Source organism: Dunckerocampus dactyliophorus, chromosome 2 (genome assembly GCF_027744805.1).
Source record: "Dunckerocampus dactyliophorus isolate RoL2022-P2 chromosome 2, RoL_Ddac_1.1, whole genome shotgun sequence".
Taxonomy (NCBI): Eukaryota; Metazoa; Chordata; class Actinopteri; order Syngnathiformes; family Syngnathidae; genus Dunckerocampus; species Dunckerocampus dactyliophorus.
The window spans coordinates 5,248,408-5,309,355 of record NC_072820.1 but is presented as its reverse complement, the minus strand read 5'-3'; the positions used below and the strand labels follow the sequence as shown (position 1 = coordinate 5,309,355).

At 41.9% G+C, this 60,948-nt stretch overlaps 1 protein-coding gene across 10 annotated transcripts; it reads left to right on the top strand.

Annotated features, from left to right (window-relative positions):
- Positions 1-462: 462 nt before the first annotated feature.
- Positions 463-42,670, top strand: LOC129177924 (activated CDC42 kinase 1-like). 10 transcript variants are annotated; one of them, XM_054769557.1, is made up of 18 exons: positions 463-3,457; positions 16,076-16,253; positions 17,462-17,532; positions 22,986-23,255; positions 23,340-23,492; positions 23,861-24,024; positions 25,305-25,424; positions 25,718-25,844; positions 25,917-26,063; positions 26,726-26,820; positions 27,494-27,688; positions 27,894-27,985; positions 30,202-30,324; positions 30,516-30,937; positions 32,758-33,879; positions 35,163-35,258; positions 37,386-37,516; positions 38,003-38,150. In XM_054769557.1, the coding sequence occupies exons 1-18, from the start codon at positions 3,377-3,379 to the stop codon at positions 38,007-38,009; spliced, it is 3,594 nt and encodes a 1,197-aa protein (XP_054625532.1). In that variant the 5' UTR covers positions 463-3,376; the 3' UTR covers positions 38,010-38,150. The 10 variants fall into 10 exon arrangements, with proteins under 10 accessions (XP_054625532.1, XP_054625533.1, XP_054625531.1 ...); XM_054769558.1 differs by lacking the exon at positions 463-3,457 and adding an exon at positions 6,954-11,174 and having other exon boundaries at positions 30,202-30,246; XM_054769556.1 differs by lacking the exon at positions 463-3,457 and adding an exon at positions 6,954-11,174.
- Positions 42,671-60,948: the final 18,278 nt, after the last annotated feature.

The following is a 60,948-nucleotide window of genomic DNA, read 5'->3' as shown; positions in this document are numbered from 1 at the left end:
GTGTTGAGAAAGTCTGTTGATGGTTAAGACGAGCTGGGAGTGAGAGTAAATGTGCCTCGCGAACTTATTTCACTCAGACCTTGCACAACGTCAGTGGGCCCCGTAAAATGCTTGTTTGCAATAAGAAACGGTAAAACACAATACAGTGTAAACACACTCGTTCAGTCTCACACACACACACACACAAACTAGCATGCTCTGCTAAACTAAACTCTGCCTAGCTTCCAGAAAAGAGATTCAACGTTTTTTTTGGCATCTTTTGCCGGTGTTTCGGGTAGCTGTTTAGCCGTTCAGGTAGTGTGCTAGTGTTTGTGATGAGATCCCGCCACGATTGAGCGACCGGCACACAAATGTTCCTTCTCCTCACGACAGGATCTCATTGAAATTATGTCAACTTCCACGGGATTCCACGTTTAACAGTACATTCTGTTTTTACAAGCTAGTTCTGCGATTCCGTTAACCCTACGGTGGTTGAGTCTCAAAAATTTTTTTTTTTCAAGTTGAGTTTGTATACACTGAAAAAGAAGGATTTTTTTTTTTTAGGTTCGTCTATGTACATTTTTTTTTACGTGTGCCTTCAAAACAACAGGCTTGGAAGTATGGACTGGACAACACAATGGAATCACAGTTTGAGACCATACCTAATCCCATAAAAAAATTTGACAATGATACTCCAAAAATAGCGTACCGTAATTTCCGATGTATAAACCGCTGCTTTTTTCTCACTTTGCGCTGAACCCTGCTGCTTGTACAGTGATGCGGCTAATTAATGGCTAAAAGAAGTACAGTTCCCATAATGCTTGAAGTGCAGCTTGAGGAAATAGTGAAGTGGACGCTAATAACATGTTTTGAAGTCTTATGTAGAGATCATGTTTTGATCTGACACGTCTTAAGTAAGTTTGATCAGTGTAGAATTACTACAGTTTCTGTTTGGACCGCTCGGACCGACAACTGTCGACTATCAGCAACGGGTTTTGAAAGGCTGGACTACTGCCTGATGAAGAGGACAGATCAAGCTAAAGGGCTAATTTGCCTCTAGAATGAAGTGACACCGAGATCGACAACGAAATAGAGAGAGAGAGAGACTGACAGTGTGTGACGAAGGAATTATGAGGCTGTTCAATTGTGACGCTGAAGAAGACAAGTTGAGTCGTTTTATTTCCCAGGAGGAGGATGAGGACGGCAATGAATGACTTTTCTGGTTGGCTAATGTTGATAAACTAGCTATGTTACACGCACTTTTTATCGAGGCGTGTTGCACGACATACCGGTGGGCTCTATATAGTCTGGAAATGTCTGTATTTTACACAGGTTTTACTGACGTTAGGATCAGCCATTTCATCAATACGTTGATGAAATTAGTCATCAATTTCATTGTGAAAATGATGCAAAGTTGATACAAAAAGCATTCAGTGATAGTGTGTGTTGAGGATCAGAGAAGTTGATTTACTAGCTGATGTGGGCTAAGCGTGGCTCTAAGCCTTTGACTCTGAATCTGATTGGCTGCCCCAGAGGAAAGCGTGACCAATATGGATCGCCCTTGTAGGTTTTAACCGTAGAAACCACAAAACAAAGCCAGCTGATTGTCAAAAAAGCTCTTGGTACATCCATTGCTCAGACAAAAGACTATACAGTGTGCATGTCACATAGGTCATTTATAATCGTGTGCTGGGTTTTGATGTAGTTCTCCATTTTTGTGTGTCGCTCACATGTCGCCACCTGCCTCCGGAGGGTCAGAGCAGGGGAGAGGAACTGAGAGCAAAAAGCTAATGTTGCTCAGCGGGCTACGAATAACCGGCCTAGGGACATCAACAGGACCAGAATGAACATGAGAGTGAGGGTGTGGGGGTAAGGCCAGAACGGGTATGGGAGAAGGAAGCAGGGCAAGTGATTATGTTTAAGAATAATAGATAATGAATGGGGTTGACATATAAATAGAAATAATGAACTGGTAAGCAGTATGTTATGCTGTGATTGTAGCTCCAACTTGGAAAAGACCAGGAGGCACTGCCATGCCCAAACACATGCGCTCGTGGACCCTCACACATTGTTCTTTTATGCTATTTTCCTCTCCATCCAGATGTCCACTCAACGTGGCTCCAGATGGCCTGGATACCCTCCCAGTAGTGGGAGAGGTGCTTTCGTCACACACACACACACACACACACACACACACACACACACACAACACACAAAGCATCATGGCTGTTTTTTATCCCTCTCAGATGGAAGATTAACTCCCCTCATTAGGGCTCCCCTGCCGCCTCCTACTCCTCCCTCCCCTCAACTTGCCATGCCACCATTGGCTGATCCTATCAGGACTACCGCTGCCTTTATCGCCTTGACAACGGGAGACAGGCGAGTGGGCAGATAGAGGGGTGGGTGGATGTCACCACGGTAATAGAAAAGGCGACCACTCACCAAAGCTGGTGTTGAAATAAATGAAGGGGGCGTGGAAAGCAGGTTAAAGGGTACGGATTCAAAAAAGGAGGGGAGGGGCGGACAATAACAACAACAGCAAGGGATTAGGCATCAATCGAGCAATCAGCAAGTCGCTTTTAAGTCAAAGCAGCATTAAATATCCCTGAGGACTGTGTTTGCGACAGCTGCTCCAGATCTGCGTGGACAACAGGAAGGATGGAACAACGTTGAGAACTAACAACAAAAACGTCATGACCGGAGAAATGAAATAGAAATGGAGAGTGAAGCATCACTGGAGTTGGAAGAGCCTGCGTCAGCACCAACAGTGGAGATGAAGCAGTTGTAGCGTGAGAAACTGTTTTGGTCATGACTGCGCTGTGAAAAAAGGAGTGATAGAAATTGAGCCGTCATGTCCAGTTTCGGCGCTCCGTTCTGACTGCAGCAGCGCCACTGAGGACCCATTGAAGTGATAAAGGCTGACCAGCGTAACCACCAGATGCGAGGAAATGCATTCCTCCTGCACCGTCAAACTGCAAGGATTTTCCTTTCCTCTCCGTAAAAGCGTGGACAGCACAAATTACTGACCCTATTCTGTCTTCAGTGAGGATTATTTTTCCAGCGCTCACCAGAATGCTCCATCAAATCAGTTATTGCAAAGACCAGCACCTGGTCAGTGAGCACAGCCGTTATCAGTGAACCGTGAACTCTTTGTCTAAGCTGACTCAACCAAAATGAGCACGACAATGAAGGTGGGAGTACTGCGGTATGTCATATAAATGAGCTCCAAGCTGCGCAAAAAAGCAAATGTTGGTCTGCGGATGACATGCAGAACACTGTGACAGTTTGTCTTAACGCACAGAACGTGAAACAAGCTGACCGATCATTTTCGATGAACTGGCTCGCTCCAGCTGGACCTTGAGGACACGAGCAAATTTTGGCCAGGTGCTGGACTGCCATGGGGGAGACAGCAGAATACCAGAGACTACAGGAGACCTCGGAATCTGACTACCACTGTGCACCCAGCGATGATGAAGAGGTAGCGCTATAACAGCATAGCTCTGATCCGATTAGACAGCATGTGAAAGAACATGGATTATATGCACAAAATGTACGAAGAATTCCATCCAGCAAAAAAAAAAAAATGTAAGCAAACTAAGGTAGCCGCTAAGTGACAAGCTGATGCTCTATGCCAGTGGTTCTCAACTGGTTTGGCTGCGGGACCCACCATCACCGCCCAGTGACAAGCGGCGACCCAAATTTCGGAATTTTTTAAAACTCAAACAACTCAAATATATTATGTTTAAATGGACTGTTTGCTACATGTGAGCTGCAGCGGTAAGACGGTGTCCTCTGTTTATGGCGTGCTGTTCTCCAGCAGATATCTGCAGCTGTGTGTCGGACGGACAGCACGTTAAAGCCCCACTCAATTGCCTTCCCCTCCCGCTCAAGCTGTTGTTAACAACCGCAATTAGAAGGTCATAAATAGGTTTTCTATGCTACTTTGCGGAAATTCACGTGCCACGAACGGGTGTGGAAAACGATTAACCGTGGTAAACGAGGAATGACTGCAATTGGAGAACAGATTTGATACACACAACTCATTATGCCAGTCCTTGTAACATTGGGTCACTTGTGATAGACTACAGGACATGCATGCATATGTTGGCTATGCACCACAGGGATTAACAGACATTAATATTACAAATTACTACATGGATTTATGTGTGTCTATGATGCATTGTTGGGTCTGGTGTCTGTCATCTTCCTCTGGATAGATCTTCCTCTGGACAGCACCCTATAGAGCAGGGGTGGCCAACCAGTCAGAGATCAGGAGCCACATTGTTTACTGTGTTACTGCAAAGAGCCACATCATACACATGAACCTCATTCCCTTCTCAAACGCACACCTTTGCTCAGCCAGATTTATGTGACTGCGAAGTTCAGTCCCTTTCGGAAATTCCAGGCCGATGTTGGCAGATTTGAAGCTTTGAAATGCGATAAAGACGCCTGACACAAAAGGCTTGCCGTTGCACTCAACAGTAAAATATGAGCTCTCCTACTCTGGTAAACACATCCTGTGTTCATCCACATATTTTTGTTTAACTGTGCATTGTTTCCCTGCCATTTTGACAGCAAATTTGACATTATTGTCTTGAAAGATTTTGTATGTACTTTATTTATCCCACAGCGGGGAAATTTACTTGTTACAGCAGCAAGACAAGTAAAGAGAACAGTGTAAAGAAAGCATAGTGTCTACAACATGGTTCAGGTGGTGCAGGTGTTGTAGAGCCTGACAGCGGTCGGTATGAAAGATCGCGATCCGACTGGGAAATGTCGAGCTATTTTCATTCAGTGTGCTTGCCAGCGAAAATACCAAGCAAAGCGCAGACTACCGTAATGAAATCAAGCAAAGCGCGCACGCAAATACCGTAATGAACTACACTTCGATATGCTTTCATGCCTTCCTAAGAGCTGCATGAAAACGGGCAGAGAGCATCAAATGCTTTAAAACTTCCTCGTAGGTGTGTTGACTATCGACTTCAGAAGACAAAGTGGGCCCTGAAGATGACATGGCAGTCAAAATCACCACTGACTATGGAAACCTCTGCGGTATCTGTGCATGTTCAAATTTCAACCGGGGATGGAACTCACACAAACAAATGGTGGCTGTTAGGTCAATATTAATGTCTGTGTGTCTGTTAATCCCTGTGGTGCGTAGCCAACATATGCGTGCCTGTCCTGTAGTCTATCACAAGTGACCCAATGTTACAAGGACTGGCATAATGAGTTGTGTGTATCAAATCTGTTCTCCAATTACAGTCTTCAAAGTTTGCCTCTTTTAAGCAAAAGATGCCGCTTTCAAGACCCTGATGATAACTGATGCTTCTGCTTTCATCTGATGTATGTATGTATGTATGTATGTACTTTATTTATCCCACAGCGGGGAAATTTACTTGTTACAGCAGCAAGACAAGTAAAGAGAACAGTGTAAAGAAAGCATAGTGTGATGCCTCTGCAACATGCACGGTATGAAAAAGGAAGTTGTGTAGAAAGGAGCGATACTGTACAGTTAGAGGAAACAGTCACTGCATGATATGATAAGGTAGTTGTGGAGGACGTAGCTATAGAGTTAGAAGGAAACGGAAGACACTACTGACATGACTAGAACCAGAGAAAACCAGAGAGACCACTGGTATGTAACGACTATTGTTGGTTCTAAGAGTTACTGCTATGGAAACACTGATTTGTATTTACTAAGCATTGAACATGTTTAGACTAAGTGGTAATTTGACGCTATTCCTCTTTGATTTATGATTACCAGCCTAACCTGACAAGCTCCTGCAAATAGTTGAGGTGTGAAATATATTCAAGAAAATCTACTGGGGTTGAGTTGATATTCATCCTCTACATTCAGGTTCAGGCAGGCTAAAGTACATCTTGTGGAGATATTGGGATTGTCCTGTGCTGAAAGTATTATATTTGCCACATAAAAGCTATAATTCCAATGAGAGAAAGCCTATAGTTTTAGTGTACTTTGTGTGTCCAACATTAACACCCTTCTGACCCCTCTTAAAGGCCTTATGGGCACAAAGGCAGGATGTGGTAGGCAGGATTTGTGGTTTCATGGTGGAGGCGACATAAGGGTGTATTTGTGTGTGCACATTAAGCGTAAACAACACCCTCCGATGCCTAAAGGTGCACATGTTTCTGCGTTTGCCTGAATGAGTGCACATTGTATATAAATCGTCGTTTGATTCCCACGGGTGCTTCTTTTGTGCATTGACACGCCTCCATATTTGCTCTTTGGCCTCTTGTCTGTGAATGACGAGGTGTAGCGGATGAGAAGGAGGCTCAGATGGAACTTGAAAGCCAGACATCGGCTCTGTGAGATCAGAGAGGGGCGCATCCCTCCCTCTGTGAACGCAGGCCTTTGCCAGAGGCTGTGTGATATGTCATTCCCCGCTTGCCGCTGGTTTGATCCGACTGGATGTGCGTGCGTGCCTTTACTTGCCTGTAATTGTTTTACAGTGAACACCATTTCGCAGAATGAGTGTGGCATAATGTAGCCCTCATACATAGTTTCATTCTCCATAATCTCATTAGCGTAGCAGCTAATTTCATTTCAATTCATGGATAATAGTTTACAGTCGAGGCATTTAATTTAGGATTTACGTCACCAATTTCCAGCAGTGCAGTCAACACATGCTACATTCCGGTAAACCAGAAGACATTTCCGACCCAATACATTTTATTTAAAAGCGTTTTTCAAGAAACCCAAAGGCACTTCAGAATAAAGCAATAAAATAAAACAAAATATAGTGTAAAACAACAAAGACAGAAAATCTAGCAGAGCAAAAACAGACAACTAAATATATAATAAAACGGAAGTATTAAACGTTAGAAGCCAGTTTCAAGGGGTGTGTTTTGGTGAAGGTGAATAAGTCCCTGCAGTTACGGGTGGGTGCAGAGAAGGGAGGGGCAGCGAAGCTAAAGGCTCTGGTTTTGGGGGACGGGGGTGATGTGGTCACGGAGGCAGGTGCATGTGAGCAGACAGGCAGCGGAGTTTTGAATGCACTGAAGTTTATTGAGGGTTTTGCAAGGGAGGCCGTAGAAGAGGCTTTTTTCTCAGACAGGCAATAACATTTTCTCACATTTCTCTCTTGTTTAAACGCTCTCAAAAAAGTTCAAATCTTCATTTTTAATTTTAATGATCACCCTACATGTCGGCCACAAGAAATTATTAAGTGACTCGTGTGTTTCTCTTCGGTGACCGTGCCTTTTCGTCCCGTTTTTGTATCGTTGTTAAAACACTACGCTGTAGTAGTACACCTGTTGCAGTCCTCCTCCAAACTGAAGCTGCATTTACAGTATTCCGTAATGGTGCTGCAGAGCCTCGCCAACCTTTTGTGCGATGGTTAGCATGCTCCTGTGCCTTTTGGACGCAGAACGTTTTGTCAACATTGTGGGTTTTGTCGGGGAGAAACTTGCAAACAAACACTCCAAAGCTAGCGATGACACAGGAGACACGGCAGGGCGGGACAAAGGAGATTGATTGACAATGGTCTACAGCCAATCAGGACACAGAAGACAATGGGCGGTGCAGACAGACGAGAGAGCGAGGGAACACTACTACCGACTTAGTCATGATTTAGAAAACTGATGTCACACTTTAGGACACTCTGACTTCATAGAGGCTTGTCACTCCCGTTTCATTATATTTGGTGCCACCTACACAAAGCTTACTGTCAATACTGTGTGTGTGTGTGTGTGTGTGTGTGTGTGTGTGTGTGTGTGTGTGTGTGTGTGTTGTTGTTATGGTAGAAAGATACACACCTCTACTACATGCAATCACTTCCATCTTCCTACTGAATTTAGGAACTGTGTCATCTAAATAATATTAATTGACATGTCAAATGTATTATCGTCACCCTGTTTATTGGTACACAAACGTACTACGTATTCCCAATGATGCCATCAAATGGGTCCTTGGTATGATAGGCCATTTACACAGCGTCCACAGTGACGTCAATCTATGCCATGAAGTTTGCTTTACTGTGATACATTCCATCTTGAGCAGCCAACTTCATGAAATAACTTACACGAGGGAGTGAATTTACAGAAGAGACGTTGGGGAAGGGCTGGGTCTTTCTTATTTTTTTCTTGTCCTGTCACGTCCTGTGATTAACTACCTCTGATTAGTAAAGTGGACAGCCTGAAGAGGCCCAGATGGAATTCCCATCTAAACGTAAAAAAATAACCAGTCTTTTTTTTAATACTATTTGTACAAACTTAAGACACTGATAGAAAAAAAGTAATGAGCACAGAATAAAATGTGAGGTCCAGGTAAGATCATATGTGGACTTACCTTAATAGAAGTGAGATCGGAAAATGCAGTTTGAATGGGTTTCGAAGGCAGATTTTTTGCACTTTTTTGTTTACGGCATATTTGACGTATATAGGAACTGAGGTTTATGTAATATCAAATCAAAAAACACCAATTTGACCAAATTTATGGCATTTACATGAACTCAGGTAGCACAGCTATGATTTATGCCATATGTGCGTACACAACCAAATAATAAATATGTAAAAAAAAAAAAAACCTGTGTAAAATACAGCTGCAACAATTGATGAATTGGTGATGAGTTGTTGACTATTTTGCTCGTGAATTTATCATTTTTGTCAATATCCTCTGATTTCAACCTATCAAACGTGAATATTTTTTAAATGTCCTTAGTCATCCATGAAGGTTTTATGCAAAACAAGACATTAACACACATCGGCTTTGAACAGTGATCAACATTTTTGCCTCTTGATATGTTGCCTACCAAACCACTGTCGGTGTTGTGGCCTAACCGATTACTTGATTAACCGAAGCAACAAGCTTCAGATTAATCGACTAAGAAAATAATCGTAAAATGTTCACCGCAATCCTTAAGGCAGACGGATAGGAAGATTGCTGCTTTTAAAAAGCAGCTGGTAAAGGATTTGTTTATGGTCCGCCAAGTGGGGTGGGGGGGGAGCATTTTTGAAGGATTAGTGATTAGTGGCAGGAAATAAAAGGCAGCACCAAATACAGAAGAAAATGGAAGGGGTCGGCCAGACCCTGGGGAAATAGGGGGACTTGGGAGCACATTGAAATATTAGCCATAATGAAGTAGTACAAATCAGGAGGTAGAAATGCTTATTTTTAAATAGCATTGTCAAAGAGCATTTGCCAAATATGGTCATTTAGGTTTCCATGGGCAAATCTATAAGATGTTTACAATACATTGTGGTCATCTACAACCATACATTTCTAGAACTTTAATGGCAAATCATTGTTTTTCGTTATAAGTCTGTTCACAGTGGAATCTGCTCCATGTGTAAGATAAGGAGAGAGAAGAGTGGGCGAAGGGAGTTGGGGGAGTGGTGTGTGTGTGTGCGCAAGTTTGTGTGTGTTTGTGGGGGGCGATTGCATCACAGGAAACAAGCTCTCCGTCCTGCAGTTGAATGTGACCCTTTGGCTTGGGATCAAATGTTCCTCTGGGGCGGAATACCATGAAGCCTCTGTCCTCTGCACCGCGTGTTGCTCTGCACTACACTGACTGACTTGAGAGGAGGAGGGTGGGCGGAAGAAGTGGGTGAGGAGCGCTGAGAAAAATCCTGGAAGTCGACAGCACAGCACAATATCACTAAGCTGCATGGTTCTCTGCAAAACCGCAAGAATAGCCATACAGTATGAAGTCACTTGTTTATTGCGATTAATTGCTTCTATACCGTTTTTAACATTATTAGAACCCTCTAGACATGAAACAACACCCCTATAGTCACCTTTACATTTGTATTACCCAATGTAGTAGGTACTGTATAATCAGAGAAGACAAGACATATGACACACCAGGAGTTCCTTGTTTTTTTTGGACAGCTCACTTCCTGCGGTGACTATTGCCTCATCAATGTATTGTAATGGTGGCTTTAAATGGCTTTACTCTCATATTACCCAATATCGTAGACATAATAAGAATAAACAAGCCATTTAAGATGTAAAAAAACCCCAAACTCAGGCTCGTGTGTGTGACAGTAACCTTAGTAGCGGGCGGACAGATTGTGTTGAAAACAGGAAGTGACATTCAGAGTTGAGTTTTACTGTAGCTTATGGTGGGTTATGGCCACAACAGTTGCCCGTGTTACTATTATGATTATTATGATATTATTGTGCCTTTTGTGAGATAACTCGGAATTCGCCTATTCTGGCGATCACATCTGATGCCTGTTTCACCAAACACCGACACCTAGTGGCCAATGTACAATACTACATTCACAATTAAAATGCTTATGCTTTGTATTTGTGTTTTAGTTGATTTAGCTAGTTCATTTAGCCATTTTTATGCGTGAAGATGCTTAATTTCGAGAGCTGCGGTTCCTCGATGAGCATCTGAAGAACAGCATGATCCGCTCCCTTCAGAAACCAAGTCACATGGTGGTTTTCCAGCATAATGACAAGTGCCATGATGAAGGTGAAGGAGGTGTTTGGGATGGATTGGCCACGTCTTACTGAGGACCAGACACTGCACCGTGTAAAAAAAATAAAACATAAAAATGATGAAACCAGAGACTCTGGCTGGCTGCACATCTCAAGTCTGTGCTGACCGGATGACTGGAGGGTGACTGAAGAAGAAAGAAGTCACGCCTATTTTTAGCCCCACGCTGGATGGAAGGATGGAAAAGCAAACACAGTAGCTGCACACACACAGTGCGACAGCGAGCATTGGGGGAGTCTTGAGCGTTACAGAAAGGGAGGGCAGAGGGAGGAGTGATTCATTTCAGGTTCTGCAGAGTTTGGAGCACTAGCTCATTACTGTGTCGGGTGAATACATAGCTCTAACTGACTCCGCAGGAGCTTTCCCCTTTTTAGAAGGCTCTTTTTGCACTCTCAAGTGCCTCTCTGCCTACGTGACGGAGCTAAAGCCAAGGACCGGACTTTCAGAGGGATTGGCCTGCCATGGAATGTTGTAGAATTGCTCCCAGGATTGTAAGACTTTGTTTGCCCCGCTTTTGGGTTCAAAGCTGCATATCTGGATCCAGGGAGTTGGTGTACCCATTCCCTCAGATGCAGGGAACGCCGGAATGGTTTTCCAGTGGTTCTGCTAATGGTCTGGATGACAAGCATCTACGTCTGTGCGCATTTTTTTGCTGAGGAATTCAGGATGCGACGCTTTGACAAGCTAAAAAAGGCATTCCCCTTCCTGGCACGCTTTCATGTGTATCGAGTAAGTTTGACTTGCACAGTCGGAGGGACTTTGTTTTTATGTTTTGACAGTTTTAGTGAGGATTATGTGTACGCCTGTCAGAGTGTGTATGCAGCTGGACCAAGGCTATCCGCTGGGGGAGTTGTTGTTATTGCAGCGGATGTCAGAGCTGAATAGAGCTGATACAGGTCATGACTTTGGCCTGCAGACTCCTACAGTATGTGTTTGTGTGTGTGAGAGAATGTGTGCATTTTACCACCATTATGAGGAATGACATCTGGTATATTGTTGTCATGTGTTGAGTCTTTAAACTAATTCGATGGATATGTGTGTTCCTTTGTATAGGGTCTCGCCAAAAATCTCGCACTTAAAACTAATTTGATGGATATGTGTGTTACTTTGTATAGGGTCTCGCCAAAAGTCTCGCACTTACAACAAATTTTATGGATATGTGTGTTACTTTGTATTGGGTCTCGCCAAAAGTCTCGCACTTACAACAAATTTTATGGATATGTGTGTTACTTTGTATTGGGTCTCGCCAAAAGTCTCGCACCTAAAACAAATTTGATGAATATGTGTGTTACTTTGTATAGGGTCTCGCCAAAAGTCTCGCACTTACAACAAATTTGATGGATATGTGTGTTATTTTGTATAGGGTCTCACCAAAAGTCTCGCACTTACAACAAATTTGATGGATATGTGTGTTACTTTGTATAGGGTCTCGCCAAAAGTCTTGTACTTAAATTTGATGGATATGTGTTGTTACTTTGTATAGGGTCTTGCCATAAGTCTCGCACATCACCATCATGGCAGTCTCCTGCTGCCATCACATGTCCTGGCTTTTATACTTAAACAATAGTAGAGCGATTTATATCATATTATGCGACCGTTGTGCAGGATCTGGCAAAATACAGAACCTGTGGTAGGAGCCCTTATACTGCTGATGTGACACTGCTGTGTCAAGAGGCCTGGGAGGAAGCAGAGTTGCATCTTCTTTCCGCTGTGGCGAAGTAACACATACATGTAACTGCGTAGGCAGGTCATACTTGAGGCTTCCTTGTGGGGGAAAACGGCAGTAACTCATGCTGAATGCTTTACAGTGCCCTGCAGTATGAATGCACACATCCAGAGCATTCTGAGAGACCTGTGTCAGTCAAGGCTTCAACGTGTTTCACTTGTGACGTCAGTGAGCACAACTATGAGGTTATCTTACGGAGTTAACATTCCACCAAGGTTGAGAATTTCTTCTGAATCTTGCATCAGTATTTTTCCTTGCAGGAGTTGTGCCATGGCGGATATCTCCTGGATGTTTGTAAAGCAACTTTGTCAAGCTAATCTCATGTTGTTCTTCAAAACTGAATTGATAGCTCATTTGCTGTTTGCAGTAGTGCACTGAACTTTGCCTGTACAGTATTGCTGCAAGATGCAATTATCGTAATTTCCGGTGTATAAGACGCTACTTTTTTCTCACGCTTTGAACCCTGCGGCTTATACGGTGATGAGGATAATATGTGGTCACGTTCTGGTCTCGCCGCATTTTGTGTGCTTCGGAGCAGTCATTATGCTCTCCGTGCACGCACCCTCATAGAGAACATGTGGAGCGATTCAGGTTGAAGAGGATCGATCTAGCGGCTTTTGCTCGGGTCTGCCGGTGGATCTTGGCAGCGTGGAGCGGTGTTGGGAGGCCCGCTGTTGCCAGCAAGGTTCGGCGGGCTGGACTGCTGCGTGCTGGGGAGGACAGCACGAGCTCTGGAGCTGATTTGCTGTGGGCCAGGGGACTCTCCCGCTGGGAGTGACAATGAAAGGAGAGAGACCAGCAGCGTGTGTGCTATTGGTTTTAGTTTCCAGGGTGGATAGGCCTGTCACAAAAGCAGATTTTCCTGGTTGATAATTGTTCTACAAATTATTGTTGATAATCGATATCATCAGCGTTGTTTTAGACCATTTTTTTAATTCGCCGCTTCCCTCAGCTCTTCTTTGTTTTTGGTGAGGACCATCGACTCTCTGCTGTTGTATGATCGTCAGGAATTACTTAAAATACAGGACACTGTGGCCGCCTATGTGAAACAAAAGAGTATGGGGGGCCAAACAAACCACACTCCTCTTACTCGGCTGACGTGCCAGAGTTCCTGCTGCGTTGGAGCCGTCGCTTACCATGAAAACGTAGACGCAAGGGGACACGGGGTGGCAGACTTGTGAAGTTCAAAGCCTGGTTGGCACTTTTTCCCGAGGTGGTGCGTTAATGTTCCACGGGACTTTGTTTTTGCTGCTTCGCCTCTCGGCGCAAATCGGTGTTCATACCACTCACCTTGTTCATTCCGTTTAAAACCAAAATATTCCCACACTGAAGATGATAAAATCATTGCTTTTGTGCCTTAAATCATGACAGTCTCTGATGGATCACAAGGCTAACTGCTAACATTCTGTGCTCTGTATCCACTCACGTAGCCCCGCCTCCAGAAAGAGGCTGAATGAGCGGACAATAGAGTTCACTCTCTCTGTCTATTCCACTATAGAACCAATACTCACAGACAGATGCAGAGTGAACCCTCTTGTCATCCAGCCTGTGTGGTACAGAGAAACGAGCAGATGGAACACACACGCATACATGCACACTTCAATTTATCGAGGGCGTCATGATTATGGACCCCGTTTTTTTTTAATCGTTCTATTAATCGATTTATCAATTATCGTGACAGGCCTTGCAATGGATGGCTGCTTTGTAACTAGCCGTATTACACGCACTGTTCAGCACTGTTTAGGACATTTCTGTGTAACAACTTTCTGTGTACTAAATATCCCATGTTTTAATGTGGGGGGCACCTGTGGCGTATAGACCGGTGCGGTCTATATATGTACAAATCTTTTTTTTCCTGTAAATTTTGTGGGTATGGCTTATAAACCACGCTCTATAGTCAGAAATTACGGTAATTAGCAATCAATTTCACACAATAATTTCTTGACCTATCATACACAGGTCTGCAGTTTATTGGTACAGTGGTTTGTGGGTGCCGGCGTAGATGATTTCATCGTCTAGTTTGCATAATCGGCGGTGATGCAAAAGTCAACATTTGTATGTGGATGGGTAAAATGGAGCTTTTTGGGTTGTGTCATAAGGAATGTGTGACTTTAGCTCATGTTTGTCAACTTTATGAAACAGAACATGACGTTATTGACTTACTGGTGTAAATAAGTTGGTTTTTTAGCACTTGGTTGTAGTTAGGTACTGCAATGGGCGCTTGTGTTCGAACATATTATATCCCACCCTCTTCCTGCTCAGCCATGGCGGTCAGTTGTTGATAGTGTCTCTGAGGTTGCCTGTATGTGTGTGTGTGTGTGTGTGTGTGTGTGTGTGTGTGTGTGTGTGTGTGTGTGTGTGTGTGTGTGTGTGCGTGCGTGCGTGCACACGAGCGAGTGGGTGACTGATGGCCATTAACGCCACTCGCCCATTTTGGGCCTAAGGACAAATCATTCAGTTTAACTCGTAAATTGTGAAGAATATGGATTACGTTTTGCAAGCTCTGACTATGCAGAGTTACTTTGCCATCTACTGGCCAGAGTTGTAATGACAAGCCACTCAGTTTTATGTTATTGTGAGCGACGACTAGCAGATAGCTCCAAATCAAATTTGTTTTCATTTGTGGCGGTCCAAATTGAATTGTGGCGGGCCCTGTGCAAACTCTATCCACTTCATTCTTTACAAAACTGTTTGAAATAAACAAAACAATCAACAAACTCTACCCACCTCAAAAAGTAAGATTCCTGGCAGAGTTAAAAATACAAAATGAGTCCAGGGAAACCCTAAACTTAGTCATGTTACCAATTGTAGACTATAGACTATTTCAATCTGTCGTACTGGCACAGCTCAGGTGTGTCATGGACAGGGCAAACATGCTGTTTGTATCAGCTTTCTCAGGATAAGGGGGAGCCATGATGCTGCAGAACATGACATGTGTTTTACTTTCATTTGCCCTCTGTAGCAAGTTCACACATCGCTAAAAGCATATTAAGTGTATCGGATGACCTACTTTAATGTTCACTGGTGCAATTTTGGACATCTGGCAGAACCATTGCAGATTGAGCGCTGCATTCATAAGGACATATACGAATGCTGTCATGTTGGACCTGTGTCCTAAACAGGAACAATAGATATGTGTCTTTTGGATATGGAGGTTTAGCATCGATTTTTATGGCTTTGGGTCCCATTGTAGTCCAGCAATAGGAAGTGACCTTTCACCATAGCCGTTGATATGGTGAAATGGCGGGGAGGGGGAGCAATGACCTTCCTGACATTGTCCTATGGACCTTGTAACCTCACACAGGAAATTCCTCATTCACGGAGTGTAATTACTACACAACGAATGACCTTTATGCCCTATAGACTTGACTCACAACGTTCCCCATGTCAGTCCTTGCAGAAAACCTTCTATTCAACGTGTAATTGAGTTTATCATTAGTTTAATAATGAATATCAAAATTGTAAAAAAAAAAAAAAATAATGCTCATAAAATACCAAAATGTTTAGTGTGTATTTTGTTGTGGAGTTATATTTTTGGTCACATTTGCTAACTTTAGACATCCAAGCATGGTGCAGTGCATTTGCACACCACTCTATAAAAGATGATTAAAACTGTCAACATTCTTTTTATAGGCAACCTCATGTGGGTGATTAATGCATGGTGTAGAAAAACAAATATATTGGCTTGCTATATATAAGCCACTTAGCAGCAGAACCTTAAGTTGTAACAACCCCCCCCCCCCCCCCCCCCCCCCACACACACACACACACACACACAAAAAAAACGACAACTGTCACTCAGGACTCTGGTAGCCTGGGAGCTGCTGAAGAGCAGTTTACCTGCTAATTCTGAGTGAAGCTTAGAAATTGAGCAAAAGGTGTCGTATTGTGTGTGATTTTGCAGAAACTGGGCAATAGCATGCAGTGTGAGGAAGGCACAGAATGGCTACTGGAGCTGCTGATCGAAGTACAGTTGCAGCAGTACTTCCTGCGAATCAGAGACGACCTAAACGTCACACGGTTGTCCCACTTCGACTATGTCAAGAATGAGGACCTTGAGAAGATTGGCATGGGTCGACCTGGTGAGTCTTCTTTTTTAGTTTTTGTTCCATATTCAGTAACAGCGTTCCGTAGAACGGCGTGAGACCTCTTTGTCAGTCATACAGCTCTCGGGGGGTGAGGCGGGGCCGCTAGCATGCACACACGCGGTGCAGCAAGGAACCCTCGTGAGGAGCAATACAAGAAATGAAGTAGAAATTAGGATTAAAAAAGATAAAAGCCACAGCCCGTTTGGGAATATTAATAAGCAAGGTGAACCCATCAACACAAACAAGCCAGTTGCCAAAATTATTTTTTTTCCAAAAGTGGTGGCAACACAACAAACTTAGCCACCTCAAACATAGACACGCAACACAGCTTTCCCATATGGGACACATGTACACATTAAGATGTAGACAGTCAACACGCACTGAGATGTTAGGTCGACAAATACAAACGGGGCAGCGCAAAATTGTGCGCGTTCAGAGAGTGTAGTTTAATACATCGCAAAAGTTGAAAAGCCAGCATTTCCAGAAATGCTGCAAACGTTTGACAGACAGTGCGAATTGCCTGTGAGAAAATGCGTCACAAACAGCAATTCTGCAAATTAACAGAATGAAAGATGAAATATTAAAGGGTATATTTAGCTAATCTCGTGCATCGTTTTGTCTCGTGAGTTGGGTGTGACACCCCCTTTTAAATGGAATAATAAATCACCTGTCATCTTTTGAAACATGTTGTCAAGGAAGAACCACAAGCATAAATAATGCATCATGTCAAATTCAATAGAAAAAGACCACAAAATCAGATATTTTACTGATAAATGTGCAATGTGCAAATGCCAAGGAGATTACTAAAATATTGCACAATTTTACTTTAAAATAAGCCAGACATTGTTGTATATTACATCAAATTTTTGCCCACTTTTGGAGCCCGACCCACCGGATGAGAACCACTGTTCTAAAGGGCTGCGTGTTCCCAAAAAGCTAGAGAACCCCTGCTTTAGACGAGTGCGTCTGCGGGGTGCAGTGCATTGCGTTTTGCCGGTATTGCTTATGTCCCCATGCAAATTCCTGCCCTTGGCTCGATTAATCAACAATCAATTTCACAAAATAGACAAAAATCAGAGCGGAAATGTAATCAATGAATCAATTCTGGTCATTGGTCGTATTCCTAAAGTGTCGCATTTGTGCTTCACTGCTGTCTTTGTGTACTCTTCCTAATGGATTAATGGTTTATTCTCTTAATAAAGGGCAGCGACGACTGTGGGAGGCTGTGAAGAGGAGGAAAGCAATGTGCAAGCGCAAGTCCTGGATGAGCAAGGTGCAGACAGAAAAGCACCCCCCCACACACACACACACACACACACGCACGCACGCACAAGCACACAGGACACATTTATTAGGGTGGATTGCGTGTTATCTATGCTTGATGTCATCTCTCTGTGCTTTCACAGTATGCAAGACTTTCATGTGAACATGCCATTAGTCTGGTGGCTGCAAAACATTTCACCTCAAAAGACCCCCACTTCCTACACTCAGAAGAGAAAGTATGTCTTTTAGATACAATTACGCATGACTTTAAGATGCTGCTTTTACACAGTGTGTGAACTACTGTTTAGGAACATTCCAGACCGTTGAGGAACATGCCATTATTTCTGCCATGCACTTGAAGATGCACATTTGCAGCAAACATTCCTTCCAGATCCTTCTTCAGTCTGGCTCACACATGAGCATGAGTCTGCCATGCATGACTGTACGCAGCATGTGCTGCGTTCAGTGTCACATCAAGTGTTACGGACATCATGAAGAGTTTCCTTCAGCGAGTGACTTCATTAGTTAAGGCAGGGGCATCCAAAGTGCGGCGCGGGGGTCTTTTAGAGACCAGCTGCACATTTTAAAAATATAATTTAACAAGAAATAATGAAAAAAAAAACATTAAAAAACAGCAAATTATAGAAGAATAAAGTCAAAATATGGAGAGAAAAAAAGCTTGTAATCTAATGAGAAAAAGTCGTAATTATAGGATTAATATTATGCGGAAAAATGTCATTTCAGTAGCATGAAGGTCAAATGTTAAGAGACATTTTTTAAGTCACAATATAAACAAAATAAGTGAAGTTGTCATTTTTGGAAAATTAGGTTGCAGAAAAAGGTATAATGTTATGAGAATAAAGTCCAAAAATGATGGGAGTGAAGTCATAATATTTGGAATTTTAAAAAAAAAAAAAGCAGAAATGGGGAAAAATCAGCTGTAATTTTACAAATAAAGTAAAAATATTAAGAGAAAAAGGTATTCCAATGAGAAAAAAGTTGCAATTCTACAATAATAATAATAATAATAATCATTTTAGTAGCATAGAACTGAAACATTAAAGAAAATTATTTTTTTTTTTAAATATTGTTACTATGAGGAAAAAAAGAACAAAATAAAGTTGCAATTTTTAGAAAATTAGTATGGGGAAAAGTAAAAATATTATGGGAATAAAGTCAAAATATTACAAAAAGAAAATTTACGAAGATAATTTAAGACAGTTGAAATATTTGGAAAGTTTTGAAAAGTAAAAATGAGGGGAAAAAAGAGCAAACATGGAATTTCATTCTAATTGGCTTTTTTGCCGATATCACAAAGCTGAGAATGCACTTTTTTGTTGAAATATATATAACGTCTTAGCATATGACACTATGTCAAAAGTGACCCTTGCATCCTTTCATTTGCGAATGCGTGGCCCTTGTTGGAAAACGTTTGGACAGCCTTGGGTTCAAGTTAGGTTACTGTATATACATACACACCCAGTCAAAGGTTTGCACACACTTCCTCGTGCTATTGAATAGGAAGGCGCATCCTTAAATAGCAAAACTCCCTATTCACCACCACATAGACACTATTACTGTAAATGCTTGTTACTGTAAATGCTTGTGAGGCTGAGTGTGCGTGTTTGAACACCACGTGTTTGTGAGCAGCTCTTGCGGTCTATAATTGCACCTGCTTGTTTCCTCCTCTGGCACAGTTCAAATAATGTGCTTCCTTAACCACCGTCTGTGTGGGCAAACACCTATTTAAAATCCCACAGTGTCATAGATGTTTTTAAAAAGGTGTACAGTATTATGTCATGTCTGGCGCAATACGAATGTGACACCACACACCGCCTGCCACTGTTGATATGTGGTTAGTCAAATATGATTGCCACTAAAGATGCAGATACTGTCTTACTGTACCGCATAGTTTTACAAATGAGTTTGTTACCTACAGCGGTGTGAAAAGGTGTTTGCCTCCTTCCTGATTTTTTTTTTTTTTGCATGTTTGTCACACTTAAATGTTTCAGATCATCGAGCACATTTAAATATTATTCAATGACAACACAACTGAACACAAAATGTAGTTTTTAAATGAAACCTGTGGTTATTAAGTGAGGAAAAAAATTCAAACGTTCAGATCTCAGTCTGAAAAAAGGTTCTAAAGCCATTTCTAAAGCTTTGGGACCCCAGCTAACCACAGTGAGAGTCATTATCCACAAATGGCAAAAACATGAAACAGTGGTGAACCTTCCCAGGAGTGGCCGTCCAAACAAAATGACCCTAAGAGCTCAGCGGTGACTCATCCAAGAGGTCACAAAAGACCCCACAACAACAACCAAAGAACTGCAGGCGTCACTTGCCTCAGTTAAGGTCAGTGTTTCCACCATAAAAAAGACACTGTGCAAAAAAAGCCTGCATGGCAGAGTTCCAGGACTAAAATCACTGCTGAACAAAGAACATTAAGGCCCGCCTCATTATGCCAGAAAACATCTTGATGATCCCCAAGACCTTTGGGAAAATACTCTGTGTTCTGACAAGAGAAAAGTTGAACTTTTTCAAAGGTGTGTGTCCCATTACATCTGGCATAAAAATAATGCTGCATTTCAGAAAAAGAACATCATACCAACAGTAAAATATGGTGGTGGTAGTGTGATGGTCTGGGGCTGTGTTGCTGCTTCAGGACCTGGAAGACTTGCTGTGATAAATGGAACCATGATTTCTGCTCTCTACCAAAAAATCCTGAAGGAGAATGTCCGGCCATCTCTTGGTGACCTCAAGCTGAAACCAACTTGGGTTCTGCAGCAGAACAATGATCCAAAACACACTGAAGAAAAACAAAGTGAAGACTTTGGAGTGGCCTAGTCAAAGTCCTGACCTGAATCCTATTAAGATGCTGTGGCATGACCTTAAAAAGGCGCTTCATGGTGGAAAACCCTCCAATGTGGCTGAATTACAACAATTCTGCAAAGACGAGTGGGCCAAAATTCCTCCCCAGCGCTGTAAGAGACTCATTGCAAGTTATCACAAACACTTGATTGCAGTTGTTGCTGCTAAGGGTGGTCCAACCAGTTATTAGGTTTAGGGGGCAATCACTTTTTCGCACAGGGACATGTAGGTTTGGATTTTTTTCTCCCTTAATAATAAAAAGTTGTATTTAAAAACTGCATTTTGTGTTCAGTTGTGTTGTCATTGACTAATATTTAAATTTGTTTGATGTTCTGAAACATTTAAGTGTGACAAACATGCAAAATAAGAAATCAGGAAGGGAGCAAACACTTTTTAACACCACTGTATAAACTATAGCTGCTAAGTATGCTACAGCAAAGCCATGTTTCATGGATCCCCATGAATGCCCATGATTCTGCTGCACAGCACATACTTTGTACAAGATGGAATTTAGGTGATCTAAAAACCCTCACACATGAGCCCATTCAGCTGTCTTAATCTAATAGCGCTTTGCCCCATGAGCACTTCCTTGCAGCTCAGTAATTTCCTGTTGTGTTTGTCAGTCGTGTGTGCGCAAGTTGCCCCATATGCATAGTTGCTCACTGACTGCATCGCCTGTAGATTCCGTCCAAAACATTTCATTTACAGATGAGCTGTGCATTCGGTATTCGGGACATAAAAGGTCATTTTTGTTGGCTGTGTGTCTTTGGATCATTTGCTATAATAGCCCACGTGATGGTAGTGTGATGATGGTGTGAAACTTTTCGGATTTGCTTTCCAGCCACAATGCAAACACAGTGGAAATTTGTGCAATATAACATTGGAAGCATCAGTGAAAATGAGATTTTTCATCACAGCCATACCTGTAGATCCGGATGCATTTTTCCTCTTCCTTTTGTACAGAACCCGGCAAGGCAGGTTATTGCATTTATTTCTACACCGCAACCCTGCGCCAGCATACATTGTACCGTCACAATTGCTTTCAACACACGAGAGGGTGAAACTACATATCCCGGGCCCAGCATAGCGGAATACCCTTTTTAAAAATGAAATGTAGAAAACAATTCCAAATGCATATAAATAACATATAAATGATGAATGAAAGAGATAATGACCACTTAATGTCACTTTTACCTCCGTTGAAGATGTGATTTTTGGCAAAGACACAATGTGGCAGCGAGATCAACACAGACACCACCTTCGTGTTTTGCCATTAGTTTTTTTTTTTTTTTTAATTCAATAGAGTTTGTCACCTCAAGTGCCTGATATTCTTTTGCTCAGGGCTGCAAAATAACCCAAAATGGAGCCAAATAAAGTTGCAAGTGCCAGCGTTGAAGGTGAGAAGCGCAAATTCAAGAAATAACTCATGGCAAAACACGAAGGTGGTGTCCGTGTTCATCTCGCTGCCACATCGTGTCATTGTCAACAATCACGTCTTCATGTTCATGTATCCCTTTCATTCATCGTTTATATGCATTTAGAATTGCTTTATGCATGTAAAACTATACAAATGGGTTTTGTGTTAATATTTTTGAGGCGTAACTGTGTTGGTTAGCAAAGAACTACAGAGCCACCTGCTGATGACATCATAGACGGGCGACAGGGCTGACTTCCGGTTCCTGTTTCCAAGTATTAGCAAGCTGCTAACAAGGGCGTTTTGTGATAAAAATAGAAGAAAGAACAGTTGGACTCGCACAGTGCATTAATAATGCAAGACGCGCACCATATTTTATGCTAGCTGGAAAATGTACGCAAACCGGAGCAACGTGCGGAGTACTTTTGTTTGATATTTTGCTGTCCTTCAGTGCTATGCCAGATGTTTTTGTCTCATTAGCTGCAGTGAAGTTTCTGATCGACCCAATGTCTTTTTCCCGTTAGTCCCAATGTGAATTATCATGTACAGTGTTCCCAAAATAGACGGCAATAAGTGAAATCAGCGATGTAGCCAACAATTTTTTTTTTTTACAATTATATATGTTTGAAGGCTGTAAAACCCCTCACCATACACTTTCTCAGACAGGCAATAACATTTTGTCAACACTTTTCTTGTTTAAACACTTATTTTAATGATCAACACAAGAAATTATGAAGTCACTCACGCATATTTCACTCCTGTGACCGTGCATTTTTGTCCTGGCGCCGTTCCGCTGTACTTTAGTGTTTTTGGATCCTTGTTAAAACATATTGCTGCAGACGATCCGAAGATTCATTTACAAGCTAGCATGCAAGCTAGCAATTACACAGGAGACATGGCAGGACGGCACAGAGGAGATTGATTGACAGTGGTCTACAGCCAATCAGGACGCAGAAAATAATGGGCGGTGCAGACAGACGAGAGAGGGAAGCGATAAGACACTCAACTTCCCAAAATGCAATTAAAGGGCCAGGCTCGGCCTCTAACAGCGTTCATATGCTGTAAAAAAAAAAAAAGAATCACTAAGAAAATTCCGCAAAACAGCGAATCCACGGAAGATGACTTGTTCCTTTTTACTTGTTATTCCCGTTTCCAATATGATGTTGTCTCCTCTTTAGGTTTTTAGCGGTAAGCGTCCAGATGGAGCAGACTTTCCCCAGCAGGGCCAGCCCGCCTCCTCATTCCGCAAACTGTCTCCCACACCTCCCCTGGGCCTGATGGAGGGGGTCCTGACCACACAGCCCGCTGGAGGTGCGCCTCTCGATGGCCAGCAGCAGGCTCTAACCTGCCTCATCCCCGAAAAAGACCTGGTGTTGCTTGAGAAGCTCGGGGATGGATCTTTCGGTGTCGTGAAGAGAGGAGAGTGGCTGACTCCTGCAGGGAATACGGTAATATTTCATCAAATATGGCCACTTTGCATCTTCATTATAATAAACAGCATTTTCTTGCTGCATTGTTTTCCCACTTTGCAGATTAATGTCGCTGTGAAATGTCTGAAGACAGATGTGCTCACCCAGCCCGATGCTCTGGAGGACTTCATCTGTGAGGTCAACGCCATGCACTCGCTGGATCACCAGAACCTCATTCGCCTCTACGGTGTGGTGCTCACACACCCAATGAAAATGGTAGTGCATACACAGAACCGCACCCATAAAGGAAGGAATATGCATCATAGAAACATTAATGGTGCACACGTAATAATGACCTAGCAGTCCACAGTAATCTTCCCGGGCATCTGAAGGCCTTTGTGTGAGAGTGATGGGAGGATGGAGGAAAGCAGGGAGAAACAGGAAGGGAGGAGAGCAAGTATACACAAAGCTAAAATAGCAGCTGACGTTTCTGCCTTTCCAGCCCAGTGCTACCTTTTGAGTGCCAAATACTTGTCGAGCTACGTCATTACTTCTAGCCTTCCCGTTTTTGTCACATTACTTTGTCAACATAATCTCTTTTGTGTGAGTAGCAGGCCATTCATCTCTCTCGGCATGTGCTACAGGTGACCGAGCTCGCTCCATTGGGTTCTCTGCTGGATCGCTTGCGGTGCATCCGTCCACAGGGCCCGGTGTTGATCCACACACTGTGTCAGTATGCCGTGCAGGTGGCCTGTGGCATGGCCTATCTGGAGCAGAGGAGGTTTATCCACAGGGATCTTGCGGCCAGGTAGATCGTATGCGTAGCGTATGGCTTGAAATGGTTTTGGGTGGTGTTCATTTGCTCTGTACTTTTTACGAGAATGTTCCCCTCTAAATGTTTTATGGCATGTTACGTTATTTTACTGCCTTTCCTCCTCACTTCTCCACCCAGACATTTATAGGTCATTACAGAGTGACGAGGCCCACAAGCGAAATGAGTCACTTCTTGGCATGCATATGCTTTTGGTGGTCTTGCCTAAATTCAGTAGACATCAGTCATTTTATATTAGGGGTGCAACCATACAGATATTTCATGCTTCGATTCGATTCGATATTTTAAGTGTCATGGTTTGATATTTTTTTCATGCCTTTTTAAACTTGTGTTGTATTGAAATTAGCCACGCAACTCCAAACAGTTTTTCAATTAAATGAGATGCACGTGGTGCAGCTACAGCTGTGCGTACTGAAGTTAGAACCATATAAAACTAAACCACCACCTCGTAAAAATAATAATAAAATAATGAACAATTCAGCCTGGCAATAATAACGATAATTGCACATATTCATCGATAGTTCTGTGCACAGATTCAATAGTATTTCAGTCAAACTACATCTTTATCTTTTATCTTGATCTTCTTTATTTCCACAGTTCATGCAGGTTTGCTGTTAACGTTACATTTATAAAATGAAATTATCGAAATGTCAGTACAGCCGAAGTCAAGGCGCCACATTAAAAAACTTGAGCAATAAGAATATTTTTCAATTCATCATAAAATAGTAGCAACAATAACAAGTAACTGTAGAAAAATACATTCATGTAATGGAGTTCAGGGCACACACGTCACAATTCATTTCTTTTAAGGTTTTGCATTGTGACAAATGCAAATAGGACATTGATTGTATGTATATGCTGATTTATTTTATCCAGAATTAGGATAATAAAGATAAAAAAATGCAGTTTTTCTTGCCGCCTGAGACACCAGCCACAACAGGAGACACTGATTGCTTCCATGTTAGCGGACACTACATCTGGCTTACGGTATCGTTCGATTCATAGTGCTATTGAACCGTACGATGCAAATACATGTATTGTTGCACCCCTAATTTCTATATCTAATTTATAGATATATAGATGTTTTCTGAAGCCATAGGTTCCCTACCCCTGTTCTAACTTAAGTTCAGATAAGTACTGATCTTCACTAAGACCAAAAGCGATTCCCAACAACTGAACTCCTTACCGCACTGTTGTTTTTTTTGTTTGTTTTTAAATGCACAGATATGGGATGATAATGTGACTTCTCTTTTCAGGAACATTCTGTTGGCATCAGCTCACAGGGTGAAGATTGGTGACTTTGGCCTGATGAGGGCGCTGCCGAACAACCATGAGCATTATGTCATGCAGGAGCACAGGAAGGTTCCCTTTGCATGGTGGGTGGACTTAAATACAAAGTATCTTGTGGTAATAATTATTTATTCCCCTTGTATGATATTGGTACTCCGCTGTTTTCATCATTTGTTCCAAAATTTCGGGCAGTTTTTCCCCATAGGAATTGCAAATACAAGTCATCGTTAACTGCAATATTGTATGAAACCTGCAACATTTTAGTGAACATTTTCTAGGAAACCTGAATCACACAAAAGCTGAAGTTTGACTGTATTTAGTTTTGTTTGTTCCTATGCATTCATGGTAAGCTAATAGCGTGCTGTCTCTGCCGATGCAGGTGTGCCCCTGAGAGTCTGAAGACTAGAACGTTCTCTCATGCCACCGACACGTGGATGTTTGGGGTGACTCTTTGGGAGATGTTCACGCATGGCCAAGAGCCTTGGTTAGGGCTTAATGGCAGCCAGGTAGAAACGTGTTTACCCAGGAAAAATTCCCATGAATTATGTGACTGAAAGTGCTTTTGTTTGGTATCGCAGATCCTGCATAAGATTGATAAAGAAGGCGAACGCCTCCCGAAGCCAGAGGACTGTCCACAGGATATCTACAACGTCATGCTGCAGTGCTGGGCACAGAAACCAGATGACAGGCCGACCTTTGTGGCCCTGCGAGAGTTCCTGCTGGAGGTGAGGGAGCTGCTGTTTATGGACTTAACATGTTTGATATTCTTTGGGGTTGATGGATGTGCACTTCCTATTTCAATGCAAGGGCCAGACCTATCTTTAATTACATAAACAGACCTTCAACGACACCTAGTGGACATATTTCAAATAGCGCTTAAATATTTAAGAGAGCGCCCACCTGCCAAGGCTAGTGACAAAACATAGTGAAGGACAGTCATTTACATGGCTGCCAACATCTGCATTTGAAAATGAGGGACTTTTTCAGAGGATAAGGACAATTTTGGCCTTTCCACCGGAATTTCCATCAACCCAAAATACGAGAGTTTCCCAGGGATGACAGGGAGGATGATTTAGTGTTTTAATAACTAAAAAGTGGTAACTTTTCATCCAAATACCAAAAGGAATCCGGATAAATTAAGGTTTGTGAATTATTCAGATGACAACATTACATATTAATATTATTATTTATAACTCAACATGGTAGAAGTTGCACACACACACACACACACACAATGAAATGAGTAATTAACAATGGCATGATAAACGAGCATCTCACAGATGAACCTCCACGGATAAAACACTATCCCCTTGGTGGAGGTAACTTCCATGACGGCGTTGGCCTCAATACGTAATGACGTGTGTGTGTCATGCCGTGTGTGTTTCAGTCCATGCCAACAGACATGTGCGCTCTACAGGACTTCGACGAGCAGGACAAGCTGCTGATCCAGACTGATGATGTCATCACCATCATTGAGGGCAGGTGAGAGCTGAGTGCACGTGGTGCACAATTCTACCTCATGTTGTGGCCAGTGAGCGTTACAGCAAATTGTAGCTAAGTAGCACCTGTATTTTCTATTTCTTATTATTTTTTAGATTTTTTTTTCTCCAGATAGACCAGAGAACACAGCATTTTGACTAACCTTAAAATTGTGCTTTTAAAAATGGGTTGACAACATTTGAAGGCCAGTTGAAAGTTACATTTTTGCATTGTCGGATCTTAACCCGCTGACTGCCAGCCGTGTTCCGAGCAGAGATCTCCACACTGCCAGTTGTTTGGGCATTTTTGCAGAACTTTCAAGACCCACAGAATACTGATACATAAACATTGAAACTAAAGAAACTTTAGACTCTCTTCTTTCATCAGAAAAAGAAGTTTCGGTCAAAATGACGTTGAATCCACATTTTTGCAGAGATTTTTGGCTTTAAAAGGCTGTGGTCTCAAACTTTTGATCGTCTGATGAACAGCCTATTGCACTCTAATGCTTGTTTGCAGGACTAAAAATATTTTTGTCTCACCCCCATTTCTTTTTGCATTTTGAAGCTCTACTCATAAGCTCCATTTTTCAACTGGTGTTAAAATTTTGATCACGAGTGCATGAAATTGTACGGTCAGTTGAGTTTCATTCACTTCAGTTTCCTCTGAATATTTTCAGAGCTGAGAACTATTGGTGGCGTGGTCAAAACAAACGTACCCTGAAGGTGGGACAGTTCCCCAGGAATGTGGTGACATCGGTGGCGGGGTTGTCGGCGCATGACATCAGCCGACCGCTCAAGAACAGCTTCATCCACACCGGCCATGGAGATGCTAACCCTCATCGCTGCTGGGGCTTTCCAGACAGGATTGAAGAGTAAATACTGCTAATTTCCTATCATTTATTGCCACTTGAGTAGTCAGAGAATTTAATTGGATAAATTGAAGATGAACAAATGCAGGAATAGCAACTACACATTGGCGCTGTGACCAATAGATGGCAGTAGAGCAGCAGCGCAGGCTATTGCAACAATCAACCTAGGTTTGGTACCCATTCAAGTATGTCCCACTCTCTCTTCCAGTTTGTATCTTGGGAATCCCATGGATCCTCCTGATGTTCTTGGTTTGGACCTCAGCGCCGCCCGGCCCACTCAGCTACCAGGGCGAGCTAAAAGTGAGCAAATGAAAACAGAGCAACAATGAGAGAACACTTGTCAGGAAAACGTAATATAATAATACATATAATATAATACACTTTATCAACAAGATACCCCGTAACCAAATAGTAAAGCAGATGTTTGACTTGACCTCAAACCGCGACCTTTTGGACAGTTCTATGGTTCCTCTAGCATACAGAAATCTTTGGGATGAATTCTGTGACTGACTGCCGACCAGTCCAGGGTGTACCCCGCCTCCCGCCCGAAGTCAGCTGGGATAGGCTCCAGCGTACCCCCATGACCCTAATTAGGATAAGAAAATGGATGGATGGAAGTAGAACAGGGATGGTGATCCAACAGGCCCTTTGCCAAAGACACCTGCCCTTAGTGTGGATGAATGAAGTCTTCCCAGCAGATTGGAATCTGTTACAACAGCAAAGAGGAGGTCGAGTGCATATTTTCTTCTTGTTTCTTTAGTGCAGTGGTTCTCAATTGTTTTCTGTCAAATGTTTTCGCGCCCCCTCAATTTGAAATGCTATTGAGAAACTGGTCGTATCCATTTGTCTGTACTGTACAGACTGAACTCGAAACTGAGACCAGCGAAATGCAACGAAGTGGAGAGCAGTGCAATATACAAGCGTATTCAAGGTCAAATTGCATGCTGACTACGACAAATTCATTCAAGTGTCACAGCTCGATTTTTTTTTTATCCAAAAAAAAGGGATATTTTGATGCCTTTTTTTACCTTGTGTTTTATTGAAATTACCACCATTTGCTTTTAACTCAAAAGCACAGCTTTTAAATGCAATGTATCTGGTGCAGCTCTACGTATACTGCCTCATCTGCTTCTGTGCATGCTTAGACGAGAGAACCAACCAACAAAAACAGCATCCTGTAAAAATAAAAGAATAAAAAATGTAATTCCACATGGCAATAAATATAACTCAGAATAATTCTGTGCATAGTATTTCAACCAAACTACATAACGTTCATTATTTCCACATTTAATGCACACATGCAGTTTGCCGTTAAGCATTACAATTATAAAATAAACAATTACCCAAATGACAATCCAGCCGAAGTCAAGGCAACACATAAAAAACTGAAGCAATGAGATGATTTTTTTCAATTCATAATAAAACAACAGCCACAATTACAAGTAAGGGCAGAAAAACACTTTTTTGTAATGGAGTTCAAGGCACGCACGGCGCAAATGACTTTTTTTTTTTTTAATGTTTTGCATGAAACTAGCCTCTCTAAATGCAATGAGGACTTTTATTGTATGTATATGCATCGTATCGCAGACTGATATCTAAAATTTGAATAATGAAAATGAAAAATGAAGTTTGTGGCAGAGGAGCATCAGCCAATCAAGAGGGAACTTTGATGTTGATTCATAGTGGTATCGACTCGAGACGTGTCTAAAATGTCCATGCTTTAATATCTCCTAATACGGTGTATGCGTTTTAATTTTTATTGAAATAATATACATTTAAATTGGTTCCATTGTGGGTGCCCCACTGTGGCCTGGTGGTTAGCATGTCAGCCTCACAGAACGACATGTGGAATTTGCATGTTCTCCTGCGCGTGCGTGGGTTTTCTCTTGGTACTCTGACTCTTTCCATATTCCAAAAAATGTTAGGTTATTTTGGAGACTCTAAGCAGGTGTGAATGTTTGTCTAGCTGTGCCCTGATTGACTGGCGACCAGTCGAGGGTGTACCCCGCCTCTCACCCAAAATCAGCTGGGATGGGCGCCAGTTCAGGCCAAGCTGTACAGAAAACGGATGGATGTTCTCACAGTCAAAAAGTTCTGTGCTTACGGCTTTCTTTGCATCAAGCTTTGAAATAAGCAGGAGTGAGCCACAGACACTAAAAGTGTTCATTTTGGACTAATGAGGTGGAAACTCCAAATTTATTGTTCCTGTTTATTACAAGTATCGTACAGGACACACTGGAGCGTAAATGACAGGTCCGTGTGATACCCTATTTCCTGTAAGACAGTAAAGGCTATATCATATCCTCTATTATAAGTTTGCTATATTTATATTCACATCCGGCGAGACGGAAATCTTTTTTTTAAATCCTGAATTTCCTTTTTTCACTTTAAAATGCCCACTGAACCGCTTTTTATTTACTTGCTAGAAGAGCATCTTTTCTTTTTTTTTTTGCTTCCTGGCTGTTTTTTCCCCCCTGCTCACTCTTTGCACTGCGGTGGCTCTATTTTCTTTCCAGAGGAGACTCCTCCGCGCCCTCCTCAACCAGCAGTGTTAATCAAGAGTAAGTCTGCTTTCTCTCAGCAGCTCCTCACCCTTTGCTCCTGCCCTCTCTGTTCCCTTCTAGCTCCACTCTTCAAAGGTACACCTCATGTTTTTTTCTCTTGTTTGCTTGTTTTTTGCAGTGATTCTGCCTTTACTTGTATTTTTCATTCCCTAACATCAGTGCTTTTCTGTTTCCCCAACACTCTGTCCTGATTTATGCACTCTGTAGTGTGAAGTCATCCTCCAGTGTCACATAAGTAATGGAATATGTTATGTGTTTCTCCCCAGAGCCTTGTTATGATCCAGTCAATGAGGATGAGGACTTGACATCGGCAGGACTGAAGAAGCTGTCACTTCAGAAAACAAGCTCTGTCAAAGGCCTCAAACTTAAACCAACGGCATGGGTCTCCTCTTCCAAACAGGGGAGCGACAAGAACCCCCAACCCTGCAGTGAAGTGTCCCTCATTGACTTTGAGGAGGAGTTTGCCCCACCCACACCTTCCCCGTCACCTGTGGTTGAAATCCCAATCCCCTGCCTGGCAAAGCTAGCTTTGGAAGCGGAGAATCTCTTGGACAGGACGCCACCTCAGAGTCCGTCCAAGTCACTGCCCCGCCCTCTCCACCCCACGCCAGTCGTGGACTGGGATGCTCGGCCCTTACCCCCGCCCCCGGCCTATGACGATGTAGCCCAAGATGAAGACGATATGGAGGTGCGGTAGGACATGGTACCACATTTCATATAAGTGTCCCTGAAGTACATGTAGTTATTTAGATCTAGGTGTTCATCTAATTGCGACATGTCAGAGCTAGTCATGTAGAAATTGGGACTAGGGTTTGCTTCTTGAGCACTGCTGAGTTGCCCTTGAGCAAGAAAGTGAACCCCAGACAGCTCAGGGACTCGACATTGTCTTGCTTGATCCCTCCCTCGATGCATGCTGTGCCATGGATCTATGTCTGCGTGTGTGCGAGGTGTGTGTAGGACCCTATCTGTAATGTACTGTATGTGTGACGCTTAAGAACGATTGTAATTTGAATTTTCCTCGGGGGATGAATAAAAATGTAGTCATTATTAATTAATAAATTTGCAACAATCAAGTATCCAATTATTGAACTATTTTTGTATGGGATTAAACCTTTTTTTAATTCAAAAATGTAAATATCCTCAGATTGGAGCCTCTCAAATGGGAATATTGTTTAATTTCCTTCATCATGCCTGAAAGCAGACGTATTTGTGTTCAAGATACTGACTTGGGCGTCCTGGTCCGTCTAGGGCAGGGGTCGGCAACCTGGGGCTCTTCAGCCTCCTTGCTGTGGCTTCCTTTGCAATGTTTGATTTTTTTTTAAATGCGCATATTTGAAGAGTTAAAGTATCACTTTTTGTAAGACCGTGAATGCATCCTGGCTGGGTTGTGACGAGTGATTAGATGAGCGCGAGGGAGGGAGAGCCAATGTTTGACTGCCTGCGTTCATTTAGACGCGACAGACATCTTTCCTTCTGTCGAAAGAAACATCTCAAGAGTTTTTAACTGTGCAGATTCCTTTGTCTTCTCTGCCAACGATGCTGCTCATCTGGCGAGGGGGGGGTGATGGTAAAGGTTGCCGACCCCTGGTCTAGAGCCTAACTTGGGGATCTGCAACCTGTGGCTCCAGAGCCACATTTAGCTTGTTTATCCTTCTGCTGTGGCTCCAACTGGTTCATGCTTCTGTGTAGTCACTGCTGTCTTTTCTGATGCCATCATGGGCCTTTCAAAGTTGTGCGTCGGACTTGAGCGCGTGTCGTGCAATCCTCCGCTGACATGCGAGGGGCAGACTTTTCCGGTGAGTCAACTTTGTGAGAAGCCATGATGCTGGCCAACTATTTTGCTTGTTAGCTTCCTTTGTTGGTAATGAACAAAGGCGACTAAAGCGACACGGAGAGTGGCACTGGAACTGAAACAAATAGATGTGTTCCACCACTTCTTGGTGAATGTTGATCTGAAAACGGTGGATAAGGCTTACGAAAAGGCTTAAACCAGTGGTCACCAACCTTTTTGAGACCAAGATCCCCAGTCTCGGCCGTGAACCTGTACACGATTTGACAATTGAACCACAGGCCGCAGATGGTCCCTGAGCCGCACTTTGGGCACGAGCGTGTTCAGTGGACATAAAGTGTGCCCGGTGGTCGCTCTCCGGGAGGTGGGGGCACTGATATGACAATACATTTTTTTCAAAATGTTCTCGCAATCGACCGGCAAAGTCCCAAAGATCGATGGGTTGGCGACCCCTGGCTTAAACAATTGTCAGGTGGCAACAATACGTTTAAGGAATGTATATATGTAGCGTTGATACGTTCAATTTAGTGGTCAAATACGTTTTGTGGCTCTAAGTGGGTTTTAAGTTGTTGGAAACGGGCCCAAATGGCTCTTCTGATGCAAAAGGTTGCCAACCCCTGGCCTAACAAATTACTCTATTAAAAAAAGATTCATTACTTGCATCCCTAATGAACAAGTTTCAGTGCCCATGCAAATGTAAATCTTCTTTTTCCACAAAGGTGAGTTCCATCAACAGCATGGAACAGCATCATGATGAAGAGACGACTGATGTCCACATCCCAGAAGCCAGTGTCTCCACAGTTCCAGACAGAGAAGGCCTGGAGGACAACCTCTTTCTCCCCAGCAAGCACAGCCAGGGCCTCACTACCTCATTCTGCCAGTCTGCAGAAATATTCCATGAGCTGCAGCAAGAGTGCATGAAGAGGCTCAATGTGCCGACATCAGCCTCGTGTCTGCAGGCACCCCACTACCGTAGACACCTCTCCTCTACTGAGGATAAACCCCAGATCCCCCCTCGTGTCCCTATTCCCCCTCGCCCAATTAAAAGGGGCGACTACTCATCTGCTCGTTGGTCAAGGGACCTCTCCCTGTCCCCGACCCCAGCTGACGTCACAGAAGACATTTCAAGCTCAGAACAGGATCGGCCACCGCAGATCCCTCCCAGGGAACCATTGTCACAGCCCAGCTCCAGGACTCCCAGCCCCATGGGCCTGGTAGTGGGCTCCCCACAGCAAAGAGTCTACTCTGTCAGCCCCACAACCATGCAAGTTCCTCTCACCACTTGCCCTTCCACACACACCTACAGCTCCTACCTCTCAACCTCTCCAAGTAAGTTCATGCCAACCACACACAGCTTTGCCTCTGATCCCAAATATGCTGCACCTAACGTGATTCAAGCACAGGGGAAGGAGTTTGCAAACAAGGGCCCCTGCATTCTACCCATAGTCCGTGATGGACGTAAAGTGAGTAACACTCACTATTACCTTCTGCCAGAGAGGCCGCCCTACCTCGACCGATATGATCGCTTCTTCAGGGAGGCTGAGAGCTTGAGTGGCAACACTGTGGATGACAGGCACACACGCCAACCTAACACTGCTACCGTTCGACCCATGGTGCTCAGCAGCCAGACTTGGCAGGGGCATGGACAGGGGATTGTCCCACTGGGCGAGCTGAAGGCTAATTACTCCTGTAACAATAGCAGCAGTCTTGGACTACGGACAGGGATGAAGACCTCAGTTAGTCTCTCTGGTATCAGTGCAGAGGGGTTGCCACCACCAGCAGGCACTGCAACCTGTCCCAGGACAGACGGATTTGGAAACTCTGCTGACAGAGTCAAAATGGTAATAAGTTTTATATTGCTTGCCATTTAAAACATTTTTTTCCCTCTGAAAGTAGGCCATTTTTCTGCAGAAAACACATCCCATTCACCATAAGCCGGTAATCAGCAATAAATGCGTGACAAAACGGGTCAAATGTACAAGTACACCGATACGGCGATCAGAGATTATACAGGTTCATCAAAAAGGATTAACCGATTTCATTAGTCATCACTTCAGTTCTCAAGCATCACCATGGTTTTGAATGGCCGCCACAGGGGCGCTGTAGTCGCGTTGCTCCGCCGGTCGAAACGGGGCCAAAGACCTTACTCGGTGCGCTTCGAGATCCCCAGACCTCACTGTGTGTGATTTTTTTTTTTTTTTTCTTTTGCTTGTGGAGCTATGCAAAAGATCTCGTTGATGTTCCACCGCTACCCAGAACCCTTGATGGCCGAATAACAACAGCGATCGACTCAGTGGATCGTAATATGTGGATAAGTGTGAGTAGAATACTAGTGGCTGGGCTGGAGTTTTCTGTTGCTTTGCTTAATAAAATGCTGCATAATGAAATCACCTGGGAGTATTCTCATACATCCAGGTCATTGTAAAGCTTCTCATCCAAGCAGGCTTCATCACTTCGCAAAGACTAGGTAGGACAAACACTAGTCAGACTAGATAGGACGGCTCTAGTCTGAGAGCGTGGTGCAAGAGTCGATCTATTTATCCTCTATCGGAGGAGGCAGGTCCAGACAGGAATGGTTTCGCTCTGTTGTGGTGTCAAATGACGGGCGTTTCATCGAATGGAGTGGGGCCTCTCTCATTTGAGTGGTATCGCCTTCGTTAGCATTCCATTCAGATGTTTTGATGGTCATGGTCCCGCCTGAAACCAAGGTGGCTGTACCTTGTTTATCTGTTAAAGCCAAATGTTTGAATCTTATAGGAAGGGACGAAAGGACAGCATTGTATGTGGGAGAAAGGTGGTGTCGCAGACCTCCCCCTCTGTTCACAGATGGCTTCTCAACCTTAACGTCGATGGTTTCCTCACCATGTGTACATACATTGTCCCACCTATGAGCATGAACTGATGAAGCCTGCTCGGATGGGAGGTGGAACTTCCTAAAGACAACCTGAACAGTGCAGTACGATCTATTTAAATGCCACCTGTAATGAGAACGTCAGCTATTGAGACGGTGTAATCCTGCAGCTAGTGGGAAGAAGGCGACGTACAGTGATATGATTGGTTGATTGTAACTATGTAATGGATGAATTTGACCTCCATCCTAAAGGGGGCTTGTCGTGTGACCCAGGTGCAGGAGGCAGTTCACGGTGTGACGATAGAAGAGTGCCAAGCTGCACTGCAGAACCACAACTGGAATATTCAGAAAGCCGTGCAGTACCTGAAGGTAAAAACATTTGTATTAGTATGTCATGAAAAGAAAATCTTCATGAACTTTGTCATGCACGGGGGTGTCGATACAACTTTTTCACTTCCAACATGATTCCGATATTGTAGCCTTGAATATTGGCCGATATCGACATCAATCCGATATCATTCCCACTTGTTCTGTAGTGTGGAATGTTAGAAAAAGCAAGTGATATAGAACAATAGTCAGCAACAGTAGGAATGAGGAAAAACTGACCCATTTACTTCTTTGGGTTCTTTTATCGACAGTAGACACAACGTAGCGAGGCTCCAGGTGCGCAATGAAACTCACCATTACTCACCACTGACAGATTTGCTGGCTCTTCTGTTACATAATGACTTCCTGCAGTCCCGTTGGGGAGTTTCTGTAAATGTTCTTCTAATATTGTGACTTTATTCCCACAATTTTAAGACTTTCATTCATTCATTCATTTTCTACGCCGCTTATCCTCACTCGGATCGCGAGGGTATGCCGGAGCCTATCCCAGGTGACTTGGGGCGAGAGGCGGGGTACACCCTGGACTGGTTGCCAGCCAGTCGCAGTGCACATATAGACAATCATTCACACTCATTCATAGCGATGGACAATTTACCCAACATGCATATTTTTGGAATTTTTGGACTTTATTCTCGTAAAATTACACCTGGGTACTTGGAAAATGTCTGCTTTTTTAAATTTTCTAACTGTTAAACTTTTTTGCTCATAATATTTTGACTTTATTCTCGTAACGTAACTTTTTCTGCAACCTAATTGTTTAAAAATAGCAATTGTGCTTGTTTTTCATAATATTACCACTTAAAAAAATAACCTCTGTCTTAATAGTTTAAACTTTATGCTATTAAAATGATATTTTTCCTCCTCAATTCTTGTTATTCTCATAAAATTGGTACCTTTTCCTCTTAATATTTTGACTTTAGGCTTGAAAATCACTGCTGATTTTTCCATTTTTGCTGACTTTTTTTGTTGTTAAATTAGCTGTGGCCCGCAAATGGCCCCTGGACCGCAACTCAACTGATTGCTTGCTTAATCGAAGCAACAAGCTTAAGATGAATTGGCTGAGAAAATTCCAAAAAAAGCCCTTTTGAAGCAAGTTCAATCATTTTCCAGTCTAAAAACACTCACCAGGCAACACGACATAATCGCTACTGTGTCATAGCGTGAGGGGTGTGCCATGTCATGTCCATGACGATGAATTATTCATGCTTCATGTCAATGTCTGCATCTTCAAGTCTTGTCATCATTCACTCTGTTTAATGTATCCTTCCATCTGCGCACATGATTGACTGTTTATCATTTCCGAGGAGCCGACAAAAAAAACCATTCACATTCCAGACATAAGTGAAGTGTGATGTGTGCACCCAGCAGCCAAAGCTCTTATCACCAAAAACGAAGGAGAAAACTTTTTTTTTTAACAGCTGCAAGTAACTTGAGAAACATTGTAATCCATCAAAATAAAAGCCCTATGAAATAGACAATTATAGCTCGGGTGAGGGACCTGAAGTCCTCGGTGGTAAAGTGTGACGCTTCGCTACTGATATCCAGTTCGGTGCATTCCGGGTCAGCTCCTCTACCATTCGCGGTAATAACATTTTTATGTACAGATTACTGTAACTGCGAACGAATAGCCATTGAAAGCTGATGGGTGCCATTTTTTTCCGAAGTGGATTCCTCTCAGGGCAGGACAAGGAGCTTTGTTGATCCTTCTGGGAAAATCAGCCCATTGTTGCAGTGATGAGCATGCTGTAAATATTTCTGCCGCTCCCTCCTCCCTGGTTGTGTCTGCGGCGGCTCTGCAGTTTACTTACATGGTGTGGGTGTGTGTGTGTGTGTGTGTGTGTGTGTGTGTGTGTGTGTGTGTGTGTGTGTGTGTGTGGATAGCGGAGGACCCGGGGGAGCAATCGACTGCTTCTTAATAATCTGAGCAAAGTTTTGGAGATAAAAGGAAAAAGGCCATCCGGAGGTCTCAGTTTCCATCTAAACAATGAACGTGTATTTTAACTCCACGATATAAAAATATGCTTGTGAAGCCACAAACAAAGATCTCGCAATAAAAAGCGCCCAAATTTCTCATTGAGCTTTTATCAACATTTTTTTTAATGCTCACAGGTGGAGCAGTTGTTCTGTTTGGGTCTGAGGAGCAGGTCTGAGTGTCTAAAGCTGCTGGAGATGTGTGACTGGAACCTTGAGGAAGCCAGCACGCAGATGTTGGATAGCTTTGTCTCAACTACGCAGCAGAGGTACTGTACTACCAATATCCCCAACACATGTGAACGTCAGCTAATTTTATTTTCAGCTTAGTGCAGATCAAACTCAAGCACAAGTGGTACAGCGTGGTTTGCTAGCGCCTGGGGTGACTCGAGTGTCTGTGCCCTCTAATCTTTAACCTGTAGCACTACTCGGGTCGCCGAGTGTATTACAAGCGTTGGCAAGCATATAGTACACATGTGAGGTGCGTTCAGGGACATTGGGTCATTACACAATTTTTTTGCGAAGTGGGTCGTGATGGACCAGAATCACTGGTTGCATCCTTTGAATTTTCAGTATGTGGCCCAAAAGGGAAAATGTTTGGACCCCCCTGATCTAATGCAATGACTCTTGCTGTTCTTGTCTGTTTTCTGTTCATATTGATGGTTGTTCTTGCCTCCATTACGTTAGTTTCTTGGTGTTGCATGGTTCAATTCAGTATTTTCTCAGTCTAATTCAAAGCTTTCTCATACTTGCAGACGGTGACAGACATCTCAAGCTCAGGAGTTCTGATTGGAAGTTCATCCTCAAGAAAACATGGCCAACGCTGCTCCTGGACCATCCTGTTTGGCCCCTCAGTCACAAGACTATTGCTGGAAAGCACACGCTTACTGAACTCAAAATACCACAAAAATACCACCTCCACCATTTCACATCTATTTGTGTTTATCATGGATAAAAGACACTTCCAGTTTGGACCGGTCAGAGATTGCTGCACTTACTTAAAAGGCTCCAAAGCAGACCAGCAATCGCACTTTTCTGGCAGTAGCGTAAGAGTCGTCGTGCGCCACACTCTGTTATTAGAGCTGCAATTACCGGAGGGACGTTCTCTGATGTTTAAAAGCGTTTAAAGAAGTCTGCTTGGAAGGTGAAGATGAGTTGGACAGCACAAATACACAGAAGCACTTTGCTGAAAACGTTCCCCTCTTTGCCAAGAGGTCATCAAGAACTGCAATTTACTTTTCGCGCCCCCCACCCCCGGGTAGGTTAAAAGCCTCCTGCGCTGGGCATGAGCCTCCTGCGCTGGGCATGTATTGTCACTTGGAAGCGATTTGCTTTGCAGAGACTGCAGCTCCCCAACCTCCTGTACATACAGTATGCGCGCACAGGCCACGGTCAAGAAGTACCGTAAATTCCTGTTTGTTGCGTCGACTAAATGTAGAGGAAAAACCACATTTGTACATTTAAGTTGCACCGTGTGCAAGGCACGTGTACACGTCATAAAATGGCATACTGTGGCACGCACAAGTCCATGAGGACCAGGCAGCTCTTGGACAGGAGCCAATCATGAGCTATGAAAAAAGTCAGGATGTGATTGACAACCCATTGGAAATGCAGGAAGTCATTACTCAATCAGACAGTGACTCACGTTGTCACCCTACAACACTAAACTCATCACACAGCAAAAGACTCAAAAGGTATACCTGACAAATATACAAACACGTGTTAATAGTTTTCCCATAATGCATTTCGTTGGAGCAGAGCATCTCATTGGAGGACAAGCGGGATAGAAAATGCATGCCGAAAATAGATGATCCTGCAGTGCTGCCTCTATCCACCAGAGGGAGGCTGACGTCATTGCAGCACACCAGTGAATGCGTTGCTCTGACACCATGCATTATGGGAAGTTTTTTCTTTGAAACTCACCCTTGTTTAGTTTATTGATCCATTTTAATGTCTGGTACAACTAAAGGTAACGAGTTAAGAACTGATACCATGATTTTCTTGATAAGCTATTTTTGTCAAGCTATTTTTATTCGATTTAATTTGTTCAATGACTGAATACCAGTGATGGCTGCTGGGCATTCAAGGAGGGGAAGCTCTTTTTCCGGCCTACATTATAAATGTTGTAAATTCAAGTATCTGCCAAAGACAGACAGATCCATCCATCATCATCCATTCATCCATCAAGCTGAGCGTCCGGGCCAGCCTACTGCCCGATAGATGCCCGGAGATGCTGAACGTCCGATGGGTGGGACAATGCCCAGCATTTATCCAATGACCGTCCAGTTCTGCGCAGTGCAACAACCAACTGTTCTTTTAGACATTGCAGTCTTGGAGCAATCGCCGTTGCGTGTAATGACCTCCGATTTCCAAAGGGTTGACAAGCTCGTCGTGATTGGCTCCTCACTGACTCGCTAGCGGCTCGGTATTGAAACAGTAGTTTTGAAGTAAAATGTCCCAAGATTAGAATTAAACCAAAAATTTGCCGCGCCGCTCTATAAGCCGCAGGGGTTAAAGTATCAGCTGATATCCGGTACTTCCATTTGGTTCTAAATTGAAGCAGGGGCACCGTCGTGGATCCGGATGATGAAACCCGGCACAGGAAAGTAATTGAGCAAAGTAATGCATCCAAACAAAAGAATTCACTCATATTCAAACTAAGAACAGCGAAATTGTGTCAACTTTTTGGATAATTCAATGCTTCCTGCCAAAAGTCTTGTTTCCATTTGTATGGAAACATGCAGTAGTGCGTATGAGCGCTGCACTCATGGATTCACTGAAGATTAGTTTTCTGATGCTATAGATTTTTCTTCGTTTTTGGTGGATTTATTGTCCCAAATTTATTTTCAAATATTGGCATATTGGATTGTTTTTATGCAGCTTTTGGTGGAAAGAGTGGAGACTTGATGGCACATGGTCACACACTGCTGTGGGATGGCAACCAGTCAAGTCAGCCAGTGTGGTTTTATTGGTCACTCTTGCATGGACACCACGCCCAAACTTTACTCCAAGTGTCCAGTTTGATGAGTACCACATGTTTTTCTGCTTTTGCGCAGCAACATCCCACCTAACAATGTTCCTTTGGCAAGAAGCATTGTATAACCGAGAAATAAACTACCAAGTACAAGTCTATATTTTTTTTGGTCAGCTACCTTCGGGGGAATCATCAATATAGTATTTTTGTTGATGTCCGATGTGAAGCCCGTGGCTGTTTTTTGTTGGACTTGGGCTAATTTTACCGTCATCTCGCGCCGCTTGTCGTCAGTCATTTACGTTGTTTTTTTTTGTTTTTTTTAAAGGAATCATTGCTGTTTTGTGGTTACTCAAAAAAATCTGCATAGTTAAGCACATGTATGTATGTTAGGCATAAATTAAGCACCCAGCATAAAAATGGCAAAATGACCTAAAATACAAATATAAGGCAGTCAGAAGATGCAAAGACATGATATGTAGTATTCCACACTGATCACTAGGTGTCACTAAAGTTACATTGATGAGACAATAGCCACTGCAGGAAGTACTGTTCAGAAAAAGAAGGGAAAAGTCTTATTTTGTCATGTCTACTACGTATATTGGGAGGGTAAAAGTGACTATAGGGGTGTTACTTGATGTCTAGAGGGCTCTAATGTTAAAAACCATATTTCGAAGGTGGTGTTCTATGCTTCACTACAAAATATATGATGTATAAATTCAGAGCACGGTCGGGTCAGTAAGAGATTAACTGCGATATAAGTCATAGAATAAAAATGAAGAATTAAGAGAATATAAATATGGAAATAAAGTCATGATATTTATTTGCTCGTTTATAGCCGTTAATTGGTTCCAGACACGACCGCGATAAACTAATTACGCGTTATAGGATTCAATGTTATCAAATGGAATATTTTTGTAGTTGGAGCATATAATGACTATACATATGGTTAACCGTAGACATGAAATAACACCCCTTATTCGTATTATTTTCAACACAGGGCGCAGATCTTAAGCTGCGGGGACGGAGCTAACCATTTAGCCTCAAATTTATTTATTCTTAAGAACCACTTCCACATGGAATGGGAGCGCCGTGGCTGACTTCATGCAGTGTTAAGGCAATGTAATGTAAGGTAATGTCGACTACTACATATCACTTGTATTTCAATATGTCTTGACTAGTAATAAAATAATCAACCATAGTCTAGCACGAAACAGCGACCGTCGCCTATAACTAGGGCCCTATGGCGGAATCGAGATTCTACGGTTAAAAGCGAAATCTTGTGGAGATTGACAATGTGAATGGAATGCTGTCATCGTGAGGAGAAGGAACGTTGTGGGGGGGGGGAGTACTTCGCCGGCGGACCGCTCCGTCGTGGCAAGCCCGCCCCCCTCAGCCACCAAAAACACCACGGTGCCTGTTGACATTGTGACAATTTTTGCTCCCATGTGTGCAGAGGCCGACAACCCATCAGAAAAGTTTGCCAAGCTACATCGCTACCTCCCTTTCCGATGTATCTGTCATCAAAGTACACACACTATGCTGGTAAAATAAGGGGGAAAAAAGAGCATATCTGCATGGGTTGGTTTACAAAAAGTCAAATATCAAAGTGGCCCCTGCATCCTTCATGTATTACGCAGTCCTTTTGTAGGAAAAAGTTTTACTATATGGTTTATTTTTTAACATCCAGTCCCTCAACAAAGTTATCAATATATAACCACTGAAAGTCAACATTTGGGCCTTTTGGTCAAAGAGAAATGGAAATAAGACATTCCAGAATACTTGGAGCCTCTAAAATTCACTTTTATGTGGTCAACACAACTTCGGAACAACATGCCTGCCTGCTCCTTTTTAAAAGGCTTTTAATTGCTTCAAACGGTATCTGCCGGGCTTATTTAGTGCATTTATTCTGGGTGACAACTGTCCGTAAAAGCCTTCTCTCGTGTGCAGTAAGGCTGCTGTGAGCTCAACGCTGCAGTAAGAGTTGCTCTTCCATCTCTGTCGTTACGTACCGCTCGCAGATGCAAGGGGAAGAAAATGTTGGGTACCATTTTCAGTATCTTAGTGTTTGGCGTGATGAGTTTCCTTTTGTGTAAAGTAGGAGTTTGTCCTTGTTCGCTGGCCTCCGTGTGTTCTTGCCGTTTGTCTTGAACCAAGCTGCTGTGGACGCGCTAGAAGGACTGAAGTGAACTTCGTGGCGTCCCAAGCCACACTGACGTGTGCCGACTCCACAATTGTTCCTTTATATATATATCTATGTATTTTTGCTGTCTTCTCCCGTCACATTTGCCATTTCTGCCTCATTGGTGTATTTGCTTCCCAGTTTTCCTCCCCGACGTCCACTGAACAGATGTTTGCTTTCTCCTCCTCTGGGCTGATGGAAATGTTCATGAGAAGTTAATGCTATCAAATTTATAAATGTATTTTTTACTAAATTATTTTTCACCTCTTTTCCACTGTCTATGATTCGTTATTTTTCTCATTTTCATCTTTCAAACATGGGTTTGCTGCTTAATTGCGATGTTGTGCTGCCAGGATTGTGATTTTTTTTTAGTATCTCTCCTGTTGCGCTGCATCGTTTGATTCACTATTGACAACGATTGACTTGATAAAGCCCGAACAGTGTCTGACCATCAGGGTTAGAGCAGATTGCAACATACAGGTTTGCATTTGACTTAGAAATGCAACCAAAACATTTTAACTTCATATTTCTATCAAGGTTGTGTCAAAAAAAAACACTTCCTTCCTTACCTTCAAGCTTTGAATAGGACTGTAGTCGCCGTTTCTTCTCTGTAGCCCAGCATGGCCCGTTTTTTAATATATATATATTTTTTTTTTACTGAGCTGAAAACCAAAGTGAAAAAAACAGCAAAAATTGAAAACTCTGCAGTAATTTTACAAGAATCATGTCAAAATATTAAGAAAACTAATGAAAAAAATTCGTAATCTCATGAGAATAACGTCATATTAGGAAAATAAAACTGCATTTTAGTAGCGTAAAGTTGAAATATTAAGACGTTTTTTTCTTCAAAGTATTATGAAAAATAGTAAAATACTAATAGGAAAAAACACAGAATTCGGTTGCAGGAAAAGTTAAAATGTTAAGGGAATAAAGTTCAATTATTATAGCAAAAAAGGTTAAAATTTTATAGCAAAAAAAGGCATAATTACCAGATGAAAATTTATACTATAAAATATAAGTATATTTTATGTAACTATAAAATAGTTGGAAAATTTAGCAAATAAAGTCAAAATATTGAGAAAAAAAAAGTAAAAAAGTTCTATTTCACAAGAATAATATGAGGAAAATAATGTCGATCATTGTTTTCTTGGGTGGTGGCTGTGGCGGGACAGCCGCAACATGGGTCACCTTCAAGGCTCCCTCCAGCCCTCAGCTGTTTGAACGCCACACTGCCAGATGTTTTGTTTTCACAAAATGTCCTGAAGTATCTCCTGTAGGTTCATCTGAAAGGTTTCATTGGCATTTTGCATTTTGATTTCAAATCCAAGCAAGGGCCGCACGGTAGCCCAGTGTTTCGCATGTTGGCCACACAGTCAGGAGATCTGGAAGGTCTTTCTGTGTGGAGTTGCATGTTCTCCTGTTTTATGCGTGATTGGAGACTTAAATTGCCCACAGGTATGAATGTGAGTGTGAATGGTTGGTTGTATGTGCCCTGCGATTAGCTGGCGACCAGTCCAGGGGTGTACACCGCCTCTTGCCCAAAAGTCAGTTGGGATAGGCTCCGGCATACCCCCTGCGACCCTTAGTGAGTACAAGCAGCATAGAAAATGGATGGATGGATAATCTCAGCAAGTGGTGGCCAAAGATAAGGAAACTCACAATCGCTACTGGAACTTTGGAGCCGCTTATGAGTGAGAGACCCTGGAAGACCTTCAATCATTTTTAGCGATTTTCCATGCATGTGTGTGTATACTGTAAGCAAATTATTTGGTGAATTGGGTAAATTAATTATGTCTGTTCATCCAGTTTTGAATCTGAGTGTTGTGCTTGCAGGACCCTACAGGGAAATTATTATTTTGGACCAAAGGGGAGTGGTGACATAAAAAGGCCAAAGCAGGAGCGCTGCCAAGAAAGTAGGAGAGCAGATGTGTATACCGTTTGTGGCTTAGGAAATAAACCCCCTCCTTGTACATTCACATACTGTAAATGCGTGCAAGTGGCTTGTTTAAAAGCACATCTTATTTACGTTGCCGCTGTTACTTTATGCTAAAGGAAGGTGTGTATCCTGCATAGGGATGTCTGATAATACCGGCCCGATATTGACATAAAAATGTCGGTCGATGTCTGTATCGGGTTTTTCCCTATAATGAAAACCGATAATAAAATCAGCTGTATAAATCAGCTCCCGTACTTGCCGCCATCGAGGCATCCAGCGGCGGCAATACGTGGAAGTACTTCATCATGTGTTATTCCTCGCAGTCGGAACTGGCCTTGATATGTTGAAACCACTCGGGTGGGTGTGCCGCAGACAGCACCGGCGTTAGCTAACTCGTTAGCTTGTAGCAGCACAGGCACGGCCTCGTCTCCGTTGTCAGTCGACATTTTTACCCACGTTGAGGGTCACCAAACGTGGAGATGCGATTCACAACGACTGGCGCCGCCTACCTCGACTCCTATCGGTTTACGCTCCACTTAACAACAAGCAACAATTCTTTAGCAATTTTCCATGCCGCTTATAATAACCTCACATGCATATTTCTGGGATGTGGGAGGAAACCCGAGTAAACGGAGAAAACCCAAGCCCGCACGGGGAGAACATGCAAAGGCCACATGCCTAAACAGATACAAACCCAGCTCTCCTGACTGAGGGGCCAACATGCTAACTGAGCCACCGTGCGGCAATGAAGACTACATATGACTTGTCTTTCAATATTTTTTGGCTATCCATCCATCCATCCATCCATCCATCCATCCATCCATCCATCCATCCATTTTCTTCTGCTTATCCGGGTCCAGACTTCCCGGTCCCCGGCCACCTCTTCCAGTTCCACAGGGTGGACTCCAAGGCATTCCAAGGCCAGCTGTGAGACCTCACGCTCCAACCTTCCCTCACTCGTGAACAAGACCTCGAGATACTTGAACTCCTCCACCTGAGCAGGACCTCATTCCCAACCCGGATGGGGCAATCCAGCTGAGAACCATGGCCTCGGATTTGGAGGTGCTGAGTCTCATCCCAGAAGCTTCACCCTCAGATGCAAACCTCCCCAGTAAAGGCTGAAGGTTCCAGCCCGATGAGGCCATCAGGACCGCACCGTCTGCAAATAGCAGAGACGAGATCCTCAGGCCCCCAAACTGGACTCTCGACGCCTTGGCTGTGCCCAAAAATTCTGTCCGTGAAAATTATGAACAGAATCGGTGACAAAGGGCAGCCTGAGCGGAGTCAACGTTCACTGGGAACAGACTCAACTTACTGCTGGCAATGCGAACCAGGCTCCTGCTCCGGTTGGGCAAGGCACGTAGTAGCGCCACCAATCCCGTATTCCAAGAGCACCCCCCCCGCAGGACACCATGAAGGACACGGTCGAATGCCTTTTACAAGTTCATAGTCAACCAGGAAATTAATTATTATAATCAGTTATTCGAGGTGTCATGAGACACTCACTTCACATGAGATTGGTTCTGCGAGAACGAGACGAGATTTTAACATCAATTTTCAGTGGAATGAAATAATATACAGAAATATATGACAATATGTTGCTGTCTACGTGACCTTGCATTGCTCCTCACAAGCCTACCCTCCTATGCACTCTGTGTGTATTCTACCAGCCCCGCCTCCACCCACCGGCAAAAAGAGACTGTATGACCGAGAAGAGGGCTCACTCCGTTCACGCCGTTGTTCTACGGAACAAACATGCTAAAGTGCTGGAACCAATGCACAGAGTGAGCCCTCTTCCTGTCTGTTTGGACGCGGGACACGAGGACAACAAACACACATTCACATGGAAATACATTGCGGCCGGCAAAATGATCAAGTTCGTTTCCATTTATTGTCCTGTGTGACATTATTATTGCGTGATGAATTGGTGTATTTATTATCGCCTCAGGCCTGGCGCTCACAAGACAGTCGTGAGACCTTGTGACACACCTCATTATACGTACGGGAGCGGTGTTCCAACTGCGGAAGGGCCAGGAACGACTGTATATATTATATTTCTCGCCACGTCCTTGGAGGACCTAAGCAGGTACAAGCACAAACCTTGTCTGGGAAACGGAGAAACTAGATGAAGAACTCCAATAAACATGACGGTGAGGATGAGGATGGACTTTTCAGAAGTGTTTATTGAAGTTGGAAAATGTCTGAGGGTTTATTTGAGACCGGACACATTTAATGTCTTGTGTGTCCCTTGTTTTTATGTTTATAGGGGATTGCTTCTGCACTACTGAAGCGACAATATTCCTCGACACGGAGCAATATCAGCATTCACTTTGAGTCGCATTTCCGTCTTCCAGATAAATGGAATTATTAAGATCATTCAATCTCAGCTTTTGATGTTTCCTCATTTAAATATCTGGCTGCTATTATGAATGATAATAGCTGGTGCAAAGTTGATACCTCTGCAGCATCCATGCCCCATTTGGACTTGCTAACATCGCTAACGCTGCAGACATCTTGACAAACAAAGTCTCGAGATACACTTCTTCATTAATTGAGTTCATCATGGGGAAGAATCTTTTCAGCTTTGTGGCAGCAGTGGAAGGCACTTTCCTGTGTCGCGGTGCCCAAAACAGGCTATAAAAGCATGTTTGGATGACTTTGGTGTGAAACAACTTTGGCCTCAAGCCGGTCAAACACCTTTGGGATGAAGTAGAACAGCTGACAATAACTCATTGCTTTGAATATGGGACTATTTTGCAATTACGTCCACTGCTTTCACGAATGTTTGACCCTCAAAAGCAGCCGTTCTCAACTGGTGGGTACGTCACGGGTCTCAATCTTGTGCTTTTATTCTGAAGGAGATTTTTTTTTAATGCAGCGGGGTGTAATTAATTGATACGCCTATAGGTGACGACAACACACTGTCATAGAAAAAGACCAACAATGTTTGTCCATAGTCAACTGCCATTAAGATTCGAATGCGTCGGTCCTGTCTCTTGTTGAGCCTGTTATAAATCAGCCATTTAAGTGGAAAGTGCATCTTATTTAGTGCTATTTGAACCCCACTGTCAGAGAAAAAGACCAACAATGTTTGTTCATAGTCAACTGCCATTAAGATGTTGGATGTGCCAGACTGTCTCTTGTTGAGCCTTACAAAGTGTTGCCTGTTATATTTTAAGTGACTTATCTATCTAATTGGCATGGCCGCCACGTAAAAGTGACTGCTAATCGCCAGCAAGTATATGGGATTTTAAATGTAAATTAGCATTGCGCTAGCAAATGCATTTAGCTCATGTTTACTGTCACAGAAAAAAATATTTCTCATATTATGTATGCTGTAACTGACATGCTTTATTTATGACTTCATTTATGTCCAGTTTTACCGTGCTCTGGCTCTAAAGGGAAGTCATTGTACTGATATAGGCCTAGCGTACACTCTTATTTGATCCTGTGAGAGCTCAAGATCAAAGATGCAATACATAGCAATTTCCAAGAATGAACTGCTAATTTGGGGTTGTATGTGGGGTTGTATGAGAGCAGGCGATACAGAAACTGATGAATGGATGTATACTGTAAACCTGTTTTTGGTTAACAAACGTTCATGCCACCTAAATTATAACGCCGCAAATGTCAGTTTTTTTGTTACTTAACAGTTTTTCGAGAAAAATGTCTTTCGCGTGACTTGTTTTTTTGTTATGCAACCACAGAATCGTACCAGTGATAACAAGGATGAACAGTTTGATGACACTTATTGTACCTGCTTATATATATGGGAATAAGGGATATGGGAATGAGCCTGGCTGAGAAATAACAACAACAAAAAATCATTTTACCAAGCAGACGCTAGCATAAATAGCATGCAGCTGAAATCTGTTAATGAGAAGCATTAAAATAGCCAGACTGGCTTACCAGCAAAGGGTGTTTTTTGTTTTTTTTTTTTAACTGTGATGAAAATGATTATTTTTTTCAGTTTCACAAAGAACTATGTGGCCTATCTATTTCTGAGTCAATACATACTGATGAAGCAACCATAAAGAGTCTTTTATTATGCTGCCTGGCAACAGGAACACACTTTGCAGCAATGTTGACAAACATCAGCTTCCTCTTCCACGAGGCGTGCTTAAGCTTAGTTTTTTTTTAGTTTGTTGTTTTCTTTTTGTTTTCTCTTTGGCAGCACAGTGAAATAGTGTGTGACACTAATGAGCACAGTATAGAAAATGGATGGATAGATAACTTCTCTTTATATCTGTATGACAGTTCCATCCATCAATCCATCCATCCATCCATTTTCTATGCCACTAACCCCTCATTAGGGTCGCGGGGGTATGCTGGAGCCTATCCCAGCTGACTTCGGGCGAGAGGCGGGGTACCAATGGCAGGGCACATATAGACAAACAACCATTCACACTCCCATTCATACCTATGGACAATTTAGAGTCACCAATTAACCTCACCTGCATGTTTTTGGAATGTGGGAGGAAACTGGCGTACCGGAGAAAACCCACGCACCCACGGGGAGAACATGCAAACTCCACACACAGATGCCCAAGCTGAGATTCGAACCCAAGTCTTCCCGATCTCCTGACTGTGTGGCCTGTGTGACTGCGTGCTAACCAGTCAGCCACCGTGCGGCCCAGTTGGAGTAATATTCTGTGTAAAGATTCTACTCTCCTCAACGCACAGTTCTTCGGTTAAAACATTGAAAATAGGATTCCTTGCAATACGAATGGTGATTTCTGCATTCATAGCCTCGGCCAGGGGTGTCAAACTCATTTTCATTAAGGGCCACAATGCAGTTACGGCTGCCCTCAGAGGGCCACTTGTAACTGTCAGTATATATGAATATAAATATGAATATAAACTCATGCATTTGATTATTATATTTGTACTAACAAATTGATGGATAACTTGCTTTGAAAGTAGAGAAATAAAGTGAGAATGTCATTCAAGTATTTATTTTTGAAAAATGCGTGGAATAACTTGCTGCATGAACAGACAATACTGACGTTTAGAAGAACTGCATGCAGTAACATTTTTCTATCCAAATGACAGATGAAATACATTTAGAAGGACAAAGGTGAAGTGCATTATTGACATGCATTGTTCCCGAGGTTTCGCGGGCCGCATAAAATGTTGTGGCGGGCAACATCTGGCCCCCGGGCCTTGTGTTTGACACCTGTGGCCTAGGCAGTCAGAGGTGTTGGAGGACCTGTACATTTTAATTTAACATTAAATTTAGCATTTAGATTAAAGTTTGAACATTTACATTTAGCATTTTGATTTTGATTTGAAATGTACATGTAACATTTAGATTTAGCATTTATATAAAAGTTGACATTTTGATTTGGATTTAACATTTTAGATTGTAAATCTAGATTTAACATTTACATTGAACATTTACATTTATATTTAACATTTGGATTTAGATTTTGTATTTAGATTTAGATTTACCATTTAGATTTACCATTTAGATTTAGCATTTAGAATTGACATTTAGATTTAATATCTAGATTTAGCATTTAGATTTAGATTTAGAATTTAGATTTGACATTTAGCATTTAGAATTTACATTTATATTTAACATCTAAATTTAGCAATTATATTTAACATGTAGATTTAGATTTTGAACTTATATTTAGTTTTGGCCATTTAGATTTAGCATTTAGATTTAGAGTACATTTAGACTTAACATTTTGATTTGACATTTTGATTTAGTTTTGATGCTTACATTTACATTTAACATTTAGATCTAGCAATTAGATTAAAGAGGACATTTACATTTGGATTTAACATTTAGATTTTAACATTTAGATTCTGTATTTAACATTTGCATTGATCATGTTGGTTTAACATTTGGATTTAGATTTGATATTTAGATTTAGCATTTAGCTAAATGCATTCAGCATTTAGATTTAAGATTTAGTATTTAGATTTAGAGTTGACATTTACATTTGCATTTTCCATTTAGATTTAACATCTATATTTAGCAATAATTTAATTTAGCATTTGAATATAGATGGAATATCTAGATTTAGATTAACATTTGGATTTAGGTTTGCACGTTAACATTTAGATTTAACGTTAAGATTTATATTTGCCACTTCCATTTATATTTACCACGTAGATTCACCTTCACTTAGATAAGATTCACCATTTCATTTCTAGCTCAAATGTCACGAAAATGAGCTAAATGTGAGAAAAGTGAGCTAAATATTCCAAATATATCAGCTAGAAAGGTGTGAGTGAATGTTTTCATTGGGCATCGCATACGTCTGTTGCATTGTTGTCTTAGGAAGGTGTTGCCTCCTCTGATCTCGATGTAATCGGTCCTCTGTGTTGTAAAGAAACGGGGCTGCCGCTATTTTTGCTTTAATCATGCGTACAGTGCTTAGAATGGAAGCGTACAGTCACAATTTCATATTCAAGTTCTTCCCACTTCTTCCACAATTTCTGCCACTGTGAAAATAGCTCCCCCCCAAGACACATTATACAAGATTACACATGCTGAGCTCCGTTTGGACCAGCCAGCTGGACAAGGGAAGTTTCAAAGAAAAAAAAATACTGGTGGCGTCAGACTTACGCAGGACCTGAGACATTTATGCATGCACATTTGTGCATGGAATTTTTATAAATGCTGTGGGAGACAAAAAGCGAGCAAACAACATGAAACGCAAAACAAATAGATTGAGAAATAAAAATGTACTTTCTTCTATGGCAGGCTGGCCAAACTGGGGCCAACGGCTGTTAATTTTATTTTTTATTGGCCCGCGGCACATTGTAAAACTATAGTTTAACACGAAAAAGGAGCATCAAAAATCGAAAAATCAGCATCATTTTTACAATAATAAAGAATAAAGTCTAAATGTTAAAATAAAAAAGTAGTAGTCTGACGAGAAAAATTCGTCATTTTACGAGAATAACGGAGAATAAAACTTTATTAGCATTTCAATTGAAATGACAAATTGTATTATTTTAGTATATATTGTTTTCTTAGTTTTTCTGTCTATCTTCTATTTAGATAAACATCCAATTAAAATGTTGCAATAGAATGATGTACTATATAGTACAAGGTACTGTATTCATTACTGAACTGGACTGTTTTTGTTATGAACTACCATTGTTTTTAAACCAGCTACTGTAAATTGATATAAAAACAATACTACACTCAACAAAAATACAAACTAACACTTTTGTTTTTTGCTCCCATTTTTTATGAGATGAACTCAAAGATGTAAAACTTTTTCCACATACACAATATCACCATTTCTCTCAAATATTGTTCACAAATCCGTCTGAATCTGTGATGGTGAGCACTTCTCCTTTGCTGAGATAATCCACCCCACCTCACAGGTGTATATATCATATCAAGATGCTGATTAGACGCCATGATTAGTGCACAGCTGTGCCTTAGACTGCCCACAATAAAAGGCCACTCTGAAATGAGCAGTTTTATCACACAGCACAATGCCACAGATGTTGCAAGACTTGAGGGAGCGTGCAATTGGCATGCTGACAGCAGGAACGTCAACCAGAGCTGTTGCTCGTGTATTGAATGTTCATAACTCTACCATAAGCTGTCTCCAAAGGCGTTTCAGAGAATTTGGCAGTACATCCATCACCTCATGTTGCAGCAGGATAATGCACGGCCCCATGTTGCTAGGATCTGTACACAATTCTTGGAAGCTGAAAACGTCCCAGTTCTTGCATGGCCAGCGTACTCACCGGACATGTCACCCACTGAGCATGTTTGGGATGCTCTGGGTCGACGTGTACGACAGCGTGTAACAGTGGCCGCCAATAGCCAGCAACTTTGCACAGCCACTGAAGAGGAGTGGACCAACATTCCACAGGCCACAATCCACAACCTGATCAACTCTATGCAAAGGAGATATGTTGCACTGCATGAGGCATTTCAGAGTGGCCTTTTATTGTGGGCAGTCTAAGGCACACCTGTGCACTAATCATGGCGTCTAATCAGCATCTTGATATGGCACACCTGTGAGGTGGGATGGATTATTTTAGCAAAGGAGAAGTGCTCACTATCACAGATTTAGACAGATTTGTGAACAATATTTGAGAGAAATGGTGATATTGTGTATGTGGAAAAAGTTTTAGATCTTTCATTTCAGTTCATTTCGTAAAAAATGGGAGCAGAAACAAAAGTGTTGCTTGTTGATAACGAGTATCCGGCTCGATCCCTGGTATGTACACAGGGGTTCAGGACTCTTCTTCCTTGTACTGTGTAAACATCAACTGCCTGTACTATTTCTTGAAATCGCTAATTTTAGTGCATTGTTCTTTACTCAATCCGTTCCATAACTTGGAAGTTGAAATAGCTGGAAAATTAAACACGACAGCAGAAATGGGGGGGAAAAAGATGTCCTTTTACAAGAATAAAGTCAAAATATTAAGATAAAAAAGTCACAATTTAACGAGAATAAATGCGTAATATTCCGAGGAAACATAATCTCATTTTAGTTGCAAAAAGTTGAAATATTAAAGAAAAAATATGTTACTTTTAAAAAGTGGTAATATGAGAAACCAGCCGAACATAAGAGTTGAAAAGAACTATTCTTTCATGGTAGAGTTTCCAATAAGACCACAAAAAGTCACAAGATTTGTTTTTTTTTTTTGGTCTGAATCATTTGGTGTGAATACTCACTACTGATCTCTCCTGCTACATCTTCTTATTCTCTAGCAGACTAGGTGTGCATGAGGTGCGTTAACAAGCACAGTTACGACGCCATCTTCTGTACGGGGTTGGAACACCAAGCTGCATCTACAGACAGTCCCATTGTAATGTATTTAAGAGGCGGGGCCATATCTACTGTATTTGTGCCGGTCCAAATGTACTGTATTGGTGGTGGGCCGCCATAAATAAATGAATGTCTGAGAAACACCGGTATGACATTTCACACGTAGCACATGAAGATGTTCATTCAGATCAACACGAGGCAAACATTTCTGGAGCTCAAACGGCTGCAGGGCTCATGTCATGTCGGATAAACCTTTCCAGCGTCGACGAGCTCCTCAACTCCACCATCTCCAACCTTCAAGGCTTTCAAACATCGCTTGCAAGATTGCTCTTTCGCATTTTAAACCTCACTAAGGAAACCGTTAGAATAAAAACAGATCAGACTGGAGATTGCTGCAATTATTGTAAACAAAAGCAAAATTGCCAAATGTGTGATGGCATCTTATTTTCCTTTATAAGCAGACACTTACAACCTGGGGGTAAGCAAAAATAAACCCTTTCACAGACGGGAGCCTCACATCCTGCTGTCAGATGACAGCATGGTAATCCATAACAAATATTAGAATAGTGCGGCTTGGAGCTACTTTATCAGCGCAGTGCAAGGCTACACCACAGAAAGAACGGATATGAGAAATCTGCACTTAATAATAAACTCTAACCTCATTCACAGCTGTAATGAATCACTAAAATGTTTCGACTGCGTCTAATATTTGTTACAGCATGTGTATGCACAGTGGATCTCCGCACATTTGCTGATTTTTGTTCAAACGCTTTTCTTTTTCTCTGAAAATCTCGTTACATGATCATTCAACGTTAATGACTGTGATGGAACACTTAATAAGTGTGTGAGGCATAATGAAGCAGCTCCGTAGGGAGCCTTTCCTCCGTAGGGTAGCGGGACTCACCCTAAGAGATAAGGTGAGGAGCTCGGTCATCCGGGAGGAGCTCAGAGTAGAGCTGCTGCTCCTTCAAATTGAGAGGAGCCAGTTGGGGTGGCTCGGGCATCTAGTCCGAATGCTTCCCGGATGCCTCCCTGGTGAGGTGTTCCGGGCATGCCCAGCCGGGAGAAGGCCCCTGGGACGCTGGAGGGATGATGTCTCACAGCTGGCATGGGAACGCCTTGGTGTCCTCCCGGTGGAGCTGGAGGAGGTGGTCGGGGACCGGGAAGTCTGGGCTTCCCTACTGAGACTGCTGCCCCCGCGACCCGGACCCAGAAAAGCGGAGGAAAATGGATGGATGGACGATAAAGTGTGGTAATGGTTTAATTTGATTTGAACATGCATACATCACGTAGAACAATTTGCAGTTCCACATGTCCAAAAGGAGTAGGAAGAAGCAGAGCTTATTTAATCCTACCCCCAATCCATTTGACATCTGTTGCAGTACATTTATACACTTCCTGTATTTCATGTGATCTTTTTAATGCATACAGAAGTGATAAGTAATGTATGAATGTGGTAATATAAGTAAGTATACAGTAAGTATATCCAAGGTTCATTTCTATAGTATTGTCCATTGAGAAGATATACAGTAATGCCTTGTTTATCGTGGTTAAGGATTCCTTATTTATAAATTGAATATTTTCACAGTTACAGCACAGTAAACCTGTTTGAGACCTTCTAAATATGGTTGTTGACATTATTAGAGCCCTCTAGACACGAAATAACACCCCTATAGTCATGTTTACAACCACAATATAGTAGACATAATGAGAGAAAATACAACACTAAAACTCAAGTTAACTCAACATAAACAATCAGCATGACTCAGCACTTCTCTAATAGTGGGGCAAGCCCCCTTGGGCCAAGGTGTTTGTGGGCATTTTCACTACAGCAATTCCTCGTTTATCGTGGTTAATTGGTTCCAGAAGTATAATTCCTTATTTATAAATGAAATATTTATGTAGTTACAGCATAGAAAACCTGTTTACAACCTTGTAAATATGGTTTCTAACATTATTAGAGCCCTCTAGACATGAAATAACGCCCCATAGTCGCCTTTACACTTGTATTACCCAATATAGTAAGACATAATAACAGAAAATAAGACATAAATAAGATTCCTGCTTGTGTGTGTTGTTGTAAATCAGGGGTGTCCAAACTTTTTCCAGCGAGGGCGAAAAACTAAATGAAAGGAAGCAAGGGCCATTTTGACATTTTGCAAAGCAAAAAATAAAGTGAAAAAGTGTATTATTAGTAGGCACTTTGGTCTTTTTTTGCCGACCATTTCCTCTTTTTTCCCCCCAAATATTTCTTACTTTCTTCTTCAATAATATTTGTAAATTTTCTTCTCATAATATTATGACTTTCTTCCCATAATATTCTAACTGTTCCCCAACCTAATTTTCCCAAAATTACAACTTTATTTTGTTATGTTTTTTCTGACAAAAAATGTATTTTGTCTTTTATTTATTTATTTATTTTGTCTAATATTGCAACTCCATGCGACTAAAATGACATTTTTTCCTCATAATTGTAAAATCATAAAATTGCAACATTTTTTCTCATTAGAATACAATGTTTTTTTCTTAATATTTTGGCTTTATTCTCGTAAAATTGCAGCTGTTTTTACCATTTCTGCTATTTCAACTTTCTTCTCATAATTAGGATTTTATTCCCATAATATTTTGGCTTTAATTTAGTGACATTGTAACATTTTTTGCTGTTTCATGGTTGAATATGAGGACATATTCAACCATGAAACAGCATGATTTATTAATGAATATTTTGGTGAAAAAACGTGATAAAATAAAGCAAAATTTGAATCATGACGCAGTGCGGGATTACTGTGCTGTAATAAAAACGGTCGCTGAAATGTCACTGACTTTTGTGAAACACTGTATGTCAGAAATGTCATGCACTTTCTGGTCACCAAGAAATACAAACGCCACAACAGAACTTTGATTTCTTGCTGTTGCTTCCATGGCTCAGGAGTAAATTGTGTACAGGCCGCCAGACAGACTCCAGTGACTCTGCAGCTCAAATTATAAACAAACAATCTTATCTTAATCACATTGTTGCTTGCTTATTATTATCCTGCCAGCAGGAAATGGGGACTGTTTCCAGCCATGTCTTTAAGTGTGTGTGTGTGTGTGTGTGTGAGAAAATACCATGAGAATGGTTTGACAGATTTTCATGGAATTCGACAGGTTGGGGCTTAGGTTTAATTTGGGACCCCAGCCTCAAAAATAGATGGAATGACAGTCAGAAGGAAGACAATTCCAACCACGGATTCATTAAGAAGCTCCTGTCTCACACACACACACACACACACACACACACACACACACACACACACACGCAGAACGGCTGCCGTGACATTCATACACAGTCCGTCATTTCCTCCCAGTCTCTGTGTAGCTGCTCTGCAATGCATTCTGGGATGGGTCATACTTGCTTCATACCAGCCTCTTGCTTTAGTGTACAGTAAAAAGTCCAACATCTAAACCACATGTGCCCAAAGTGTGGCCCGGGGACTATTTGCGGCCCACGACTGTTTTTTTAATCGTCCCACGGCACATTGGCAAAATACAATTTAACAATAAAACTAAAAAAAAAAAACAGCAAAAAGAATAAAGTCATAATATGAAGAAAACAAGTTGTAAATGAATGAGAAAACGTCGTAATTTGAAGAGAATACGGTTGTAATATTATGAGGAAAAATAATGGCATTTAATTAGCGTAAAGTTGAAATATTCATGAAAAATAATATCGTCGTAATATTAGAAACAAACAAAACAACAAATAAAGTGGTAATTTTTGGGAAATTTGGTTGCAGAAAAAGCTATAATGATCATTTTACAAGAATAAACTTCTAATATTGTGGGGAAAAATAATGCATGAAAAATAATAGCATAGAGTTGAAATAAAAAAAAAAAATGTAAAAAAGTTTTTGTAATATCAGACAACAACAAAATAAAGTTGTAATTTTTTGGATAATTAGCTCGTGGAAAATGTGATAATTTTACAGTGTTTCCTCACTACACTGCGGTTCACCTTTCATGGACTCGCTGTTTCGCGGATTGTTTTAAGTGCAATTTTGCATGTTTTTTTTAACAGTGTATGAGCATGCGTTGTGTTCTGCATGCTTGTGGTGTATTGGAGTGATCTATCGGTGCTCTGTTGTATGTGTCTGTTATTGTATTTACTACTGCTACCAGTAGGGGGTGTTGTATACTCATGTTAAAGATGTCGTCCCTCCACCTCCTCTCAGTCTGTGTTTATGTGCCTGTACGAGCACATTAGGAACCCACAGTAGACAATAGCCGGCTAAATATAGAGCCACAACAGTCCTTATTGGCTAAGGGAGAACCCGCCCATTGTGTTCTGCGTCCTGAATGGCTGTAGACCATTGTCAATCAATCTCCTTTGTGCCGTTTCCTATTGTGGTCAATGCTCGGTCGTTAGCAAACTAGCTAACCGTGTGAGCTGCTTCATAACCGTCAATAAACAACAGAGGAAGAAGAAAAAGAAGCTAACCGGCTTTAATCTTTCATTGTGTTTACGTTTTGCAGTGGTTAGCTTATTTTTTACATTTGTGTAACCAGTCTGCTAAAAGAACTGGGGCATATCTGCAACCTGAATCACGTGCCGGCGCTACGCTGTGGAGATGTGTCGAGTCAAATCGAACAGTTAACAAGAACACTTAACAAGTAAACAGCAAAAAAAAGTTTGGGAGAAGCGGCAGATGGCAGATAAAATTACAGTAAAAAGTAAAATGATCAGATTTCACATTTGGAAAGTTAATGACCTGGCGTGGACAAACGGAGGAAATTCATTCAAATAGTCCCGCTTTTTCTTATTATGAATATAAGGTTTTTAGGCTGTATTTTTTACAGCTAGTAATCTTTTAACAGGTGTTGAATAGCCTAATTGACAGTCCCTCCCACGATGCACATATCCACAGCCAGCATTGGTAACTATGTGGTTAATGACAGCAGCTTTATGAGCAGTGATTAAAATGTGACAATGACAGCTACATATACGGTAAATGAATGTGTTAGACAGAATAATAAAAACACTGAAGCCACGTGCCCTGGACATGGACTCTTTATATGTGTGTGACACCCCCTCAACTATTCATATGATGTGTGTTTTTCACACAGGCGCTTGAGTGAGTTATATCTCAGACAGAATTGCTGATGGAAAAAGACGTCATCTGCTGGTAGATGAATAAAGCGATCCAATTGGCTCATTGAATGTGTGCGCTGTTTCTGCTTTTTCATTTTAAATGGTCATACACTCCCCTCTCACCCCTTCACACTTCCTGCATCGATTAATCCATGATTAATCAATTATCCAATTAATCAAAAACCTTTCTTATTCGATTAATTGTTTTGTGATTTAAAAAAGGAAACATCGCCTAATCGATTCTCAAAATATTACGAGTTTTTCACGTTAGATTACAGATTTAGTCTTCTAATATTTTGACTTTATTTTTGTAAAATTACTGCTGATTTTTACTTTTTTTTCTTGTTAAATTATATTTTTAGAATGTTCCGCAAGCCAATAAAATAACAGCCATGGGCTGCAAATGGTGCCCAGGCTGCACTTTTGCCACCCCTGGTCTTGAGCCTAACCAATTACTCGATTAATCGAAACAACAAGCTTCAGATTAATCAAGTAGGAAAATAATCATTAGTTGCAGCCCCAACTACACTGTAAAAAAAACGAACTCCACTTTTTATTACCATGATTTAATTGCAAAATACGGTATGTTTCACTGGAAACTGTCTATTTTAAATTTAGATGTTTTGTTTTTTAATGAATTACTATGAAAAAAGTTGGAATGCAAAATCTGTCATTTCTGTAAGTTATAATAATGTTTTTATATCAAATTACAGTATATAGTAGTACAAACTGATAGTTCAAAAACAAATTCAGTCTAGTTGAGTAATAAATACAGTACCATGCATTACATAATACATAATTTTATAGCAATATTTGAATATCAGGTTCATCTAGCTAGATAAAAAAGTGAATTATATATCAAATAATATTCGTCATATTATTATTACAATAGAAATGCATCAATTCTGTCATGATCTAATGCCATGCTTTTATTATAAAGCTTACTTTGCACTGAACAGGAAGTCACTGTGTGCATGTTTTAATACTGTGTAACTAGACAGTCGTTATGTTGCTGCTTAGCGATAATGAGGACGTTAACAATGCAACACGTCAACATAAACTGGTAGTTCTCCATTATTTTCTCTCATGCCCCCACTGTGGAACAGAAATGTTTTGCCCCTCCCCCCGTTTGAAGTACTATTGAGAAATATCTATTTATTGATCTGTACTGTACAGACTGAACCCGAAACCGAAACCAGTGAAATGCAACAAAATGGAGAGCAGTGAAGCATACAAGTGTATTCAACAGTCAAATTGGATGCTGAGTATGACAAATCCATACATGTTGGCAGGCCGGCACTAATATTAAAAGACGTCCCTTCCTCTCACGCACCCCCTGACAGTTCACCGCGGGCCCCTGCCACTATTTGAAAAGCACTGGCATAAATGCACCCATTTTTCATAGAAATGACCCCTTTAGGTCTCAAATTTGATGTTGACGTCGACTTAAGAGGGCATAAGAAGAATAAGGTGGACCGGGACTTGATGAGTTGTTCGACATAGACATAAGTGGCACCAACTGTATTTATTCATTCATTTTCCCAAAGCCTTTTAACAGTGTCATGCTGCTATAATCGGCTCCCTCTGGTTATGTTGACGCAAGGAGAATCGCTAGTCCTTGCTGAGTTTTTTTTCACCAATGAAGGCATGTTGATGTTTAAAGGAACGTTCTACGCCTGATATTGAATGGCAGCTGTGACTTCCAGGAGTTGTGGACTGAAGCTGATAGCTGGATTTTGCAGCCACGGGCAAGCTTACTCTTGCCTCCTTTCCAGTCTTTGTGCTGCTAAACCAAGCGTACTGACTTAATTATATGTCATATTTACCAAAACCTGCCAGAAGTCCACCCTTGTTTTATTTGCATGACCGAGGAATGTTGATTTCCTCACTTACAAGTTGCATTTCATCGGGTTAAAGAGCCCTCAGACTACGTCCTGTAATTTAACCTGATCCTGCATTAATGAAGCCGCTGTAATGTTCTTTAACTGGCACATTCCATTCCGAAATGCCTGCATTTACTCTGAGGTGTGTTGTTATCAACTTGACTCCACTGTGACAGGATTACTTCATCATCATTCCCAATGATTGTGCCTCAAAGTTTAGGCCAAAATATTCAAAATATCTTCTAGCAATTTTCACCAGTTCACTCCTGGTGCAACTTTGAAGCTTATAACTAAAACTCAAGGTAACTCAACATAAACAACTCAGCGCTTCTCTAATAAGGGGGGCGACCCCCGGGTCAAGGTGTTAGGGGGGATTTTCACGACAGCAATCCTGCGTTTATCGCGGTCAATTGGTTCCAGACCTGACTGTGATAAGTGACTTTCCGCCAAGTATGATTCCTTATTTATAAATGGAATATTTTCGTAGTTAGAGCATAGAAAACCCGTTTATGACCTTCTAAATACAGTTTCCAACACTATTAGAGCCCTCTTTACACTAGTATAACCGAATATAGTAGACAAAACAACAGAAAATAACAGAAAATAGGATCAAAATAAGACGCATGCTTGTGTGTTCTGGGAGCTAAGGTAGCTGAGGAGGAAGTACAGGAAGTGATGTCGGAGTTTGTGCTGGCGTGGTAGCTCGTGTTAGGGATTTTTGTGCCTGTTGTCCGGGACACCTGTCCCGGAGTATTAAGGCTGTTCATTCCCTGTATGATCGGTGTCAGAGTTTGGTTCGCATTACCGACAATAAGTCGGAACCATTTCCAGTGAGGGTTGGACTC

Bases quoted from the DNA above. Each gene is read 5' to 3' on its own strand.
- LOC129177924 (XM_054769553.1), top strand. From the start codon at position 11,055: ATGGTCTGGATGACAAGCATCTACGTCTGTGCGCATTTTTTTGCTGAG. The intron at 16,254-17,461 runs GTGAGTCTTCTT...CTCTTAATAAAG, and splicing joins GATTGGCATGGGTCGACCTG to GGCAGCGACGACTGTGGGAG. The intron at 33,880-35,162 runs GTAATAAGTTTT...CGTGTGACCCAG, and splicing joins CTGCTGACAGAGTCAAAATG to GTGCAGGAGGCAGTTCACGG.